Consider the following 72,089-nt stretch of genomic DNA (forward strand, 5'->3'; position numbering starts at 1 on the left):
ACTTCAAAGTTTTTAGTTATTTTATTTCTAGTTAATGTTGACCTTTAGTGGAGTCTTAAGTATAAAGTCTACAGTTATGATTTCTATCTAGAAATAAACAAATAACTTAATAGTGATTATCATTATAATACCTGTAAGTGATGTAAGTGATGTAAGTGACTGTGTGACAAGGAAATAAATACTATATATCTAAGGAGGCTACATCTTCTTTGTTTAAAAATTTCTATCGTTATCAACATATTAAGATTCTTGTAATACCAACAGACAAAAAAAAGACAAAGTTACCATGTGAGTTTATGTGTTCGTCGGCCCCAAACTAGAAAAGAGACGAAGGGTTAAGCCTTGTCTAGTGGCTACCAAATCGACGAGGAATAAGTTAAGAAAGAGTAAAGTTGTCCGCTAACCAGTCGAGGGCCAACTATCCATCCCAACAATCTTCCAGTGGTGGTTGTTGGCTTAATTTAGATTCTGGGACAAAAAGAGTCTCAGGGGTATTTTTGGAATATTTCGTTTTGAAACGTTTTTGAGTTATTTTAGGAGTAACTATTTTAGTATATATAAGGGTTAAGTAGAAGTAAATGTAATTTTTAGTTTTACGCTCTTGTTTTTAATCAAGCTTGGTGAACAAGCAAAATTTCCCAAAACCGTTCCTTTCGCTGTTCTCGTTTCATTCTTTCCTATTTACTGTTTTTGTTTCTACTCTGCTCTTTCTCTGTTCCGTTCTAACCATAGTGTAATTCTTAATTAAACCTTGGTATACAAGGTTGTATTCATAGGTTGCAACTTATACTTGGTATCAGAGCTTAACCAGGTCTCGATCAAAGGTTGCAATCCCACCATGCAAGGTCCCAAAGTTCTTTACCCCATGTTGTCCAGGAGCAACTATGTAGCCTGGGCAATAAATATGAAAGTCTTTATGCAGGCTCAAGAAGTATGGGGTGCTATTGAGCCCAATAATCCCCAAAATGCAATCGGTGTCAAGAAAGATAAGTTGCCTCTTGCTGCCATTTATCAAGGGATTCCGGAAGATGTGTTGTTAACAATTGCGGAGAAGCAAACAGCAAAAGAGGCATGGGAAACTCTAAAAGTCATGTACTTGGGTGCAGAAAGAGTCAGAACCGTGAAGGTCCAGACATTAAAAGCAGAGTTTGAAGTTTTGAAGATGAAGAAATCGGAAACTGTGGATGATTTTTCTGCAAAAATCTCAAACATAGTTAACAACATCCGAACTTTGGGAGATAACATGTAAGAATCGTATGTGGTAAAGAAAATATTACGAGCCATACCATCCAAGTTTGTTCAAATTGCTTCGACTATAGAGCAGTTTGGAGAATTAGACACCATGACTGTTGAAGAGGTTGGTGTGAGGTTGAAGGCGCACGATGAGAAAAGTCAAGAGCAATCTCATTATTCCAACAAAAACAACCATGGGAACACCAAAAAATCTCGAGGAATGGGAAGAGGTCGTGGTAGAGGTGGTGGTTCGGGATACAGTGGAGCCCAAGGTAGAGGCGGCAGCCACCAGCATCGAGAGAACACACGAGGGAAATCTGAAAATCAAGACAAAAGCAAGGTGTAATGTTATAATTGCCAAGAACATGGCCATTATGCAGCTGAGTGTAAAAATCCTTGACGTGAAAGAAACACTGAAGCAAACCCAACTCAAGATCAACATGACAATGAACCTGCCTTGTTATTATCTGCATTACATAATGATCAAGCAACAGGGGAAGTTGTGTTAAATGAAGAAAATATAAATCCCAAACTAAAACCATCAGGTGAAGATTGTGACATCTCAAATATGTGGTATCTTGATAATGGGGCTAGGAACCACATGACAGGTGACAAAACAAAGTTTTGTGACATAAATAAGTCTATACAAGGTTTTGTGAAGTTTGGAGATGGTTCAAAGGTACGCATCGAAGGAATAGGTTCCATCAAGTTTCAATGGAAAAATGGTGAACAACGAGTACTCCCCAAAGTATATTACATCCCAAGATTGTGTAATAATATTATAAGTCTTGGCCAACTAGCAGAGAAAAGTGATCAAATCAGAATGCAAGGTTTGTTTCTATGGATTCATGATGAAAAGGGAAGATTACTTATGAAGGTAAAGCAATCTCAAAATAGTTTGTACAAAATTATGCTAAATCATGTTGATGCTAAGTGTTTAATTACCAAAACCATTGATCAAACTTGGAGGTGGCATGAACGAATGGGCCATATCAACTTTACAACCCATAAAATATGTCTAATAAGAACCTAGTTCAAGGGCTGCCGAAAATTGAAAATCCCACACAACCTTGTGAAGGTTGTTTAATAGGTAAGCAAACTCACAAGCCATATCCGAGTCAAGCAAGCTTCAGGTCAACAAAAAGACTTGAGCTAGTACATGGTGACCTTTGTGGTCCAATATCGGCATCCACACCAGCAGATAACAAGTAGTTTATGCTCCTAGTAGATGATTGCACTAGAGTGATGTGGTGTTACCTACTGAAAACCAAAGATGAGGCTTTTCGTGTTTTTAAAGAGTTTCAGATTAAAGTAGAAACCAAAATAGGTGAAAAACTAAAGACTTTCCATACTGATCGTGGGGGAGAATTCCTTTCATCGGAATTCTCAAATTATTGCAAAGAAACCGGGTTAAGTCGACAATACACGACACCATACTCTCCCCAACAGAATGGGGTTGTGGAGAGACGCAATCGCACGGTAATGGAAATGGTAAGGAGTAACCTCAAGAGCATGAACGTACCAGAAGTTTTATGGGGATAAGCAATGTCTCATGCTGTCTATGTTCTAAACCGTGTAACAACTAAAGCCCTTAGAGATTCAACACCTTACGAATCTTGGACAGGAAGAAAACCAAACATTGAACACTTAAGGGTTTTTGGGTGCTTAGCTCATATGAGAAAAACGGGCCCTTACCTTAAGAAGTTAGAAGATAGTAGTAAGAAAATGGTGCATTTAGGCATTGAAAAGGGTACAGCTTGACACAACATCTACTTTCGAGGCTTCATCAAATTCCCAGCCATAGGACATGTCAAGCGACACCCATAGCTCAACTGAAAGTGATACTCCAGTTAGATATCGCTTGCTGGATGATCTGTATGAAGATACCAAGCAATTATACTTTATGGATGATGATGAGGAGCCTACATCATACACCGAAGCATGTGTAAAAGAAGAGTGGGTCAAGGCGATGAAGGCTGAATTGGGTGCAATTGAAAAAAATAAAACTTGGAAGCTAGTAAACTTACCACCAGGAAGAAAATCCATTGGTCTTAAATGGGTCTTTAAGCTAAAAAGAGATCCAAATGGAAAGATATTGAAGCATAAAGCAAGGTTGGTTGCAAAAGGCTATGTGCAAAAACCCGGAATTGACTTTGATGAAGTGCTCGCACCCGTCGCACATTTAGAAACAATAGGTGTCTTGTTGCTTTATCAGCTAAAAATGGATGGATTGTACACCATTTAGATATGAAATCAGCATTCTTGAATGGTGACTTAGAAGAAGAAGTCTATGTAACTCAACCGGAAGGTTTTGTGAATCGTGATCAACTGGGTAAAGTGTATAAGTTGATGAAGGCATTATATGGTATGCGCCAAGATCCTAGAGCTTGGAATTCACGATTAGAAAAGTAACTGAAGCAAATTGGTTTCAAAATATGTCCACATGAATATGTTGTTTACACAAGAAACAAGACCGGAAAGTTACTAATATTAGGTGTTTATGTTGATGATTTAATTGTTACAGGTAGTCATGGTGAAGATATCAAGTATTTCAAGAAACAAATGAACATGGAGTTTGACATGAGCGACCTTGGATTGTTATCATATTACCTTGGTATTGAAGTAAGTCAAACTAAGGATGGAGTTACTTTAAAACAATCGGGTTATGTAAATAAGGTGCTTGAAAAGCCTGGAATGCAAGAGTGCAATCCTTGTAAATTTCCAGTGTAACCAAAGTTGGAACTCACAAAAGACGAGGAAGGAGAACCAATTAATCCCAAGGAATACAGGAGCATTGTTGGAGGATTGAGGTATTTGACTCATACTCGGCCCGATATATCATATGATGTTGGGTTGGTTAGTCGATTCATGGAAAGACCCACAAAACAACATTTACAAGCTGTTAAACACATCCTAAGGTACATAAAGGTACTATAGACTTTGGATTGAAGTACTCTAGGAGTGTTGGTGAAGACACAATAACATGTTACACAGATAGCGATCTAGCAAGAGATGTGAATGATCGGCGGAGTACAACGGGTATGGCATTTTACCTTAATGGAAATCTGGTTACCTGGACTTCACATAAGTAAAAGTGTGTAGCTCTTTCATCATGTGAAGCAGAGTTTATGGCTGCTACGAGTGCAACTTGTCAAGGAATTTGGCTAAGGCGTTTGGTGATGGAGCTAACCGGAAGAAACATTGCACCTGTGATGTTACGTATGGATAACAAGTCAGCCCTAGACTTGATGAAGAATCCTGTATTTCATGGTCGGAGTAATCACATTGATACAAGATATCATTTCATACGCGAGCGTGTAGAAAATGGAGATGTTCTGGTCAAGCACATAGGCACGAAGGAGCAACAAGCTGATATACTTACAAAGTCACTTGTAACAAAACAAGTTTGAAGAGATGAGAAGTATGCTGGGAGTAAAGAAAGTGTTGAATTCTGAATTAGGGGGGAAATTGTTGGCTTAATTCAGATTTTGGGACAAAAAGAGTCTCAGGGGTATTTTTGGAATATTTAGTTTTTAAACGTTTTTTGAGTTATTTTAGGAGTCTAATTCTTTTAGTATATATAAGGGTTAAGTAGAAGTAATTTTAATTTTTAGTTTTATGCTCTTGTTTTTAATCAAGCTTGGTGAACAAGCAAACTTTCCCAAAACCGTTCCTTCCCCTGTTCTCGTTTCATTCTTCCCTGTTTACTGTTTTTGTTTCTGTTCTACTCTTTCTCTGTTCCGTTCTTACTAGAGTGCAATTTTTAATTAAACCTTGGTATACAAGGTTGTATTCATAGGTTGCAACTTATAGTGGTATTGTCGGAGGACCAAGCAATGTTTGTTTCATACTTGGGCTCACAAAATAATACGGGATTACAAAAGATTACAAAAGTTTACCAGATTGATGATTTCATTGAGTTGAAATTTTGAGAACTAACCCCAAACGAAGTGAATCTAGGATTAAATTGAACGATTCTTACCAAAAAAAATTAATGATTGACTGTGATGTTTGTTTCATACACTAGTTTAGAGTAGGAATTTTTTTTGAATGATTGAAACATAAAATTTACAACAAGGAGGGATTAAAGAGAATGCAGCGAAAAAATGGGAAGAACTAACATTGTTGGGAGCATAGTTCACAATCTCAAACGTTGTTGTTGGGAGCATAGTTCATAATCTCAAACCTTTATATACAAAAACACTAAAATACCCTCAACAACTTTAACCTTTTAGGGGAAAGCAACAAAGTTGATGGTATTGTCAATAATGCCACCGTGAAAAAATAAATGAAAAAATTGAATGATCTCAACCGTAGATTTAACTAAACAAATGGAAGAAGTTTGTCATCATGGTCTTTACCAATTTTTTGGTCCACACCCGATCCTACTTTTATATATATATATATATATATATATATATATATATATATATATATATATATATATATATATATATATATATAGAAACAGACACACATAAAGGAAAAATCAGTATATTTTAATTAGCAGCCTGTTGACTCTAAAAACCAATAGTCTTCATTTGGAGACTATAAACATTTAGTTTACTTCTTCTTCTGTTAAAGTTTCCAGATGTGGTCCGCAGACTGTAGACATTTTACATCTTATAAAACAAACAACACATAAGCTAGGCATGTGTAAGTATATCTTAAAGGGGAAATTGATTGGCTAATTTAGACTTTTTGTAATACATATTCGGTACCCAAACTAGGTATGGTGAAGTCTATCTTAAAGGCGATGAAGGCAAGCACCAGAGGAGCTCAGAGGTGGAATAGATGCAGTGGATGAGCTGATTTGAGACGGTGGACGAGGGCGGCACCGTCGGGACGGAGGGCGGTGTGCATCGGCGGGATGGAGGGTGATCCCGGCGGGTTGAAGGTATGAACTGTGGTCGATGATTAGGAGAAGAGAAGGAGATGGTTTATATGTTTTCTTGACTGGAGAACAAAAGATAATGCAAGTGCATGTTTTGTTTTAGGGCGAAATGGATTTTTTTTCTTCATTAAGATAAGCTCTAATAATGTTCGAATAAAAGACAAAGTTAAGAGGGCACCGAATGTTCTAAATTTGTCTGATTCAAAGCATGCATTCTAATTGAACCATTAGAAGACTACCAAACAACCACTAAGTTAAATCCAACAAGGTGTCACTACAAGGAAAACGACAATTAGCAGCGACAAAAGTCGTCGCTAAAAGGTCACGAAATCGCCGGTAATGGTAATATATAGCACCGAAAAAAGTCGCCAGTATTTCCTTTATGCGTTCCACGAGCACCCTAGCCGTTGGATTAGAACTACGATCGGGCGATTCGTGTTTACCAGAACGTCAAAGGGCGGATCGGTGTCATTCAGCCTTTAGCGGCGACTCCAATAGCGACGACACTGATCTTTAGCGACAACAAATTAAATAGTCGCCGCTAAAGATCGGTGTCGCCGCTAAAGACTGTATTTCTTGTAGTGTGTGTGGTTACATGGGCGAAAAGAGACGTGTATACATATCGTACCAAATAGCCATCAAGTCGCGTCAGGGGACATAGATAGATGTAGGGACATAGGTTGATGTAGTAAGAGTAGATTTGCCGTTCAAAAAAAAATTCAATAAGGTGTGTGGGTTTACATGGGCGAAAAGAGATGTGTATACATATCGTTAAGTGAGGATGAGGATGTTAGTTACATCGACCGAACTTGTAAACATTTAAATTAAACCACAGATACTATACTATAAACAACGGAAAAAAAGGAAAAAATAGTTTGACCAAAATTGCTAGTTTCACTGTACCAAAGGGACCATTTGAGTCAGTATTATTCACTATATATTTTCTTTACATTAAATATACAATTTGTTAAAAACTCGTATCAAACAATGTTAGTATATCCTGGAATCCAAGAAATGCATATTATATTAGCATCTCCTTACGTCAACAAGGTTTCACAAATTCAAAAGATTCTCCCTATCTGTATCCTATCTGATTTCTCCGAACTATTTGGTTATAACAACACCGCCTCTTGTGCTCCTCGTTTTCGGAGGATTCCTTACGTACACAAAGCTCGGCACACTTGCATGTCTATTCATCGAATTTAGGGTTTGGTTTTCTGCTTTGTCATATTTTTTTAGGGTTTTTTCATTTCTTGCTGGTTTTCTGCTTTGTCATATTTTTTGAGAACTTTGAAGTTTATTTTAATCACGGTGCAGCTAATGTGGCCAGAGAAGAAGAGGACTAATGCATGGCAATGGCAAGAGCAGGAAACCACAGATTTAGCCGGGGAAAAGCGTCCAATGGAGTTGAAAAAGATCGAGGAACCGCTACCTAAACGGATGAAGTCCTCCTCTGACGATACAACAAATGAGGTCCTAGTTTATGTTTCTAGATTCTACAATTTATATCTTCACTATTTTTTCTTGTAGATAATAAAATAATAGTTATTCATCTGTAAATACATCGTTGTTTATGTATTTGTTATATAAGAGTTAAAATTTTGAATTAATAGGTCTGAAACACTTTCTTAATACAGGTACTTATAATAAGTTATGAATTAATATTTCGAAGTTTTGAATTCCATAACTGGAATCGGATTCTATATATGTAACTGATAACAAAACTGATATTGCTTCAATTTGCAATTCTAATATATTGTTTTCTTGAACCATTAATAAATTCATAAAACAAGATTCAACTAAGTTATAAGTTAATATTTCGAAGTTTTGACTGGAATCGGATTCTATATATTTAACTGATAGTAAAACTGATATTGCTTCAATTTGCAATTCTAATATATCATTTTCTTGAACCATCAATAAATTCATAAAACAAATTTTTAATTACAGAAATGAGAATACGATGATTCAATTTGATTCTAATTGTGTATCTTGAATGGTTTAAGAACAAATATATACATTCCATCTTTGGATTTGCAGTGGCTTTCTGAGTTCAAACCAATGGGTTTGAAGCTACACAAGAGTCCATCATTTTTGGAGCTAATTGAAAAGGAACTTAACGAAGTTAATAAGAATGATGATTCTTTGCCCAGTGAAAATCTTCAAGTGGGAAACAAGAAGGATGTTAAGACCAAAGTTGGGACATCAGATTCGATTGATAAATTAAAGGCCTCTAATTTTCCAGCTTTACGTTTAAAAATTGGAAATTGGGAGGTAATGTATTCCAACATTATCTTAGTTTTGATCATTCAAAAATACCTGAGACTTTCTTTATTAACTTGTTCTTTTTCTGTTATATATGTACAAGGAAACATAGATAAAGTGGTGTTGCATATTAAGTAAAAAAGAAACTTTACCTTAGTGTGTAAAACCTTTTCAAATGTATTTAAAATTTGTTCTTGTTGCAGTATGTGTCACAACATGAAGGTGACTTAGTGGCCAAGTGTTATTTTGCGAAGCATAAGCTTGTATGGGAAGTTCTTGATGGTGGTCTAAAGAATAAAATAGAAATCCAATGGGAAGATATTCTCAGTCTGAAGGCAAACTTTCCAGAGAATGGTCCTGGCACTTTGACTGTTTTGGTATTGACTTCCTTCCATTATTGTTTTTGACAAATTAAATATCCTTCTATCCTTTTTTCTATTCATCTTTCTACTAATGTAAAATAATGATTTATGAAATCCATAAATTCTGGGAAGATGGTTAGGAACAAAAATGAGGATATTTGATTTCTCATTGTTTTTTTTTTCTTGTTTCTAATTAAAGACGCATTAATTATGACTGAACTATATATTAGGGCTATTTCCCATAGATTCACATAGTACTTTTTGTTGTCAGCTTGGTAAACAGCCGCTTTTCTTCAGAGAGACCAATCCACTGCCTAGAAAACACACCATTTGGCAGGCAACATCTGACTTTACTGGTGGAGAAGCAAGCAGATCTAGGTATTCGACATTATTTGATTATATTAGCTAAAGTTTTTATTTATTAAAATAAAAAAATGAAAAAATTAAACACATTAAAAGCTCATTAAAACCTAAATAAAATTATAATAAAAGATATATATTTGGTTTAATTAGAAAAATATAATTACAAGTTAACAAAAATCATGAAATTGAAAAAAAAAGGATTGTTACTTGTCATTAGAAGTTATATAAATAAAAATGGTTAGCTTAGAGTTTTCTTTCCTTTCCACATAATGAAATAAACCTCCTTTGGCTAAAGTGAAAATTGATTAAATGGATAAAATCATATTCCTCCAAAATGGTCTATAATTCATCACAGAAAACAAACTTTTTTTACTTTTTCTTTTTCATTATACTCATTCTTACATTGATTCTATCAAACCTAACACCAACTATTGACTTGATTTTTGATTAATAAGTTACTAAAATATCTCTCTTATTCCATTGTTTCAGCAAGAAACATTATCTACAATGTGCACAAGGTGTTCTAAATAAGCATTATGAAAAGTTGATTCATTGTGATACACGGCTTAATTTTCTTAGCCAACAGTTTGACACAGTTTTGGACAAGCCGTTTCAAGAAGCTTTCATCGAGGCTCCAAATATATCACATGACATTGTTTCTAACAGACTAGAAATTTTTAAAGTTCCATCTGTGGTAGATATCAATGGCATTGTTTTGCAACCAACTTCACAATGTCAGCTTCTTGGGGATGCCAACTTTGCCCAGGAAGATGTATGGAAGAACAACATAAATGGTTGGCAAGATAGAATTTACTATTCTAGCCACGAGGGCATGATTTCTTTGTCAACTTCAGAATGTCTTCTTCAGGATGCAAACACTACCCAGAAAGATACCATGGAGGATCATGTATACGGTTGGCAGAAAAATACCATGGAGGATCAAGTAAATGGTTGGCAGAAAGCTACCATGGATGATCTTGTATATGGTTGGCAAGATGGAAATAATCATTCTAATCTTATTTGTAATATACCTTCTAATAATTATTGGATGAAACAAGGATGGGAAGAGGAATTTGGGAATGTTTCTGGATATAAACAAGATTTCGGTATGTCAAGGAAAGGCTCGTTTACGGATTTGCTGTTATCGCTTCCCCCGGGGTTTTCATTTGATGTCTTTGATGATGACAAGATCCTGTAACCTTAAGCAATAGCCCCTTGACGTTTTCTTTTTGTAAATATTAGTCATGTTCTTTAGAAGTGGTTGTTGATTTGGTAATGTCAAAATCGTGCAATGTTGATGAAAAATCCTTATTTATTATCCTAGTGGAAGAATAGATGGATGAGCTTTATATTTCCCTTTTGATGCTAATTTTGTGAATGTAGTTTTAGAATTTCAATGTGTTTGTATTCGTTTCTTAATGAAGGTGAGATATGACTGAGTTATCAGGTTCATAACTAGGTATCAACTTTTTTGCTTCTACGGATATTGTGATATACTTTGTTTATGTTGGTCGTGTGACGGTGTGATTCATTGGCTTCATGTTATCTAACCTGTGTTTTATTGCTCTTTAGTCACAAATGGATTAAATTTTAATTACTTTTCGAGTCCTTGCTAAGGTTATCTGAAGCATAATAATCCGTGGAAGAACCGAAGAAGTTGTGTACACCTTCAATGTAAATAAGTATTAAACTATTAATGCAACTTCTTAGAATATAGTTTTTTTTACCTACGATCAACCAAAAAAGTTTTATGTTCTGGTTATCTAGAGAGCGATATCAAGCCACATACCTTACATACCTTGAGGTGGTGCATCCACTACAACAAAACACTCTTTTAGCGATGATCAGAGACTGACATAGGTTGTCTCAAAAAGTATATCTTTGAGAAAAAAAATCATCGCTAATGGTAATAAGTATTTTGAAAATTGTTTTTTTTGTGCAATGACAATTTGTCTCTAATAGATAATCGGGAAATATTTTTTTGGGAACCATTTTCTTTCTGACCTTTAGCGGCGATTTGTTATCGTAGAAAAATAAAATCAAAATCAAAATCAAAGTTTTGAAATTTTTGAATTTTTTTTTCTGCGACGAAAATTTGTCTCTAACATATAAGTGGGACATATTTTTTTAATTAAACGCGTTTTGTTTCGAGATTTTAATAAATCAATTATTCCTCACTCCTCACGATGTTATGGCTAATGCTTTCTTTCTCGCTGATCTCCTGCTTTCATTATCTTTCTCGCCCACGTCTCTCTCACAATCATTATCCCTTTTTTTTTTCTTTCTGAAAGAGGGAGCATACATACAGACGCATCTCACTTCCGGTGTCTCTAACATTCAATGTCCCACCACCTTCGATGTCTTCAATTCGCGGAATCACTTAGCAAGTATTTTTTTTCATAGTTAGCAAAGTTTTTTTGATATATGTTCCAATAAATATTTGGTCCACATTTATGAAATTAAACCACTGATATTTTGATTTTTGGAGGGATATGCTATTGAGGCATCGTTTGTGAGGGTTAGAGAACAAATTGCATATGAATTGTGTATAAGGCTTATTGTGATAGACTAAAAAAGTGATTAAAGCCTTGGTTTGTGTCTTGGAGCCGAAGAGTAAAATGGGAAGAGTGCTTTTCAGACTTCTTTTATGAATTAAGGATTTTAGTTGGCTGAGTTTTAAGTAAAAAGTAATCATATATGGTTGTGGGGCTCGTCAATACCTTTCTGTTCATATAAAGAACGTCGAAAATGAAGTTGAAACGAAGAAGTTATGACTGTTTGAAGTTGGAGTGAAATTTGGTGAAAATATGTTCTCATGAGGTGGGCAGTAACTCTCACGCCGTGAGAAGTGCTCACGAGGTGAGAATTTATTCTCACGACATGAGAACTGTGCAACCCAAAAGCCCACAAAAAAATTAGGGTTTTCAAGGTATTTAAAGGTAAGGATTCATGTTTTTTGGTATTTTCTTAGCCTCCATCATATCCAGAACCTCCTAGAAGAAACCCTAGCCTCCATTTTCAAGATTTAAGCCTCCCCTCTCCTCTCTCATCTATTTTTTTGGAGTTTTTGGTGGTTTTGGAGCAATGTTTTCATGCAAGATTGATCCTTGAAGCTTGGTAATTGAATATCTCAACCTTCATTTACCTTCTAGACCTTTGTAAGTTATAAAGTTCCAAGCTTTATTGCATTTTATCTTTGGATCTAAGTGTATTTGGTGTTTTGGTCCATTTTAATGTGTTTTGAGTGAGAGTTGAGAATAAAGTTTGCAACTTTATTACTCCCCAAGGTCCCAAGAGCATTGTATGTTTCAGATCTGGACTTCAACACCTTTTCGATCAGTTTACAATGTTTTGTTGGACCTCATGGACTAGGAAAGTTCTGATCTTTTGCCTTCCCTTTCAGCCATGAAAAGTATTTTGGTCATTTAGGCCATTTTGGTGTATTAAAGTTTAGATCTTGGAAGCTTGAGACATTATTATGGATAAAGTTGTAAGCTTTATCCATCTAAACATTATGTTGATTTAGATCTGAAGGTTGGAGACTTAGATTTAATGGATCTTTCTGAGAAAGATGCATTCTTGATCCCTTTGAGACTTAAAGTCTAGATCTTGGTTGTTTGGACCATCCTAATGAATAAAGTTGGAAACTTTATCCATTATGAAGCTATTTAGGAATTAGATCTGAGCTTATGGGCCTTGTTCTGAAGAGATTAAGTACTTAATGAAGATTTTGGCCTTCTGACCAGTAGTCACGACGTGACATAGGATGTGTCACAACGTGACAGTGTCCAAATCGCGATTGTTTATCGTTACATTCTCACGACGTGACCAAGGAATGACCATGATGTCACGTTGACTTTGACTAAGCTGACTGTTGACCTTGTGGACTTTGACTGTTGACTTTTTGACCAGTTTGACTTTTGGTCAGACTTGTGTAGAATGGAGTTTTTTACTAAGAATTGGTCTCGTTTTGGTTTTAGGAAGTTTGGGTTGGCTGTTCTGATGTCGATGTAGCTGTTGGGCTTCTGTTGAGTAGTTCATGTGAGTTTTCTTAATGTATTTGTGGGTCGAAGGCACCAATGCCCGTCCATTACTTGTTGTGTAGAATGCTAGTTGTCTCTGTGATACTTTCATTAAAGACCTAGATTTGGCCCCTGACAATTATATGAAAGACGAGGATTTGGCCCTTGGCAATTATATGAAAGACCTGGATCTGGCCCCTGGCACTTGTATGTAAGACCGAGATTTGGCCCTCGACACTGTATGGAAAGACCATGGTTTGGCCCATGATAGGAAATGATTATAATACTATGATTTGGCACATACCATTTATTTTGTATGGTATGTGGTACTTTGGGGAACTCACTAAGCTTTGTGCTTAAAGTTTATGTTTATGGTTTCAGGTACTTCCGTTTTCAAAAGGAAGGTCCCGGCTTGATCGCACTTCATCCCCTAGAGTTTATCCCGCACTGAATGTTTACAAATTACTCTAATGTTTTGAGACTACTTTGACTTTGAATGTCTTTTGGAACAAAGAATGAATGGATTTAACCTATTTAAAATGAAACTTTTAGTCGGTATTTTTGGGATGTTACAAGTTGGTATCAGAGGCTTGGTTTTAGGGATTCGAGCACACTCTCGGTTGTGTCTGAACTCAAACTGAGGATTCTAAAACCTTTTAAAAAGAAAAATGATTTTCCAAAAAGTTTTTTAAGAAAAATGGATGTGATGCATGCAATCAACTGAGCTCAAGTAAGTATTTCCCAAAATACCCATACATTTGTTATGCTTATTGTTTTGGTATGAGTATATGAGAATTGCATGCATAAGGCAACCAACAGCTTTAGTGGAAGTTCCTAGCATCATTGTAGCAAGTGAGTTGGAGGATGCCTTAATGTTTTAGGGTGTTACTGCCCGAATGCTACTTGCTTTGTGCTTTGTGGGACTCATATTGATGTGAGCTAACTATTAAGTGAATATGTTTAGTTACATGCAGTGAAGGTTAAATAATTTTAGAGTGATTTGCTTGGCCCTATTACGTAGCTCTTGTCCGAGTCCAACCATCATAGGGTCGGGTCTTTTATTTGAAAGATTATTTAAGGTTTGTTGCATGTAACTGTATTCATAATGTAGTTAACTTATATTGGTAGAGGTTCTTCAGCAGCTGATGGCATGGTGAGGAGGGAATCCTGGGAGAGCCTAGGAAGTGCCTTAGAGGAATTGGTACGCTGTTTAACGGTATGTATTTGTTGAGATAAGGTATATGTGATTGGATTGGATGGTAGAGGACATGAGTTGTTACTTAGAGGATCCAGAACGATTCTTGAGGAAAGTACAGATAGGTGTGGAAGGTAGTATTAGGCCTGTACTACTGAAAGCACAAGATTCGTACTCGAATCGTGGAGAATTTGGGGATTCTAAGGAGCTGATGGAGGGTAGATTGTATGGTTGGGCACCATGATTCATTGCAATGTGTTTCCGCCTTATTCGACTTATCCGTTATGGTTGTTCAGGCTGAGGATAGGTCTAGTGATTGTTTGTGCCTTAGGGCCATGCTAGTTTGGGTTTGTATGGTGCATACCTAGGTGGGTTAGTTGATTTTGAGGTCTCTAGTGCCTTACTCGAGGTAGTTCCAGTTAAGTCGTGAGACTCAAGAAGGAAGCGATGGTAATGATCGGCTCGAGGGTTGCAACCGGAGGCTGAGTGTTTGGCTGGTGGATTAGAATGTCACTAACTACGAAGGGGGTTATGTTCTCCCAGTTTTCCGTGTTCGGAAGTAAGAGAGACCAGACATGAGATTCTCAGAGTTGGAATGTAGACTCAGCGTGGAGCTAGATAGTAGCGGTGTTTGGCGGCAAGTATGGAAGTGTGGGCATACACAAGAAGATTCTTGTGGTATGAGTGCCTTGAGATGAGATTAAGGATTTGTTTCCTTTGAGTTTAGTTGATTTAGGTGTGAGTTGATTGCTTTAGGTGATCAAGGGAGGTGAATTGGGAAGGACACCTTTTTTTGTCCTTGATGCATCCCGGCTATGTGAATGATGCCTCTTGAATTTATGAATGATGCTCGCCATGAAATGTTTGCTGGAGATTTATAAGCAAGGTGTGTGGTAGACCATTTGTTTCTAGATAAACAATCAGTGTTGTGAATAGACCGAAACAAATTATTGCTTGGGAATCTGCAAAGGACTTCAACACCTTTTTGATCTGTTTAGAATGTTTTTTTGGACCTCATAGACTAGGAAAGTTCTGATCTTTTGCCTTCCCTTTCATTCATACAAGTTATTTTGGTCATTTAGGCCATTTTGGTGCATTAAAGTTTAGATCTTGGAAGCTTGAGACATTATTATGGATAAAGTTGGAAACTTTATCCATCTAAACATTATGTTGATTTAGATCTGAAGGTGGAGACTTGGACTTAATCGATTTAGCTGAGAAAGATGCATTCTTGGTCCCTTTGAGACTTAAAGTTTAGATCTTGGTTGTTTGGACCATCATAATGGATAAAGTTGGAAACTTTATCCATTATGAAGCTATTTAGAAATTAGATCTGAGGTTATGGGCCTTGTTCTGAAGAGATTAAGCACGTAATGAAGATTTTGGCCTTCTGACTAGTAGTCACGACGTGACATAGGATGTGTCACAACATGAAAGTGTCCAAAATCATGATTGTTTGTCATTACATTCTCACGATGTGACCAAGGAATGGTCACGACGTGACGTTGACTTCGACTAAGCTGAGCGTTGACTTTATGGACTTTGACCGATGACTTTTAGACCAGTTTGACTTTTGGTCAAACTTGGGTAGAATGAAGTATTTGACTAAGGATTGGTCTCGATTTGGTTTTAGGAGGTTTGGGTTGGCTGTCCTGAGGCTGAGGTAGCTGTTGGGCTTCTGTTGAGTAGTTCATGTGAGTTTTTCTTATTGTATCTGTGGGTCGAAGGCACCAAGGTCGGCCCTTTACTTGTTGTGTAGAATGCTAGTTGTCTCTGTGACACTTGCATGAAAGATCAAGATTTGGCCCCTGGAAATTATATGAAAGACCAGGATTTGGCCCCTGGCAATTATATGAAATACCAGGATCTGGCCCCTGGCACTTGTATCTAAGACCAGGATTTGGCCCTAGGCATTGTATGGAAAGACCATGGTTTGGCCCATGATAGGAAATGATTATAAGACTATGATTTGGCCCATACGTTTATTTTGTATGGTATGTGGTACTTTGGGGAATTCACTAAGCTTTGTGCTTAGAGTTTAGGTTTATGGTTTCAGGTACTTCTGTTTTCAAAAGGAAGGTCCTGACTTGATCGCATTGCATCCCCTGGAGATTATTCCGCACTGAATGTTTACTCTGATGTTTTGAGAATACTTTGACATAAATTTTAAAATACACAAATTTAAATTCTAAAATACTTAAAAAACATAAAAAAAATTAAAAAAAAATCCTAAATTAGTTATTTATCCTAAATTACTCAAAAAAAAAAACAAAAAACATACCAACTAAAACATAAATATTAGAACCTAATTTCCATATTTATCGCGGACTCGTTTTTGGATTTTTAGATATGTCGCTAGATTTTCAAGGTCGAGGTCCGGTTAGGGCTTTGTGTTTATGATTTGAAGATCGGTAAAAACGATTTTTTGGCGACGAGCTTCTTCCGTTGATTGGTATTTTTTCTAGAAAACTTAGAGTTTTATCTATGGATTCCACAAGCCCGTCGTCACTAGTTGTGGTTGCTTTTCTGCTTGAAGACGCCGCTCGTTTTGCTTTGTCCCTTCTCAATGGTCGACGAAGTTGGACTTCCAGTGGAACCTCTACATCGGCAACATTGAATTCATTAATGAGGTTTAGGCCAAAACCTGCATCCGAATCAGAAGTTCTTGGTCTTTTGTTGGAGTCGGTGGTCGAGTCTGAATGCGACGTCTCCGGATTAAGGATCCATTTTGGACCGTTACGACAAACTTCTCATGCTTTTTGGTGACCGAATGGTTTACCATTGTTGGTAACTTTGAATTTGTAGCACGCGGTTGATATAATGTTGAAGTCGTTGCAACCACTTTTCTGTATATTTTTTTAGATTTTCAAATATGCCACTTAACTTTGTGCAAGCCGCTCGTAGATCACACCATGTTCCGTTGACGCGTCGTACGACTGATCCGTTTGCTTTCCAAGTAGCGCGTGAAAGTGATCCAAAACACGATTCAAAAAATTTTCTCCGGATTGTGCGTTGCCTCTTCTCGAGTCATACGATATGAAAGTCCAAGCTTTCGCTAAAGCTTCATCCTCTTCTTCGTTCCAAGTCACTGCTTGTTTTCCCCTTTTGCTTTTGGTTGCCTTCTTCGAGATGGCTGTGGTGTTTCTTGGACCCATTCGTCGTCGTTGTCGAGGTTTACAGTTTGGGATTGAGATAATGAGACTCGAGATGATTGTGTTTGGAATTGTTGTGGTTGAAAATTGAAATTGTTGAGAAGGTTGTTGAAAACCTTGGAATTGGGGTTGAATGAATGGTTGTTGTGATCGTTGTTGTTGGAAGAATTGTGGGTTGTATGGAAGGTTAGTGAATAAAGGTTGTTGTTGGATTGGAGAGTTCAACAATTGCATGTATGTTTGATAGCCATTTGGAGTGTTCGGGGTGGTTGGGGGTGTTTAGAGTGGGTGAGGTATTTTGGTTTGGGTCCATTTTTGAAGAAAAGATAAAAAAAGTAGAAGAAATTTTGTATTTTAGAAGTGTCAAATGAAGGTAAAATGTGTAGTATATATGTAAAAGATATAAGATGTTATTTAAAGTTAAAAGTTTAATATATATTTTTTAATAATTGATTAAACAGTCGAATATACGACCATTAGTTTCTCTCTCCCTTCCCAATTGGCTGTCTTCGTCCGTGGAGAGTACTACGCCACAAGCCACCTATGCGCACCTGGGGCGGTGTTCACACGTAGGTTGGCTTGCCAAGTCAGCCTTTACGCATAGTTTTCCCTTCCATACCCTAAGGCCTTATCTTGCCCACACTTGATTCAACTACCATTTAGTCAATAAGACGCCAACTATTCCACACTTTCTCTCTCTAGTCTCTATAAAACAACTTCGATTTCACTTCAGGTTGGGTTTTTGTTGAGTTTGAGGGGAATTGAGATGGGTTTTTTTATTGTTTTTTCTTAACCCGTTTATAAAAATCATTTTCTAAACACAAAATACAAAAAAGTCACAACATATTTTCATTATTTAATAAATTCGACAACCAAACTATTCCTTTATTCCTTTATGTTTCTATGATTCAATAATTTAGTAACTAAATACATAAAATGATAGAAACACAATACTTTTCCATCCTATCATAAAACCATGTAAACCAAAAAACATTCTTTTTAAACGATCAAAGCGCTATATATACTCATTTAATCACTTCAAAAATTTGTTCACAATTTGATAAAATGATGAAAATACCTCATTAAAATCCACAAGTAAATCTATGCAAATTCATCACTTGAACAAATCCAGTTTCCATAGAAGCCTAAAATTGGTTTCCAAATCTATAAGATCAAAAAGGAGCCATGCTAAAACACAAAACACATTGAGGATCAGTGGATTGTTCATCAGTTATGATATAGCTTCCACATTCACTATGGAATGCATGACCACATGCAAAAATATCTACAGCAGGAAGAAGAATTTGGTACTTATTCTCATCATCACTATATCTGTCATATTCATCATCATCATCATCATCATCATCATCATCATCATCATCATCATCTTTGTGAGGTGAACATGAAAGATCCTTATTGCAAAAATTACACTTATGCCCACACACTTCATTGTCAAGACCTGTATAGAATATATAGTTAGATGTTTTTTCTTGAATACTTGAGAAAATGGAAGGAAAAAAATTAATTCATATAACAAATTTTTAAAAAGTTAGAACTTAATGGAGAAAGCAATTTTTTTATTCATCAGTTGTTCTTTCTAATCTAATATTAAATAAAAAATAAACAACACCTAAATTTTGAAAATTCTTTAACTTTCTACACCTAAAACAAAAAAAGGTGGGAATAGGGAATAGGGAATCTCTTGTAAGTGCAAAAGACGTTAATGCCCTTCTTCATCATTGAACATAGCACTAAAAAGTTTGTTACACAAGCTTTGTAGCATTATTTTCAATAATAAGAATGACAAGGACATTTACGTCTTTTGCACAAACACTCTTTTAGGTAGGAGAAAAAAAAATGCAACTTTTATCTGTAAACATACCTTCCCATCTGATATGATGAATTGGAATATAAGATTGTGATTCGTATCGAGTAGGAGAAGATCTTTTCTTTTTAACAACTTGTGAAGAAACTTTTGAAACATTAGTTCTTCTAGAAGCTTCCGGAGCATTAGGTTTTGGAATAAGCTTGGTTTCCTTGTTTCGGGTTGCAACTTGAGGATCTTTAGAAACTACTTTTTGCCTTGTATTATTATATGGTGGAGGGAGCTTTGTAATTTGATTTTTATGAACTTTACTCTTTTGGTTATTATCTCTTGAAGTGTCCTTTAGGCTTGAGGTTTTCACTCCAGATTTTATAACCTCTTTTTTGCTTTTAATAGACCTTGGTTTGACCTCATTAACCTTACTCTCCTTAGGGGTAATAATGTTATTTTTTGAGGTGGATGCTTTAGAATTGGAAGAAGAATCTAGAACTTTTCTCCTGGGATATTCTACTTTGGAAACCTTGCCAGTATTCATGCTTCTGGAAATTGATGTTGCAGATGTCTTTAAACCTTCATCACCTATAATTGATGCATGAGTAAACATAAGTAAGACAATTGCATGCATTTACATAAAAGGATTGTAATAAATGATTTATAGGTTCAATTGCTATAAAAATTTAACATCGACTCAAAACAGGAGTGTTATGAATCTGTGAATTGGGATAAAGTAAATGACTGTGAACAAAAGCAATGATTACTAATTCCTAGGCACCTTTGCTCTTCTAGTTATGAATGCTTGTGATACAATTCGAATTGATTATGTTTAAAATCAGCATGAACTAATTACACTTTTATTCAATCCATTTATTTGGATATTCTATGTAAACAGTTATACAGATATTCAAGTGTAAAAGTTCGATCGTGATTATAAAGTATATTTTCTAGTATATTTACAGAAAAAAAAATTTCTAAAACATTTTTAACAAAGCGTACAGAAAACAGAAGGCAACGGATATTCATAGCATTCTTTAGCCAGATATTCAAGGAAACTAAGCTCCTTAATTGCAAAAAGTTAATAATTAACTAATCAGGGGCATATATCTGGTTTACTTTTGCTAATATGCACAAATGGAAAAGGTTTAATGTATTATCTACACTAATTACTCGAAACTGGGAACTTGGGCAACTTCTGTGTCCAATAATAAGTACGCCTAACTGAAAATCATCGTTCAAGTTCTATTTTACATTTGATGGTTGCAACGAAAGCAAAAGTTAAATTTACAGAAGATTATAGGCGAAGAAATATATCGTTAAAGAGGAATCGGCGATTAGAAAATCACTAACCGGAGAAGTGAAACGTTAAGATGAATAACGATGAAGAAGAAGGCTTTAGCGAGAAAACATCCGACAATCGACGCCGGAGAGATTATCGCGGAAGAAATATAGATGTGCTCATGGCCGGAGAGAAATAGCCTCAGGGTTTTCTACTTTCTAGGGCATTGATCGTTTATTATATAGGTTACGCTGTGGGCCCAGCCCGATATTTTTTTACTCCGTTAAAAATTCGGGGCCCAATATATTTACTACTATTATACATACATATTAAACTTGGAACATGTTCGGGGAACAGTAAACCTCAGTATTTTTTGTCACAAATGCTCCTTTCGTTGTGTGTTTACTTTTTCTTTTTTTGTCTGTTTTTTATATTTTGGAGGGTGTTGTTTGACAGTTTTTATAGATTTTGTTTGCCTTTCGCCCACGTGTTTCGTTTAGGCCTCGTTCCCGAGTTAACAAAAGAAAAGAAGAGAAAAGAAAAGAAAGTGATAGAGAGAAAAGTAGAGAAAGGAAAGGAAAAAAAAAATTTCTTTTGTGTTCCCGAGTTGGAGAGAAACGGAAGGGAAATGAATCATTTTGTTTTTTCTTTCCAAATCCTTCCAAATCGGAAGAAAAGTTAGGAGAGAAAGTAATCATCTCATTTCCCTCAACTTCCCTCCTTTAATGAAACTCGGGAACACCAATTTCTTTTATTTTCTTCTCATTTCCACCCATTTCATTTCCTTTCTCTCATTAAGTTGAACTCGGGAACCGGGTGTTAGGGTTCGTTCGCCGTTTTCTTATCCAATTACGCTTTCACTGCTGTTATTTTTTATTTTTTTAAAATTTTATTGTTTTCTTGGGTGTTCTCTTCTGTCTAATTTTGTTGTCGGTTTTCATGTGGGCATTTTATGCCATTTTGTATGTTGTTTATGGATAGGTGTTGTGTTCACCGTTTTTTGGGCCAATCAGCTATCGATTTCTGTTGTTCTAATCTACAACCCACCGCTCCATCTGGATCCTTCCCCGAGTGATTCTCTGTAGAAGCTATTGAGAACCACCATCCCCACCGTTTACTCTTATCATCTCTCTCTCTCTCTCGATTACCTCGACCCGCTTTGGAATTGTTCCTCTTTCCTTTTTTCTCTGTCTCCACCCGATTGTTCCGTGTTGATCAGAAGTTGTTGTTGGAGATGACCAGAACATGACCTCCACCGCCATTGAGTATGTAAATAGGCCACGACTACGAACAGAGTCGTCAGTATCAACTGCAGCCGCCGACTACTCAGCATCGCCTCCACCTTTACAGACACATCGTCATCACCTTTCGCCACCGACTCACCGGTACGCTGCTCATCCAATTTATCCGTTCAGTTTCTTCCCAACGTTTGATTTCTATCGTCTCTTGCAGATGACTTAATGGATTACTTAAATAGTTCAATAATTCCTCACGTTTCCACTGAAAGATAGAGATCGATAGAGAAGGTAAAGAAACAAAAGTTACAAATCGATTGTTTGTGCTTGTGTGTTCGATTGTTGCTAACGAAGAAGGTAGATAAAGAAAGGGATAAATAGAGATTAAGAGGAGAACAAAGCCTCTAAACTTTGTGGAGAAACTGAAGAATAAGCCGGTGAACCACCGTGCATCGTTGCCTTCTTTTTGCTCTCTCTAAAATCTGGCTTTTGTTAAAATAAAAAGTAGAAATAATAGATGTGGTTACCCCAAATTACTCAACTGATATCGTTTGTGTCCAACAAAAACAGTCTTTAAGCACTTACTTTTCATGTTCTTGTGTAGATTTCAGACAGAACAGAAAATAGAAAAGCAAAGGAAAGCAGCAACTGCAGATCGATCGCAGAGGAAACTACGGGAATATCTTCATGGTTCGTGTAATGAGGGTATTATTGTAATATGCAATGAAGTCAGTTCCTATGGTTGAGATTGACGGATTACAAAGCAGTTGCTCTTAAACAAAGTCAGAAGGTCCAACAGGAGCTGGTATGTATTTTCTCTTATAACCTACTTTTAAGATCCAAACCTCTTCAGTAGTGATAATAGCCTTAATATGCTGAATTGATGTATTAATAGCCTTACCAGAAATTTTAGTAGACAAACCAGTAAAGAATTTCAAACATGATCTAAACTAAAAACGCATACCTTTGTTGGAATCTTGATGATGGATTGATGTTTATAACGCTACATACAAAATAGAACATGTTTTCTTTTTTATGACAATTTGCTTCGTGTTCGTTAATGCATAACTTTGACATATTTGGTGAAAATTTTGATTTATCTATTAGTTAGAATCAAAGGAAGGACTATACGTGAAGAACTTTATATACAAAAATTAAAATGAATTTTTGAGTCAAAAATATTAGACAGCGAGGTTTAACATTGCAAAAAATAGTTCGAAAATGTGCCTGACTACAAATTCATGTATATGATGTCGTGCAATAAGACAAATTTCAAAACCAAATTATAAAATGTAAAATTTGCCATAAATTCTACCATGATGATTTTTTTTTAACAGTTAAACTATTGATATATTTATGTATCACAATTGAAACTATTCTATGGAAGATAACAAAAATTGTCATATATAGTTATTCTAAAAGATACAGTAACATTTTTTTTAACTACTGAAAGGATGCTGTAAAAGAGTATTTCCGAAGGCAGATGGTCTGAAAAATATGTATCCCGGTATGTTTTCTTTCATTTATGTAAATTCGTATCTCGATACACTTTCATACATTTGCATCCCGATACGTTTGCTGAAAAATTCGTATCCCGGTATGCTTGCTGTAAAAGAGTATAGTTTGAACAGAGTCATTAGAGTTTTCATACATTTGCAGATGGAAAATTAAATCAAAAAATAAATGTCTTTTAATTATATACTGGTATGGAGGGACTAAAAAGAAATTGACTGTTTGTTGTAAAGTCACTTATCTTCTTCATTTCTTTCATGTCCTTCACACACAAACTTCATATGATGTGCAGGTTTGAAAGAATTTGAAGGGGGTGAGAGAGAATGACTGAATGAGCTATTGTTCAGATGACACAAAATTACGGCTGGTGCAATTAAACAACCCAAAAAGGTATCTGTTTAAAACTTTTAATTTTTTTCTGAAGAACACGAGGGATGCTTGACTTTTATATTTTTAGTGTTTTGTGAAGGGTTTCATTGACATGTTTGGATTCGTTTATAGGCAAGAGCTTAATATTGTGATTAATTTGGTGTTAAAAGCTTACTAGCATTCTATTTTTCAAAGTTTTAATGTAGTTGATAAACATACAAAGGACGTGATGTTTATATTAATAAAAATCAATTGTTACAGTTTTAGGACAATATTGCCCTAAACACTGTTTTTTTATTAATAAAAGTCAATTTTTATAGTTTTAGGACCATATTGCCCCTCCACACTGTCTTAATATTAAAAAAATAATTTTTTGCATCTTTAGGATGTCTTAATATTAAAAAAATAATTTTTTGCATCTTTAGGACCATGTGCGCACTTTTTATATTGATAAAACCAATTTTTTCAGATTCAATACCACATTGAATGGAATTTGTTTGCACTGATTCATCCGATGGCACAATCACATCCGGTGGCTACTCACATGGTTGCTGATGAGCACTTTGTGTTGCATTGGGCAGACAATTTGCCACTTGATTCCGGTGCTCCATTGCTATGTGTTTTGATCACAACTTGCAACCGAACAAAAAATGTCACATCCGTCACTCACCTAGTTATTATTATCTATGAATTGTGCTTTATTAAATTTAGAGTAGCTTTATACGTATTTAGTAGGTGTGATCCGTGTATTTTATGAGTTTTATTAAAGAAGTTAATATAAATTGTTAAGAATTACATGTTTTTTTAGTAATTACTAGTTGTGAGATCCATGTAATACAAGAGTTAATTTGAAAAAAAAAAATTAAATATAAATGTCAAAATATTTGAAAACTTTGAATTTATAAGAAAATAAGAAAAATAATGAATTATTATAATTGAAATGTTTTTTATCTTTTAAATTTAAACAAATAATTTAAATAAATAAACAAAAGAAACTAATGAGCTTTAATTTGAGTATTTTGAAATTAAAATGTAAGTTCATTAATGATATTGATATCCATTTATTACTACATTTATTGTAATTATTATATTAAAATATTATGTTTAATTTAATAAAATAAAAAAACTTATAAAGTGAAATGTGGAAAAAAATTAATTTAAAATAACCACAAAATTACATTTGACCAATTGAATGAGGGTGTGACATATAACAAAAAAAAACATTTATTTATAAGAGTAGATTTTACATAAATACAAAAATCTATAACGGATAAATTAACTATTTCAATATATAAACAAATAAAATAAAATTTTACATGTTTATAAAATGATGATGACAATAATGATGTAAACATTAAACATGAATTAATTAAAACTTGCTACATATATAAAAACAAAATGATGAATAAATAATTAAGTTAATGTATTATAATAATAACAACTATTAAAATATTGACACTTATTTTTAAGAATTACAAATTTCCAAAGACTTCTTTGAATACAACATTAGATGTCGTGTTGGTAAGTTTACCATCTTTATCTAAAATTAATATATTTAATCCAGCTTTACTTTTAACTCTCGACAATGCAACATATAACTGTCAATGAGTGAATATTGGTTGTCTAAAAAACAACCCTACATTTGATAGTGATTGTCCTTGACTTTTATTTATTGTTATTGCAAAACATACAGCCAGTGAAAATTGTCGTCTTTGAAATATGAAAGGAATCCTTTTATCTGAAGGCGTCAAAAACATTCTTGGAATAAACGTACGGTTCCTGATATTACTTCCCGATATTATCTCAGTTTCTATAACACGTTTACCCAATGCAATAACGCGTAGCCTCGTGTCATTGCACAATCCATATTTTTATCAATATTCCTTAGTAACATTACCGGAGCACCGACTTTTAACAGCAACTTATGAATTGGCATACCTGAAGGTCTAAGACCATTTAGAAAATCAGGAGAGTATAAAGTTTCATCAACTTTATCATGAACAATATCTGCATGAGAAAGACTATCTGAACTTAAATACTCTTGTGGATCTCCTGGAAATAATTTTAACAAACGCTCATTAATTTCTTGAACGACTTCATTCCTCGGTGCAAGGATTGCTCTTTCTTGAAAATAAATTGGATTCTTGGCATTTTCAACAATAGAAGGATAGACAAATCCAATTAATGAACCAATATGATCAAATGAATCAACAATGAGAAGATAAGTAGGAATATCAATAATTGCCTCGCCATCATTCAAACCACCAACTTTTCCTTCTCCTATATCTAAAATCCATTTTGCAAAAGTCGTCGTTTCTTGAATATCATATGTGAGAACACTTAACCTCATGTTTTTTGTTAATGTTAAGACTTTGCAACTTGACCAAATATAAGAGGAACTTAAATAAGCATTCACAATGTCTTGCCTGCTTCCATTAGGAACAACTGGTAGAATTTGTCTAAAATCGCCTCCAAAGACAATTGTTTTTCCTCCAAACGACAGTTTTGAGTTGCTACGAAGATCACAACTCAATATATCTTTCAAAGAACGATCCAATGCTTAAAATGCATGCTGATGAATCAAAGGTGTCTCGTCCCATATAATCAAGGATGTTTTTTTTAACAATTCAACTACATCACTATTCGGTGCAAAAGAAAAAAAGGAATCCTCAGTAAGATTTATAGGAATTATAAAGCGTGAGTGTGTTGTTCTACCTCCGGTTAGTAGCAATGAAGCAATACCGCTTGAAGCATCATTTAAAACGATATCACATTTAGATCTTATACATGCAGATAAAGTCTTCCAAAGAAAAATTTTATCGGTACCTCCATAGCCATAAACAAAAAGCACACCTCCTTTTTTCTGTTTAACAGTAGTCATGATTTCATCAAAAACTTATCGTTGTTCAATCGTTAATGAATCAAGTAGTTGATGAGATTCTTTTTGTAGATTGTTCATATCAAAATCTAACTCCTCAGTAATCAAACGGTTTTTTGAAGAAGATATCGAATCATGATCAGGGTAAGGCATCCCAACAAAATCTTTGAGGCTTGAACTGTTTTGGAGTAGAATTTTTTCAATCTCATATAGTGTCAAGTGTTTAAGCTGAACGTCATTAAGGGATAAACTTGTACAATTGCAAAGTTAATTCTTAAAAGATAAATATACACAATTATCACGTAATAAAAATAATGTGTATAAAAAAATAAAATATTTATAAAAAACATCAAAATTTCAAATAATAATATAATTAGCATTTGAAAAATATATAAGTAATGTATAAAATGTAAGGAATGACAAAAATAATAATACCTAGAGACTTTAATCTCATTCGTTGATTGTAGAGAATTCCATCGGATAAGTATTGCTAAGTATTTTCACAAACATAACACGGTTTAGACAAACTATTAGACTTTAACATAGTTGTAAATAAAAACCGTAAATAATAACCAGATCCTGAATGACTTGCTTCCTTGATGGCATCAATATATTCTCTATCATCTTATAAATGTACAAGAGCATAACATACATCTCTAAAAGTTTGACATACTTGTCTATTAACCGTACAAATATCTGTAAATGATTTCAGACCTTTGACTTTATTTAAAAGAATTCTAAAAAAATATGCTTCACCGAGATTAGGTGAAACTGTGTGAATCCTCCTAATAGAAAACCCTTTTTTTTCTTGGCTCCCAACAACGATCTTCTTGTTTCCATAAAAATTTTGTAGGAAACTCAACATAAGAAAGTTTTCATGTATCCTCATGATATTCATTAAAGCTCATCCAAGATAATAATATTGAAGAAGAAACAGATTGTTTGTTGAGGACATCTTCAATATCATTATCTGCTCCGTATATAACATTTTGTTTTCCAGGAAGATGGAACGGAAGCCTTACAAAAGAAGAGTATCTGTAATGAACATCAAATATACGCCATAAAGCTTCACATGCAGACAAATACCTACAACCATAGTAGTTCTTTATTTCATCAACTGGAGCATCATCATTATCACCTCCGTTGTTGTTTTGTACAACTTCAACAGCAGCCCGATCATGACCGTTGTTAATATATTTAAACAGATATTTGATGGAAGGCGCTTGATTGCACCACTCAACATTAATGTGAGCTTGATATATTTTCAAAAGGGTTTTGTGATATGGAACAACAGTTCTGTTGTCTAACTTAACACCCGACTTTTCTATAAAAGATCCATCATTATGTCTCCTATATATATGATAACCATTTGAATCAACGGAAGTATTCTCCAAGAATGGCTTTGGGAAGTTTTTTTGAACACTTGTTTTCACTCATGCATGGGCGTTTAGGATTATCAGAACCACATGGACCATGCATCATGAACTCACTGACAAGTGTATACAATTTTAGATCATCGTCTTTGTTTGGAATTTCCGCCAAAATAATTCGATCAATATGTTGAGCAGTAGGATGTTGTAATCAAAGTGCATTAATAAACATATATGTGCATGAGGCAGACTGCGCTTTTGAAACTCCATCTTATAAACAACTGTAAAATGATTTAAATAAATATAATATTATAAGATAATAAAAAACATAAAAAGACATAATAATAAAACTACTATTGTAATATAAGGTACCTGCTTGGACCAAACCCAATAACCGCTTCTTCTTTAAGTCTTTAATCAAAGAATCCAACTTAATTTTGAATAATCTAGAAATGATATCGGGCCTATCTTCGGGATTAAGCATGGTGTCAGCAGGAAACCTTTTAATTTCAGGCCACTTCGGATTGCATGTTACGGTTATGAAAAAATCTGGGTATCCAAACCACTTACAAAGCGACATGCCATCTAAATAGTTTTGCATCACGTAGTGTGCACCACCCGTAAAAGAAGAAGGCAAGATAGCACGTTTTCCGATGTTGAAATATCAGTATTAGCATGAATTTGTATGCTTCTTAAAGTTTCATAAGATTCGCATCTAAGAACTTTTTGCTGATTGCGTATGTAATTAATCTCCCAGTTTCAATCATCGTATAAGCATCAACCAGAATTTGTTGAAAAAACCTTTTTGAATTACGAATTAATGAAAAAACATTAACTCTGTCTTGAATTCTATAAGCAAAGAATTCTCTCATTGTACAGTAACGACGTTTGGTATTAGTTGAATGATCAACATCCCTGTGAGGTATGTCAACTCTATATCTATCATCTCCATATGGAAAGAGTAGTGGGTACTGAAGAGCAAGGTAAGTAGGATGTATTTCATTTATACGTTGTAGACTTCATGATTTAGTTGTTATGATAATATCTCTATTATCAATTGCATCACCAATGTCACCAACAATTAAAGCAGCAACCTCAGAAGCAGTAGGTAAGTTATATGTCCTTCCATATTATTGCCTTCTTCTTATAAGACATAACTTTAGATCTATATGAGGATTTTCATCAAAACAATATCTGGCCATTCTATATCACTTAACCAGCTCATTGGTTGAATACAACATGGCCTTCAAAAAGCTAATGATTTCAATATCAAGAGAATGAGAAGTTGATGTGTACCCTTATTTTTGTGTATTGTTAACAACGCTTATATGTAAAATCTAGCAACTAAATCATTATATCAAAATTATAAAAGTAATGGTTTATAAAAAATTAATAAATATAAACCTGAAAGCGTGTTGTCTATTTGAAACTTCCTTGTCAGTATCATATATGTATAGTTGCGAAAACTTTGGTTTGGATCCATCTATAGGTAGAAGACTTCCCATACAATGGTAATTTGACCACTAAGTCTGAAAACATATGGAGTATTGCCTCTATTAATGGAAGAATCAACTTTTCCACCCATTGAAGTAAAGGAAAACATCGAATTGAATCGACAAATGTTCTTCATGAAAATTTTTCCTTTGGATCAACATAACGAAAGAGATTTTGATAATTTGTTGGAGCCTTTTTTAATTCAGGAAGCTTGACCTTTCTGTTACCACAACACATGGAATAAGAAGTTTTTTTTCCCGAAGTGTTGCCTTTAAGGGCTTCATACGTCCATAATTATGCATGAAACATCGTACACGCAAAAGTCTGGTCCCCGTGGTCCAAATAATATGTTTAATAAAAACATTTGTAAAACATTGAAATAAATTATTGTTGCAATGAGTAATATTTTATATATAAAGGGGGTGTATAAATAAAAATTAATAGTTTCTGAAATCAATTGTTGACGGATTTGTTGATCACGTAAATCTTCAATTGATGTTAGGTCCAAAAAGGATATTCGAGATATATTTGGAATCTTCCTTTTTTATTTATTTTTCTGCATGACAAATTGTTGGAAGAAGCTCGAGTGACTAAAGATGACTTCGTAGCTCTCATATCCCCAGACAAGATAGAATATTGTGCATTTACTAACACTGAAAGTATGACAATTAGTATTAAAATTTTAAGGTAAATAGATAAAAAATAAAAAATAATAAAAAGTTGAATACATATTATTATATGTGTACCATATATAGTAACAAACAGCAAGCTGAATATAAACAAAATTATACCATTGGAAATGTTGGATAACAGAGTTCTTGTAAAATTAGAAGCAAATTGAAAACGTTCTTGATCACGACCAATATCACCTATCAATAAAAGATAAATTCATATAAATATGTGTTAATTTGAGAACAATAATGAAACAAATATAATAACATAATATCTTTTTACAATATTTAGAATAATTTTATATGGATAAAATTAAATAAGTCAGATGATATATATCATATATTGATTGGTACGGTGGACATGTGATTGGATCTTCTTGTAACAATGGAATGCCGATATAAATATTTGAAGTAGATTAAACACGTGTTTGTTGATATCCACATGAGAAAGTTAGGCGGACATTTTCATTGTTGTAACGCCCGCATACCAGGGCTAGTCAATTTAGAGACGATAAGCGTCAAAAATGACTTTTTGATGGAAGGTTATTTGGAAGGAGTAATCTTAACTAAGTTGTAATATATGTTACAAGGATTCCATACATGTAAAGAATGCCGAAATCCGAGTTATAACGAAGAAGTTATGACATGTTGAAGTTTCGCGACAGAACCGGCATGACACTACGCGACGTAAATAGTGAATTTACGATAGAGCGATATATGGCCCTAGCGATCTAAACGAAAGTCGTAGAATACATTAAAACGAGAGCGTGCATAAAAAGAACGTCCAAATCTGACTTCGTATGAGGAAGTTATGATTTTTCTAAGTTTTGACTTAGCGGTATGCAACCCAAAGTTCGAATATGAGATCGAGTGATTTCTAGCCGAAACAATCTAAACGAGAATCGAAGATCTCGTCGATAGTAGTACAACGGTAAAAAGACAGATGAAAACGGACGTCAGATGAAGAAGTTATGAATTTCTAACGGAGTTTTCCTGTCCCGGCCTACTAAAAATAATATAATAAAAATAAAGTTAAAATTAGCCGACGGAGTCTAAACGAGAGTTGTAGAGCATAATCTCACCTACGCGTGGATATAAAGAACGTCGAAAACGGAGCTCGTATGCGAAAGATATGAATTTATGAAGTTCGGGGCACGAACCCCGACACTGTGTCAGAGCTCACGACGTGAACATAGGGTTCACGACGTGAACTCAGAGATGACATCTCCTGGAGCCTGACAGACCCAAGTTGAGATGACGCACCTGATGACGACTGAATTCACAACGTGCACTTTTTGTTCACGACGTGAATCCAGAAATTCGACCCTATAAATAGAAACCGAAGGGCAGCCGACCATGGTTGCTAATTCCTTCATTCTCTCACTCCCGATACCCTCCCTAGCCGTCTTGAAGTACCCCCGAAGCCCCAGTATCATCCCGAAACTCGAGCCAAGTCTTGAAGCCCCGAAGATCCCGAGGAGAAAAGAGTTTCAAGCCGAAGCTCTGCCCGCGAGAAACCCGGTGTGTGAAGATATCCCGGTTTCATATAAGAACTTCTACTTGCAGAGCCATAGTGCTGTCCGACAATCATCTTAACAAGTGAGTGCATAGTCCCTTTCATAAACACGATTTTAATACAAGTATTGTTTGAGTGTATTAAATATATGTTTTGTGTGAGTTATTTGATGATGTATGAATTAAGTGTTAAAGAACATACCTGATTGTTTATGATAACTTAGGTTAAAGAGTAAACCTAAGGTTTGTTATAATGGTTATGGGGTAGTATCTCTTTATGAGTACGAGTGAGATATATACGGAGAATAGAACTTTAAAATATGTCATTGATCCGGAAGAATGGATTAGACATAGTTATTCGTCCCTAGTCCGAGAGTATGGATTGGACTTAGTTAAATGTCATTAATCCGAGAGTATGGATTAAGACTTAGTTAGTTGTCATTAATCCGGGAGTATGGATTAAGACATAGGCAGTTGTCCTTAGTCCGGGAGTATGGACATGACATAGAATCTGTCATTAGTCCGGGAGTATGGATTAAGACTTAGTCAGTTGTCATTAATCCGGGAGTATGGATTAGGACATAGTCAGTTGTCCTTAGTCCGGGAGTATGGACAGGACATAGAATCTATCATTAGTTCGAGAGTATGGATTTAGACATAGACCAATTGTCCCTTATCCGGGAGTATGGAATGAGCACAATCATGGACTCGAGGATATGGATTAGATCTGGGAGTAAGAGTTAGAGTTTAAGGTCCAAGGGTATGAATAGTCTCGTTGTGAGGATTGACGGGATGGGGGTAAGAATTGGTTATATATATAGAGAGAAAATTTTATATTGTGTGAATTCTAAATTATATATATGTTATAACATTGTGGGATTGAAATCCCTATGTACTCACCAGGTTTTCCAAACCTGACCCACTCAATATTTTTGTATCACAGGTATCGATACAAAGACACATTACACTGAGAGATTAAAGAGGTGTATATCATTAGTGTAGATGAATGTAAGTTCGGTTTATGCTTATGTGTCTGTATTGACCAGGACATCCCAAATATTTTAAAACGAATAAAATACATCTCTTCGGAGATGCTTGGATAAAGTATTTATCATGTTTTCTGAGAACAAATTCCACAACAGTTTTCTTTAAAAGATTACTCTGATTTTAAGACAAAGCATAAACAAATTGGTCATTTCAGGCCGTGAAATTTGGGGATGTCACAATTGTTACCGGCAATATTGACAAACTTGCTTGATGAAGGTGTTTGAATATTAGTAGTTATATTAGAAATCACTGTAAAAGAATATAAAATATGTAAGTTATACTACAGATACAAATAATTATAAGTTAACATATAATAAGAAAAATATAAAAAATAATTGTAATGATATAATCAGAAATGATATATAAGGGATTTATAAAATAATAATGTAAAATAAATCGAAAGAACTGTTGATCATCAAGGCTATCATGTGTGACATTAGAACAATAGTGTAAAGAAATATTAATTGCAATGTAGCAAAGAGTGTAGGTAAAACATAATAATATTTAAGATTTTGAGGATCGTGTGGGATGATAAATATTGTATAAAATAAAAATTAGTCTATACGATAGAAAACGATATACCATTAGGCGATGTGGACATATGATTGGATCTTTTCTTATCCAAATATAATTTTCTAAGAGTTCTTTCTCTTTAGCAGCATCTGACATTGGAGTTATAATATTAAAAGTTGAAGTAGATTGGAAATTTGTATTTTCATATGTAGAGAATATATTTGGATTCACATTTTCACTGTCACCGCGAATATATGTAGAATTGTTTGAAGATGGTAAATTTTGCCGAGGATAACCTACATTGAATATATAATAATAAAAATGGCTAATTAGAAAATGTAATGATTAAATGAAATAAAATGTCAGAAGATATAGAACAATATTTGTTCAACATAAGTTAAATATAAAACATGACCTAAATGAAAGTAATTGAGATGTAGATAAAGAATTACCAATTGACATGGTGGACATAACATTGGATCTTCTTTGATCCAAATATAATTTTCTATATCTGTGCCTTTCTTTATGTTCGTTTGAATCCATATCGTGTTTGTAGCTTAAGAACATAAAAAAATTTATGTAATAAAAAGTATATTGACCATATTTCCATTACAATTTAAAATTTAAAATTATAAAAATGGAGTCATTAATAAGATAAATATTAGTAGTTAAAAATTGGTAATATTTAAGTATTGTATATTTTACATTAATAAAAATTAATACTTCTAGCAAATAAGTGTATATTAACATAACAACTAAAATAAGAATTTTATAATTTTTTTTAAGATTTATATATATATATATATATATATATATATATATATATATATATATATATATATATATATATATATATACTTCCATCAAAAAAGTTTATATTGGTATTGATATAACAAATAAAAGAACGATTTTATAAATAATAGAAATAAGAAAAGAGAAGGAAAGACCGTTTTTTTAGATGAGGCCGTGAAATGTCTTGCCGGAAGCTCGATTCTTGACCTAGATTAATATATACGGCTCAACACAAGAGTTTAATCAGACAAAGAATTGGAAAGATTCATTGAAAATACAAAACTACCCTTATGGAAACATTATTGTGTTTTCATTTTTCTTACTACAAACAAATTATAACTGACATTTTTTTAATGGACTTTATTCTATTGCAAATATGTTGTCAATATAAATCATCATAATTTCCAAAAGTATAATGATGGAACATAAAGATTACTACAAACCATGTTATAAACACAATGATAACAAACCATTCCATTCATTTTTCTGATTCCATTCATTCAAAAAACACAATTTCAATCACATAAAACACATTTAGGTCAATCATGGACCAAATGTGTAAAACTATCAAATCAGGTAGAGCGAAATCATAATGACTAAAAATTAGTAATTTACAAAAATATTAGTTTACAAAAGTATTAAAGATAACATGAGTGGTTAAATTCAATAGATCTTAAGTTAAATAAAAAAATGTTGTTTTACCCTTTATATTTTAAGCTATTAAATTGGGACCGGTTCCCCGTTGAACCTGAAACATCCCAAAAATATGGCCCAAAAATTTCGTTTTTCAATCATTAATAAAAGCATAAACCATCCAAGATCATAATTAAAATCGTGAGTCATGTATCATAACGTGTCATAAAAACTGTTCCATATAAAAATCTCATAACCAAATATCAGAGTAAAACTCCCAGGCTGAAGACTGTGGTGTGTGCCATGTGATCATCCCGAGCCCTTCCCTTTGCTAATGGAAGTACCTGAAACCAAAACTGAAAACCGTAAGCACGAAGCTTAGTGAGCTCCCCCAAACTACCACATACCATACCCATATAACAAGCAACTAGGAGATACGGGCCCCGCCCACACTCACGGAGATACGGGCCCCGCCCACACTCTGCTAACTAGGAGATACGGTCCCCGCCCACACTTTGCTATCTTTGAGATACGGGCCCCACCCACACTCAGCTACTCGCGGTACGGGCCCCGCCCACACTCGTCTGCTATGAGTTACGGGCCCCGCCCACACTCAGCTACTATGAGGTACGGGCCCCGCCCACGCTCGGCTACGACACTGACATATAAGTATCACACAGAAACAAGTATACTAAATCTATCATTCAATCCTAAAACATATTGCAACCAAACTACTAAGAGATACGGGCCCCGCCCACACTCAACTAACTAAGAGATATGGGCCCCGCCCACACTCAACTAATAATAAACTCATGTCGCGGGTCGGCCTTGGTGCCTTAGACCCATTCCTACTGAAGGGACACTCACCTCGTGTGTCTGGCTGCTGAAACCCTGAGTGAGAATTATCTGGCTGCTGCTCCGACGACTCTCCGGCTATACTTCCCATAATGACACATAGTCAGAAACTGATAACTACACTCAGGGTGAAATGACCATCTCACCATTGGTCAACAATAATATTTTGGTCAAAGTCAACATTCCAGTTGACCTGACTCGCCGAGTTGGCCCGCCAACTCACCGAGTCCCTATTCTTTCACCTGCCCCCAACCCGACTCTACTCGTCGAGTTTAGCAAGAACTCGATGAGTTCTCCTTCAATCATAACATCGAGACAATCTTCATCTGACTCGCCGAGTTCCCCCTGAACTCGTCGAGTTTAGCTTCGTCATATGAACGTGTCTAGTCTGTGACTCGCCGAGTTGTATGAACAACTCGTCGAGTTCATCTTCATAAGTTGGGAGATGGCCTTGGACTCACCGAGTACGTTCCTGTACTCGCCGAGCCCCATGGTTTCCAGATCCATGGCTATGTCTATTTCGTTGAGTCCCTTCCCTGGATTCGTCTAAATCCCTTCTAAACTCAACTGGGTCTCCCCTAAATCATAACAGTCTTGGGAACCAAGCCACGACTCACCGAGTCCCAAGAACGACTCGTCGAGTCTCTGCATGTCCAAGTCTATAACTCGATTTCTGATATGCAAAACTCATCCAGAAGGTAGATCTAGGCTCCTAAGATCGGTATGACACATAATGTCATGAACTTTACGTTCATGCATGAGACTTTTATGCTTAAAAGACCAAAAATGAGGTTTATTTCATACATGGGGTTCTCATGGCCATAAAGATGGCACCTTTATGCCAGAAGGACCCTCCAAGGTTCCAGATCTGAGGGTAAAATGACTTGGGACGTCCAAGTCTCAAGAATCAAGCTTCTTGGACCCAAAACTCCATAAAAAGGATAATAAGAAGATCTATGAAACTACAAGTCAAGTATGAAGCTTGATTACCAGAAAAGATGGCAAATAGGATGAGGCATCTGGATCTACTCTTTCTCCCTTGAATCTTCTAGCTTCCACCTCTTCCACTAACTTCAAGATACACCAAATAACTCTCAAAATAACCAAGAAAGCTCAAGCTCACTTATGGAGGATTAGGGTTTCGGGATTAGTGCTCTGGAGGTGATGGAGGCTGGACAAGAGGTCCATAATGTTGCTTAAATAGGGTGCAAACCCTAAATAATAGGGTTCCCCCCTGACTGGCCTACTCGCCGAGTCAAGGCGTGGACTCGCCGAGTAGATCACTTAAAACCCACGTCCAAACCTGGCATCTACTCGACGAGTTAGGCTACTACTCGTCGAGTAGCTCTTAGCAAAATGACATTTAACGGATCAAATATATACCAGGAACGGGGTGTTACAGAACTGGTCGGTCTGGTCCGGTTTTCAAAACATGGGTAACAACAAACAGCCAACAAAATTGTAAAAAATGATGTTTTAGCCCCTTGGTCATAGAGAAATAATAAATAGTTGGTGACAGAAAACAGAATTTGTATTTTTCACTTTAATCTACAGTAAAACAAAAAACAAAACCCACAATATTAATGATTTCTCACAAAAAAAAATTAAAGACTGAAAAATTAGATAGAATACATATTAGAAAGGGTTAGTAACCAATTAGAAAATTCATACAAGTAGTTAACTCATAGAAGATATAAAATTAAAAAGTTCATTACTATATTCCTTGCAAGCAACCAACAGAATTGTAAAAAATGACGTTTTTGCCCATTGGTCATATTGAAATCATAAATAGTCGGGGATAGAAAAGATCTAGAATGGTAGTGGTCCTCAAGTATAATACATAAAGTTTGAATTTATAAAAAGAAAGATAAGTTGGGAGTTTTCGGACTTAATCATGGAGCAACGGAATGGTTGATTCCATTGGAGTAAAAACAAAAACTTGTGTAATGATGGAATGGAATGGTTGATTCATACTCATTCGTTATGTTTTCTTTTTGAGTCGCCATCAAGTGCAGCCATCAAAAACAGATAGAAAGAAAACAATATATAATGATACAAATGTAAATAAAAGTATTAAAGATAATATGAGTGGTTAAATTTAATAGATCTTACGTTAAACAAAAAAATGTCCGTTTTACCCTTTATCTTTTAAGCTATTAAATTGGTACTTGAAGTGAGTTATAGTTGTAAGAGCAAACAACAAAGTTTTAGAGGGCAATGAAATTAGACAGAAGAAGTAACAACAAACAGCCAACAAAATTGTAAAAAATGATGTTTTTGCCCCTTGGTCATAGAGAAATAATGAATAGTTGAAGGTTATACATTTCCACATGTAGTGGACATAATTGAAAGTTCACTGGAATTTTGTGTTAAACATTTGATGTGTGGTCGATTTTTCCCCTACTCTTATGTAGCTGCTCAACCTTGTGCATATTACAATGTGGCCGATTTTACCCTTAGGGTCATATTTAGGCTTAATCCTGATGTCTTATTTATGCTTAGTCATGTTGTCGTCTATTTAAATAGTAATTGTAAAATACATGTTTTTTTAAATCAAGTATAATGAGTAGAAATAATGTTTTTCATTTACTCCATAGTTAATTACTTTTTGATTTTGACATGTTAAAAAACAATGTAAAGTTGTTCCTTATATTAAAGAGTTGTGGTGAAGATAGAGTTGTTGATTTTAATATTTATATTTTCTTGAAGTACTTTTTGAACAATCGTTGGTTTTTCATTTTTTCTTATTTTAATTTGAACAATATAGTAATTTACATATTTTCCGTGGTTGAATTTAAAAACTGGGTTTTGTCTGTAGTATCTTTATACATTTTTAGTTTTCTTTAGCATTATCAATATAAAACGCAAATGCAAATTTTGTAGCTTTCATTGTTGGCTGTCCAAATATTTGTTTAAATGTTACCAACAAAATTGCATAACTAAAAATTAAAGAAAAAATTTGATAAAAAAAGAACATCCGGCAATAAGAACACCATTACTGACCTTCAATAAGGTGCTATTAAATTGGTACTTGAAGTGAGTTATAGTTGTAAAAGCAAATAACAAACTTTCAGAGGGCAATGAAATTAGACAGAAGAAGTAACAACAAACAGCCAACAAAATTGTAAAAAATGACTGAGTCGCCATCAAGTGCAGCCATCAAAAACAGACAGGAAGAAAACAATATATAATGATACACAAGTAAATAATTGCTTATGAAATCTAAACACATAAACTGTTCACTTAAAACAATAATCACATGATTTGCAAAATAACTCAACATTAACTCAAAAGGCTTTGCTAACCTGATGTAGAAAATCACATGTTAGGCTGTGATGATGCAGAGATTTGGAACACGATGCTGTAAACTCGATCTTTGAAGAAACAGTGATAACAGACAAATTGGAATGTAGTTATACATAATTTATAAAAATTATTTTGGAAAGGATATCAAATTTGATTTGAAACTATAAGTATTCCAAAATATTAGCTGTGAATGAACCAATCTTTGAAAAGTTTCTAAAAATTAGGGTGATTTTGAAAGGGATTGACCGAAATTTGGACATGATAATTACGAAGGTTTATTTGAATTGAATGAACAAATCTTCTATTGTTTTTGTTTTTAATTTTCCAGGTTAGCCAAATCATTTTTCTGCCAAAATATTATCCGATTTGTGTTTTTTATTTGTATCGATAATTTTTTTTTTCTGATTCCTGTTAAGCTGTGATTCATGTGTATTTTGTTAGTCTCACATATGGGCCTTGGTTTAAATCTGTCATTATGCATAAACCATTAAAAGTAACAATCTTATGCATATTTTATTTCTATTCTTCAAAACTTATGTTGGATTTCAAATAACAAAAAATTGCATTCATATGGATGTTATAGGGGCATAATTGCTTATTTCAAACAAAAAAAGGGTATTACTTTCCGACATTGAAATATGAGAAATTTGGGAAGTCTTTGTATGTCATCCTCTAAATTTACTTTATTGTTTGAAAATGTTTTTTTTTTTCGATATAATGGAATTCACTGTCGAAAGTTCTTTTCTTTCTTTTTCTTTATACCATAATGATGTTTATTTTGTTTCAAGGCATAATCATTCAAAGTGTTTTTAAGTTTTTTTTTTCAACATTTTTGTTGTAAACTTTTAGTAGTTTAATAGTGTTAAAAATCGACCAAATTGTAGCATTATACTTTTCAATATGTAGTTATGGACCTAAGAGGAGGATGTTATAATAAACTATAAAATGAAAGTTCGAGGCTATAATTAACAGTTAAGTGAAAGTTAGATGATATCATGGGCTAAGTACAAAGCTTGGATAAGAAAATTAATGATACTAATTTTAGCAACATACTTTACTTTTACTCATGGAATGGAACCTCATATTCCGATTCCACCGGAACCCACAAAATAAACACCCCTACATAGTACATATAATGAATGTTTTCGGGTCTTAAACTTTTCATATGGGGGATTCACCATTACACTTTACATATTGGAGTTGGGCACTACCTTTTTTGGTTATGTTTTCTGTTTGCAGAAGAAACCAAACCCGAAACAGGGTAATAATGTCTTTTAAAAGTTAAAACCAAACCCAACATCTGGAAGCATTACCCACATTTATCTTTCAGTTGTATACAACTTTAATGTATAAGTCTGTAACATGTATCAAAATGACATATATTTAGAATTGGAATTATTAATAACAAAACAACCATACATACATAGACATGCACCATATTTACCATACACACACTAACAGTTTAAAACTAAATAATTGACAACATTTAATAAGGAAATCAAAATCCATACTTAACATAAAACGAAAGAAACCAGAATTCTAAAACCAACAACGAAAGTATTTTTGACAAACCATAAAACCTCAAAATTGTTGTTGAACTGGAATGTTAAATAAAAAATGACAAATGGAAAATTGTTTGAAACGTTAAAAATGTCTCACTTCTCGACTTTAGGAATCAATAGTTGTGTGGACAAAACACTTTCCTTGACTCCAATGGATTTTGTTGAAGGTTTTGTTGATGACTCACAATCAGTATCATCAAGATTGTAAACATCTACAAGTTTACATTTTTCATTGCTAGGTGGTGAAAGGAGGCCAGTGGTGTCATGGTTGGTTGATGGACTCATTGAAACGCTCTTCGGAAAAGTAAAGATAGGAGTATAATCAGCAACGAAGGAAGCAAAATCCTTAAATGCAAGAATCAATATATGTTAAAGATTGACATAGGAGTAATGTAACAAAGCAAAAAGAAAAAAAGTAGGAAATTATACCTTAAAACCAATTGTATCATGAGAGTTGAAATCTGAGACCACGACATTAACAGACTCAGTTCCAATGTCCTATATAACAGTTTGTAAATTATATTTTAGATTGGTAAATATCAGCTATATAAAACATAATATTTAAAATGGATTAAGATTTAGTTGTAGTTAAACCTGTTTAATGTTATTTTCTTTTTCAAGCTTCTCGAGCGCATAAATTATGTCAACATTATCACTTATCTTTGATATGTTGTAAATACGGATATATTTTCTTCCAGGGTAAAGCCTTTAACAATAATTTTGAAAGCCATTTTTCTACCAATAAGTTCATTAATCTCAATAGGAAAATCGACACTCTTACCCATATACAACAACAAAAATAATAATAATGTAAATTAAACAAAAGTTTGAATGAAAATGTAGAAATGATTAGAATAAATTATGGATTTTATAATATATACCTTTTCATACTTTTCTATCAAATCTGATGCAGAAATGTTTAGAATACTTCTAACATCCCGGTCAAACAGAGGAAGCGTCACTACTCCCACTTGTACTCGAATTTTGAGCATAAAAGTAAGATATTTAACAAATAAATAAAAGAGTACAAATTAGATAAATACAATAATGAAAGAATATTAAATTTCTTATTATACCTGGTTCAACAACTATGACTTGTCCTTTGCACTTGTCCTTTGTATATACCCATGCTTCATTCTCAGCCACATGGTCCAAAACATTGGATTGTTCCTTTGCAAGCATCATTTTTTAAACCTTGCTCTTACAGTTCTTGCAAGCCGGGTAGTATCATTGCTGATTATCTTCAAACATCTTAATTGTGCCAAGAATGATGACATAACTCCCCTATAGTAATAAGCAATGATAGTGAATGAGGAAAATCAAGTATTATTAATTTAAGATTTAATAATATAAATATACCTCATTTAATTTGTGGATGGCATAAATTTGGTAGAAATTATTATTTTTAAGAAAGTCATCATGTACATTATACATGATGGAAGACGTTGTCGCACGAGAACATGAAGAAGCCGATCCACTTTCTTTTTCATTCAAACTGTTTACAAAAGAAAGTCTAAGTATAGTATCAATAAAAAATATATTTAGTTTAATAGTAACATATGCACGCCCTGAAAAGAAAATGAAAAAAATGTTGGATTAAATTATTTCTTATATTAATATTGAAAATGGTAAAGATAAAATATTGTATTAATAAAAGGACCTTGGTGATTCTTCAACTTAGCACATTGAATAATCATTACAAAATTCCCCCGGTGTTTGGATACAAATGAATCAATTTGTTCAACGTAATCTCCCCACAAAGTAGCAAACACTTGTCGTCCCCTAAATGTATATGAATTAAAACAACAATTTTAAACCAATAATAGCAAAAGTCATAAAAGAAACATACCCTAAATCTTCCAATTTCAATGTAATTTTTTTATCCGGTTTATGGTATGCAGGTTCCAGTGGATAACATTGAAAAACATTACCGATGACATCTATAATATACACGATATAAAATGTTAGTATATAATTAGTGTTAGGATGGTCAAATTATATAAAAATATTATAAGATGTAAAATGTGAAATCAAGGTAATGAACTTACCAAAAGAAATAGTGGAAGGGATCGCCTTATCGATAAGATCTTGGAAGTTTGCAAAAGCGAAAGAATTCTTGGGTCCATTAAAATCAATGCACTTGGTTACTTTAGTGGTATATTGAATAAACAATTTGTTTTGAGTATTCACGAACTTCATAACATCATCAACAAATAAACCAAGTGTTGGCTTATCAATGTAAACATCAAGATATTCTATAAGTGCTATTCCTAGTATCACATATGATTGGTCCACAGTGCATTCAATTTTATTTCCCTTTAGAAAACGAACAAATAAATAACTAATAAACAATTATATGATTAAGATAATAGTGTATAACTAATTATATGATAATATGAAATAATTAAATAGTTTTAAAGCAATTCAGTTTAAATACCTCTTCATCCATTAAAATCATTCCGATTTGTCGTGTCTGATGAAGTTTCGACCAAGTTGTTTGTTTCCAAAGTCGGATTATTCGGACCTTAATTGTGTAGTTTTCATTTGAGAGACCTAGATCATTAATCATTGTAATTTTGGTTGGATCCATGAGATGTAAAAGAATATAATAACTTTGATTATTACATGGAAAATTTTGAGAATGATACGCAAAGCAGAATTGAGAATGATAAGTAAAGTAAAATTAGTAGTTGAGCTATGTTATGAACTTATTATGAAATATTTCATATTATGAAGGTGCTTCAAGTGAAACTTATAACAAAGAGGAGTGAAAAAGAAATCAGATGTTGCCTCATCTCATATAGACAATAGAGCTGGCCTTTTCAGAACCCCCAAAATCTGGGGGAGTCCAGAGTGCAACCTCTGTTCATGACTTACCTAGACCACCTTTAGAAGTCCGGAGAACAAAATGTCAATTCTACCGTTGGTAAAAGATTAACCAAGATCACGTACTTTTTAATGGAAGATAAATATGTACAGAACGATTATAGGTTAATGAATGTATATAATTCCATGATTGTATACAGAGGTAAGTAATTGGTTATTAATTCTAAACACATTAACTGTTCACTTAAAACAATAATAAAAAAAACATACAGAAAGAATAAAAAACTTGTATAATGATGGAATGGAATGGTTGATTCATACTCAATTGCTATTAAATTGGAACTTGAAGTGAGTTATAGTTGTAAGAGCAAACAACAAACTTTCAGAAGGGAATGAAATGTTGGATAATCTTGACATGGATGGGCTGATTTGAATAATGGGTTTGGGTCAAAAAAGATTAGTCTTTTATTTGTTTTGTTTATTATTTGAATAAAGGAAATTTGACCAGGTTCAAGGCAAGAAAACATGGTATACTTGGTCTTATAGTGTCCTATTCTAGTGGCTAGGTTTTAGTTTGGTTTTCTATGTTTCCATTGTGTATTTGTAGGCTATTTATAGCCCCTTTTTACTTTTGGATTGAAGAGTGCAGCCTTTTGAATAGAAATCAGTTTCCTGTTTCGTCTTCTTCTTATTTTCGTGTGCAGCAACAACAAAGAACACTTCCTTGTTTTCCTTTTATTTGTTCAGGGGCTGTAGGGTCTGCTCCAACATTTGGTATCAGAGCCCTAGGCTCAACATGTGGGATCTTTGAAGAGGTTCTATGTGAACCTAAGGTTCTATGTGAACCTGTTGCTGTTGCAGTTCTGTGTGAGCCAAAAGCTCTGTGTGAGCCGAGTTCCAAAACAAAAATTTGTGTGATTGGTTTTTTCTTTTTGATATGTGTGAAGAGAAAGCTGTGTGCTGAGAAAGTGTTGTGTGCTGAATTCATGGTCTGGGTGAAGAAGACAGGAACCTGTGTGGTGAAGCTATCTATGTGAAGAAGCTAGTCAAAGTGAGGAAGAAGATCAGAAAACAAAGTTTTGGTGCACCTGCAAGTGTGTGTTGGTGGTTTGAAGAAAGAAAGAAGATCCTAAATAATTCAGATCTGTGTGATCTGTGTGTGTGTGTGATCTGTGTGGTTGGTTCTGTACAAGAAGAAAGGTCAAGTTAAGGAAGATGCCAGCAACAAACCTGGGAGGATCAAGTCAGGTTGTACCCGTGACCACTCAAAGTATCCCGCTGCAATGCCCCAAGTTAACAGCTACAAATTATACAAGTTGGTCGATTATGGTGGAGTCGATCTTACAAGCATACGGCTTATGGGAAGCGGTTAATCCGGAAACTGGAAAAGGGATTGAGGCAAAGAAAAATTTGATGGCAAGAGCATTTGTGTTTCAAACTCTACCTGAAGATATATTGCTTCAAGTGGCTAAGCATAAGGATGCAAAAGATGTGTGGGAAGCGCTTCGTGTGCGGTATTTGGGAGCCGAAAGAGTTCAAAAGGCGAGACTGCAAACACTTAGAACCAAGCTAGAGATGTTGAAGATGAAAGAGGGTGACACGATTGATGAATTTTCGGGAAAACTTAGTGAGATTGCATCCAAATTCAAGAGTCTTGGGTCTAGCTTGGAGGATGAGATAGTGGTAAGAAAACTTCTAAATTCAGTTCCTAAGAAATTTTTACAGATTGTTGCATCTATCGAACAATATTCAGAGATAGAGGACATGTCACTTGAGGAAGCTGTGGGGAGGTTGAAAGCATATGAAGAGAGAATCAAGGTTCTTGATGAAGATGAGAGTGATCAAAATCAAAACAAACTTTTACTGTCAAAAGAGGAATGGGAAGAGAGAACCAAACGTGGTAACTTCAATCAAGATCAATCTGGACAAGGAAGAGGTCGGGGTCAAGGAAGAGGTCGTGGTAGAGGTCGAGATGGTCGGTTCCAAAGTTATGAAGATCGAAGGGAGCAAGGTATGTATCGAGACAAGAGACATATTAAATGCTATAATTGTCAAGAATATGGACATTATGCAGCTGAGTGTCCTAAGAAAGAAATAAAAGAAGAAGAAGCTAATATGATTCAAGATGATGATGAGCCAGCACTGCTTTGAGGAATCAGATTACTGTCAAGATTAAGAGGGTGAGTGTTGGATAATCTTGACATGGATGGGCTGATTTGAATAATGGGTTTGGGTCAAAAAAGATTAGTCTTTTATTTGTTTTGTTTAGTATTTGAATAAAGGAAATTTGACCAGGTTCAAGGCAAGAAAACGTGGTATACTTGGTCTTATAGTGTCCTATTCTAGTGGCTAGGTTTTAGTTTGGTTTTCTATGTTTCCGTTGTGTATTTGTAGGCTATTTATAGCCCCTTTTTACTTTTGGATTGAAGAGTGCCGCCTTTTGAATAGAAATCAGTTTCCTGTTTCCTCTTCTTCTTATTTTCGTGTGTAGCAACAACAAAGAACACTTCCTTGTTTTCCTTTTATTTGTTCAGGGGCTGTAGGGGCTGCTCCAACATGAAATTAGACAGAAGAAGTAACAACAAACAGCCAACAAAACTGTAAAAAATGACGTTTTTGCCCCTTGGTCATAGAGAAATAAGAAATAGTTGGGGACAGAAAACAAAATTTCTATTTTTCACTTTAATCTACAGTAAAAAAAAACCCACAATATTAGTGATTTCTCACAAGAAAAAAATATTGAAAAATTAGATAGAATACATATTAGAAAGGGTTAGTAACCAATCAGAAAATTCATACAAGTAGTTAACTCATAGAAGATATAAATTTAAAAGTTCATTACTATATTACTTGCAAACAACGAACATAATTGTAAAAAATGACGTTTTTCCCCTTGGTCATACAGAAATCATAAATAGTTGGGGACAGAAAACATGTAGAATGCGATTGGTCCTCAAGTATAATACATAAAGTTTGAAATGATAAAAAGAAAGATAAGTTGGGAGTTTTCAGTCTCAATGATGGAGCAACGGAATGGTTGATTCCATTGGAGTAAAAAAAACTTGTGTAATGATGGAATGGAATGTTTGATTCATACTCATTCCTTATGTTTTCTTTTTGAGTCGCCATCAAGTACAGCCATCAAAAGCAAAAACAGACAGAAAGAAAACAATATATAATGATACACAGGTAAATAATTGCTTATGAAATCTAAACACATAAACTGTTCACTTAAAACAATAATGACATGATTTGCAAAATAACTCATCATTAACTCAAAAGACTTTGCTATCCTGATCTAGAAAATCACGTATTAGACTGTGTGATGATGCAGAGCTTTGGAACATGATGCTGTAAACTCAAACTTTGAAGAGATAGTTATAACAGACGAATTGAAATGTAGTTATACATAGTTTATAAAAATTATTTTGGAAAGGATATCAAAGTTCGATGTGAAAAGATACAGTATTCAAAATATTAGCTATTAATGAAAGGGATTGCCGTGAATTTCAAAGGGATTTCCGAAATTGTCTTTGAAATTTAGGATGGTTTATTTTTGAATGTAATACATTTTTAATACATTCATTGATTTCTTACCAGACACTTTAATGATATATTTAGCTTTCTTTAAATATCTTTAAAATGTAGTAAACATTTATATTTTTTAGATTAATAAAAAAGCCAAAAAACCACAATTTGCCAAGTGGAATTCAAGCTTCTCGAGCGCAAAAATTATGTCAACATTACAACTTATCTTTGATATGTTGTAACTACGGACATATTTTCTTCCAGAGGCAAAGCCTTTAACAATAATTTTGAAAGCCATTTTTCTACCAATAAGTTCATTAATCTCAACAGGAAAATCAACACTCTTACCCATCTACAAAAAAAAAATGTAAACAAAACAAAAGTTAGAATGAAAATGTAGAAATGATTAGAATAAATTATAGATTTTATAATATATATACCTTTTCATACCTTTCTATCAAATCTGATGTAAAAATGTTTATAATACTTCTAACATCCCGGTCAAACAGAGTTAGCGTCACTACTCCCACGACGTGGCAATGTGAGGCCATGACGTGGCAATGTGAGGCCATGACGTGGTGACCTATCCACCTGACTGGACCGTTGACTTTGACCATGATTTTGACCAAGTGTGACCTAGGGATATTTTAGTTTAACATGTTTCAAGTACTTCCGGTTCTAAGGGGAAGGGCTCGGGTTGATCGCATTGCACGCATCCATGATTTTTGCATGTTAACTGTGATGTAAATCTGGATGATTGTCGTTATACATTGATTTTTCATATTATGGTTATCTATAAACAATGAATGGTTGGTGGTTTTTATCTAATCTAAAAATGAAATTTTTAGTTATGAATTTTGGGACGTTATAAGTTGATATCAGAGCCTTGGTTTGAGGGATACAAGCATACCCTCGGGTGTGTCGGAACTCGAATTGAGGATTTGGAAAGTTTTTTTTTAATAAAAGGAAACGGTTTTTCTAAGAGGTTTCGAATGAAAGAAAGGGGTGTGGTGCATGCAATTGATCGAGCTCGAGTAAGTTTTCCCAAAATACCCATACATGGTTTGTGTGATACTTGGAATTAAGAATCTGTGAATCTCATGCTAGATTAGGGCTAAGGATCTGCTTAGGATTGCATGATAGAATGCTAGGAGAGATGCCTTTATTTGCCTACTGTATGAGCTTGTAGACTTGCATGCTAGTACTGATCAATCAATGATATGATTGTATGTTTAGGTTATTCTTTGTTTTTGATTACTCAATGCTCGAATGCTGCTTGCTTTGTGATTTTAGGAGTTCCCATTGACATCAACTAACTAGTAAGCAAATATGCTAAGTTACATATTATCGAGATTAGATAAATTCAAAAGGTTAGGTTTAATTCTATTGCGCAGCTCTTGTTTGAGTCCAACCGTTATAGTGTGAGAAGGATCCGATTACGAGCAGGCGATGGTTAGTGGATGTCACGAATGCTTTCCGCACTAGCTGTTGTCCTAAGGGGGAAAAGGTCAGACTTGCATCCTACCTTCTGAAATACAGAGCACGAGACTGGTAGGAGGTGGTTGGTCATGCCTTGGGAGGCAAGGTTGTTGAGTCGATGACTTGTGAGTATTTTGTGACGAGTTTTTGGACAGAGTTTGCACCTGTGATTGAGGTCCAACAGTTGGCAAGGGAGTTTCAGGACCTTCGCCACACTACTGAGACAGTGGCGGAGATCACCGTTATGTTCCGTGAGAGAGCATTGCTAGTTTCATAGTATGTGGAAGACGAGGATATGAAGAAGGCGATTCATCATGATATGATGAGGAGCGATATCAGGCAGTTTGTGAGTATATCCAGTTGCACATTGGAGGATATGGTGGAGCGAGCCAGAGAGAGGGTGATTGACCCGGAGATGGAGAGGAAGAGGAAGACAGATCAGGCTCAGGGTTTTGAGGATTCGGGCAAGAGGCCCAAGGTGTTTTATTCAAGATCAAGGGGCCAGCAGGGCTAGGGCCGCTACGACAAGACGCACAATGGAGCTTGCAGGGTGGGTGGTTCTGGCTGCTTCAAGTGCGATAGGACGAGATTTTCGATGCTCCGGGGGAGTTGGATTGTCTATTAGAGGTTGAGATTGTTGATGATCGTCATGTGCGAGTATTGAGGGTTCATTGGGGTTGTGTATTGGAGTTGTTCAGTGAGCGGTATCTGATTGATTTTGTTCCTATTCCTCTGCGTGAGAGCACAATTATTGTGAGGATGGATTGGATGAGCCCCAATAGGGGAGAGCTAGTGATTCAGGGAGAGCGTGTTCGGCGTGGGCCGACTCTATGTTCAACAGCTAGGGCCAGGCGCTATCTACAACAGAGATGTTCTGGGTTTGTGGCTTATGTGATGGATACTCAGGAGAAGGGTAAGACGGTGATGGATGATGTACCGATTGTTCGGGAATACCCGGATGTGTTCCCGAAGGATTTTCCTAGAGTGCCTCCGGAGAGACAGGTGGAGTTTTGGATTGACTTGGTTCCAGGTGCGGCTCCGATAGCCAAAGCACCTTATCGGTTAGCACCTCCTGAGATACAAGAGTTGTCTACACAACTGCAGGAGTTGTTAGACAAGGGATTTATTCGGCCAAGTAGTTCGCAATGGGGAGCGTTGATCTTGTTCATGAAGAAGAAGGATGGGTCGCATCAGATGTGTGTAGACTACCGAGAGCTGAATAAGCTAACGGTGAAGAACCGTTATCCACTCCCGAGGATTGACGATTTATTTGACCAGCTTTAGGGTGCATCTTGGTTTTCCAAGATTGATCTGTGTTTGTGTTATCATCAGATGATGGTAAGAGAGGAGGATACGCAGAGGATGGCCTTCCGGGCTCGTTATGGTCATTACGTGTTCGTGGTGATGCCCTTCGGGATTACAATTGCTCCATCCGAATTCATGGATCTCGTAAATCGCATATGCATGCCTATACTGGATCGGTTAGTGATTGTATTTATTGATGACATCCTGATTTTTCCAAGTCCCAGGAGTAGCATGAGGAGCATTTGAGGGAGGTATTGGACGCTCTAAGGAGGGAGAGGTTGTATGCAAAGTTCTCCAAGTGTGAGTTCTGGTTGCGCGAGGTGCAGTTTCTAGGGCACCTTGTCAACCAGAATGGTATTCTGGTCGACCCGGCTAAGGTCGAGGTGGTGATGAGGTGGGAAGTTTCGAGGTCTCCATACGAGATTCATAGTTTCCTTGGATTGGCAGGTTACTATCGGAGATTCATTCAAGATTTATCCAAGATAGCAGTTCCTTTGACCAGGATGACGAAGAAGACTGCCACTTTTCATTGGGGGTCTTAGCAACAGTCATCTTTCGAGACTCTGAGGCAGAGATTGTGTGAGGCGCCGATTCTGACCCTGTCGGAGGGTATTGAGGATTTTGTGGTGTACTGTGATGCATCAATCATCGGTTTGGGTGCAGTATTAATGCAACAGGGTAATGTGATTGCTTACACTTCGAGGCAGCTGAAGCCACATGAAACGAATTATCCCACACACGATTTAGAGTTGGGGGCTGTGGTGTTCGCCCTCAAGATCTGGCGACATCATTACCTCTATGGGGTTCACTATACTATTTACATGGACCATAAGAGTCTGAGGTATTTGATGGATCAGCCGAATCTAAACACGAGGCAGCGTAGATGGTTGGACGTGGTGTAGGACTATGATTGTGAGATCCTTTATCACACGAGAAAGGCCAACGTGGTGGCTGATGCTCTCAGCCGCAAGGCGGTTACTGCCCTGATCAGGGATGTATGTTTGAGGACGACCATAATTACCCCACTGTTATAGAAATCAGAGAGGCTTAGGTTGAGGCTATGAAGGAAGAGCATCGGAAGAGTGAGCGCATAGTGGGCTAGGTGGCTTCCTTCGATTATGATAGTCGGGGATTGTTGACCCTTCATCGGAGGGTGTGGGTTCCATACTGGGGTGGTGCGCGTTAGGTTCTGATCGAGGAGGTGCACAAGTCGACATTCTCTATTCACCCCGGAGCAACAAATATGTATAGAGATATCTGGCCTGATTATTGGTGGCCATGTATGAAGCGTGACATGGCCTGGTATGTGGAGAGGTGCCAGAATTATAGGAAGTCAAGACCGAGCATCAGCAACCCCATGGCAAGATAGAGCCGTTGGGTATTCCCGTTTGGAAATGGGAAGGGATTACGATGAATTTTATCACCAAACTGCCTAGGACGGTGCACAGAGTGGACTTGATATGGGTCATCATGGACCGATTGACCAAGCGCGCGCATTTTATTACAATTCAGGAGAGCATATCGGTAGAGAAGCTGGCCGATATCTATCTTCAGGAGGTGGTGGCACGACATGGGGTGTCAGTTTCTATGGTCTCTAGTAGGGATGTTCGGTTTACTTCCAGGTTCTGGAAGAGATTCCATGAGGAGTTGGGTACTCGTCTGCACTTTAGCACATCTTTCCACCCGATGAATGATGGACAGAGTGAGCGGACAATCCAAAAATTGGAGGACATGTTGCGGGCATGTGTAATGGATTTTGGCAGTAGTGGGATATGTATCTTCCTTTGTAGGAATTTTCGTATAACAATAGTTACCATGACAACGTTGATCGACCTCCTTTTGAGATGCTCTATGGGAGAAAGTGTAGGACCCTGATATGTTAGGGTGAGGTTGGTCATCGGGTTATGGGGAGTACCGATGTGGTACTCAAGACGACGAAATTGATTTAGCAGGTCCGCGGTAGAATTCAGACAACACAGTGCCGACAGAAGAGCTACACAGATAGACGTCGGTCGGAATTGGAGTTCTAGGCTGGGGACATGGTACTCCTGAAGGTGTCACCTTGGAAAGGTGTCATTCGATTCAGGAAGCGGGGCAAGCTAGGCCCCAAGTATATTGGTCCTTTCAGGGTCTTAGCCCGAGTGGGCAGGGTGACGCATCATTTGGATCTGCCGGAGGAGCTCAGTCAGATTCATAGCACTTTTCATGTCTCTCAGCTGCGGAAGTGTTTCATTGATGATTCCGTATTGGTTCCATTAGAGGACATTCAGGTGGATGATCGAATGAATTATATAGTGAGACCAGTAGCGATCCTCGATAGGAGGACGAAGACCTTGCGGGACAAGGTGGTGGATCTCATGAAGGTGCGGTGGCAGCATCGAAAGTGTTCAGAATGGATGTAGGAACCGGAGGAGGAGATGACAGAGAACTACCCCGAGTTGTTTGAGGTGGCGGACTTCAAGGACGATGTCTAATTCAAGTGGTGGAGAGTTGTAACAACCGGTTTCTCTAAGTTAAAATCTTTATAAATAATTTTTGAGTTTTAGTTGACCACGACGTGGTGAAGGCTCACCACGACGTGGCTATGCTAGAATGTTCGCGGGACTTTAATGAGTCCCCACGACGTGGAAATGTTGGCCACGATGTGCCAAGCAGCTGAACGTTTAACCCTAATTTCTTGGGTATTTAAAGGAAAGAGGGAGGTTACGGTTGCCCACCATCGACCTCCATCACTCTTAAACCTATGAGTTCGTAACCCTAATCTCCTTTGAAACTTTTTAGCTCATTTGGGCGTTTTTGGGTGGTTTTTAGTTCCTTCTTGAAGAAAAAGACTCCATTGGTGTATTGTTGGAGCAAGTAAGCTTCTTTCCATCATTTTGTGTTGTTGATGGACCTTTGTAGGCTGTCAAGCATCTACCTTTCTCTTTCAAGCATGCCAGATCTAGGTTTTTTTTTCCTATTTCTTCATGTTGGGTTGAGTGGAATGCATGAAGTCCATAAAGTTGGCAATTTATGGATTATTAAGGCCCCCTTGCTATCATATGTTTCAGATATGGAGTTTAATGCTATTTTGAGTTCCATGCATGATATTTTTAGTATTATTGCTTCATTTTGACCTAAATTGGGATCTAGACTTGTTTTGGGCATGCATGTTTGAAAAAGCAATGATCTTTGGAATATTTTGGAAATTAGTAAGGATTCTAGAAGGTTGGAGGGAATGGGATTAACATATTAAGGGCTAGATCTCTTAAGCTGCTGGAACCCAGTTCTCACGAAGTGGCGTTTGGATGCCACGATGTGGCGACTGGGGAAGACCGAATATTTTTTCGTGAAGCACCCACGACGTGGCAATGTGAGGCCACGACGTGGTGACCTGTCCATCTGACGTGGGCCGTTGACTTTGACCATGATTTTGACCAAGTGTGACCTAGGGATATTTTGGGTATTTTGAGCAGTAGTTTGACACTATGTCCTTGGTTGATGTATAGATGACTTGTAGAGTCAGCAGTTGGAGCTGTGATCTGTTCAACTATCTTTTTAGTGGATTGAGGTGAGTCTCCTCACAGTACTTGCTTGTCGAAGGAACCAATGTTGTCCCATTAGATTATGTTATATTATGTTAGTTGTCTTTTTGACTCTTGTATGTGTTGTCTATGTATGTATGTATACTGGGCGGGGCCGATGCCCGACGGGGCCTGATGAATGTACCGAGCGGGGCCCAATATATGTATGTATGCATGATATGTATGGTATGAGGTATTTTGGGGAACTCATTAAGATTTGTGCTTACGGTTTTTGTTTAACATGTTTCAGGTACTTCGGGTTCCAAGGGGAAGGTCTTGGGTTGATCGCGTCGCTCGCACCCATGATTTCTGCATGTTGACTCTGATGTATTTCTGGATGATTGTCGTTATACTTTGATTTTTACATTATGGTTTTCTGTAAACAATGAATGGTTGGTGGTTTTTATCGAATCTAAAAATAAAACTTTTCGTTATGAATTTTGGGACGTTACAATGTATATATATATATATATATATATATATATATATATATATATATATATATATATATATATATATATCAACAACAATTTATTGATAATGAAAGAAAAGGGTAGGTCACGTCGAACCCTCCCCATGGCCATCACATTAGACTAAAGAGAGTGGTGCCACAATTGTCACGGTACACTTAGGCGTCACGTTAGATTTGTCACACTGCAGCAAAAGTTTGTCATTTACAAGGTGTGGGTTGTCACGCTTGCCATGCTTAATTTGTTTTTTATATATTACATTTAAATTAAAAAATTCAATATAAACATAATCTTTTAATAAACTCTTAATTTCATTAACTTGAAATGTTAGACTATAAAAAAAGATAACATACTTGAAATTAAAATAACATACAACACAACTACAAATTAAAACACACAACATAACTAGAAACTAAAACACACAAATCACTAGAACTTTATTGACAATGGGCTTAAAGTGGACAACATTTCTCAATCCTCCTCACAATTTGCCAAAACTCAACAATTCGGAAGTGTTTTTCAGTTTCAACACGGTAAGCCTCAAGAGCATTCATCAGCAAAGTATATTAATTTTCACAATTTTAGGCTTTATGCATCACCCTATGTTGTGATATGTCGGAGATGCTAGGATTGAGATCAAGGGTGGGTGTCGAGGTGGTTCCTTCTCCTGATATCATAGTACAAAGAAAAGAGATGATAGCTAGAATTGATTCCGAGAGAAGATAGAGAATCTCTGAGAGAAAAAGAGTCTAGTCCCTTTATCCGTGGGGAAGAAGGGTTCTTTTATAACTGATCGAGAGGAACGTGCCTCCTAACTGATTCTGTTGAGCCTTCCCTTGTGAGACGAGACATGGCGGATCCGTATTGAAGGATCCTCCATCATATATTTCTATCTCGTTCCCTCATTGGCTAGAGGGGAATCTTTGATATAATGATGATTGTGGCTGTCGTTAGATAGGCAAGTGGATCTCTCTGATTGGATCCACATTTGTAGGGGTATTTCTCCTGGGGAGAAGAGGGTAAGGCACAATTATGCCCCTTAACCGCCATACCAGTGAGTTCATACAGGCGGAGGCCCGACCTTGGCCTCAGAATGGGTATCACCAGACTCTAACTAGGCTAAGCTTGACGCTAGTTTGACTTTTCTTCTTTAACGTTTTTCCTGAGGGATACGTTAACAAGTCCCTTTGGCTTTTAGGCGTATGTGTTAGCTGTTGGATAAGGTGTCTAAGTCCATAACTATTTCTGGTATGTACTTGACCCGACCCGGCATGGTCCATTTGGGTTGCATGGCACCATGCAATTGGATAAACTAAAATGAGAGAAATAACACTTATGGTTTATTAATATATTATAAGTTCTAACATATTAATAATATTATTTAATTAGTTTGATCAAGAATTAATTTAGAATTAATTAAGTGATCAAAAGATAACTAATTAAATATATGGGTAGATTATGTAAATCTTCCATATCTTATATAGTGGGCTAAGAGGCTCCATGGATTATCAAGTTGGGTTCCACCCATAGGATGCTCCATGGGAGTTACAAACCCATGGGTCATGGAAATGAAGAGTCATGACACATTAGGGTTTACATGGTGTAACCCTAGATGTGTCAACACTATATAAGAAACCTATTCTCCACTAAAATAGGCTACACTAAGAAACAAGAGGGCTAGAGCCGATTTTGCAAGTGTAAGATTCTCTCAAAAGTTTACTCCAAAAGCATTTGGTGTTGTGTGAAGCATTTGAGGCATCACACTTGGGGTGCTAGGCTCACAAGGTTTCAAGGATCATAAGCAACAACAAGGTAAGTTATTCTATCTTTCATGCAAGTTAAAATTTGTTCCCCATGTATGCTAGATAGGAATATAACCTTGGAATTCAACTTTGCATGATAATTAGACAAACATAGATCCAAGGTTATTAGGGTTGCATGTACACTTAGGAAGTGTTAGAATGCTCAAAACCCATCAGTGGTATCAGAGCCTAGGTTTGTTTGTTGTTTTTTTTTGTGCAAACTGCTTGAAAAAAATTGTTTTTCTGTTTTCTGCTCGTATGAAAGTTTGCACATTTGTTGCTGGAAATGGACTAGAAACATTACCCTAAACTGTTTTGATGTTTTAAAACTTGTTTTAGATGGTGTAATGTTTATGCTAATCCATTTACAATGGCAATTATCAAAATTACAAGTTTTTTTAAGTGTAATTTTTGATTCTTGAAAGTGTTCATATTCATGTTCTTGAACTTATGAAGATTAGATGATCATAGGAATTGTTTGTAACCTTCATGGTAGTTTAATTCATGATCATAATGTGTTTTAATGGAGTCCATAACTTGTTCTCAAGTTATGGAAAACCAAAAGTCTCACTTTTATTAAAGCCATTAAAAGAACACAAGAGTTATAAAAATGAAGAGTCTTCATTTTTATTACTCAATTAATTCATAAGTTATAAGAAATGAAAAGTTTTTTGAAGTTTACAAAACTTGCCCTCAAGTTTTGGAACAAGTAAAGTCTTGATTAAAACTTTAGTTCCAACCCTTAGAATTTTAAAAGTTAAAATTCAACCCTTATACTTTATAATATTATAAGTTACTAATATATATATATATATATATATATATATATATATATATATATATATATATATATATATATATATATATATATATATATATATATATATATATATATATATATATATGTATAAGATCAAGTCGTCTTACCGCTAGTACGCCTCATTCACGAAGCCGGTCTATAAGGGGGGTATAAGGTTGTTGCCTATAAAATGGCAACTTAATGGGTGTCCACTCTCACCCACCGCTTCCTTGATCGGTGGAGGGTCGTTAGCCGAACGGGTAGGACAAGGACTTATAAATTCTCATTAAAAGTATGATGAATATTATAAAGTAACTAAATGCTTTTATTAAATTCCCAATTTTAGTTACTTTAGGAAAAATGTGAATAAGGTGCTAATCCATGAAATTACACTTTACACTTTGTTTAAGTCGTTGGTGGAGCGTGTGTGGTTAACCGACACACTAACTTGGACTTAACAAGGTAGGTAAAGGGTGACTTAAGGTTTACCATAACATCGGTGGAGCGTGTGTGGTTTACCGGCACATCGATTGAGTGATAAACTTTGAGGGTACCAAGTGATTTGCATGGTTACTTCACACCTCGTTTTGTGATCCTCGGTATCCCAGCCACAAAACTTAGAGGGCACACTCGAGATTGAAACATGCCTTTGAAAAGTTCATTGAATCTCAAAAGAATCAAGGAATTTCTAAGAACCAATTAAAAACCTAATATTTATATTTCGTTTTTCATGGTGGAAATTGGTGAATCGTCATTCACCTACCTTTCAAATATGTTATAGCTTGGATTACGGCATACCTCTTCTAAGTTATAATATATTGTGATTGGATCCTAGCCTTAATATTACATTTGGGTGTTTTATTAAGGACTCTCTTAATATCTAAACTAATCTTGTCCTCTTCTTTCAGATGTCTTCAAACAATGCTGCTTCCGGCTCTAATCCTAATGGCTCCTTTACCCTTATGAACTTGTGTGGGAAAGTCACTTTTGATGGATCCAACTTCGATGAATGGACCATAAACATCAGGATGATTACCCGCTACGAGGACAAAGAATATGTCCTTGACAAGGAGCTTAAGGAGATTGATGAGACCACTGCAACTCCCCAGGAGATCGCTGACTTCCGGGTACATGAAAGGGATGCTACAAAAGTGGCATGCATCATGTTGGCCACCATGACAACGGAACTCCAAAAGTCCTATGAGGACTTCTACCCTTTTGAAATGCACCAAGATCTGATGGAAAGATACCATCAAAGTGCACGACAAGAGAGGTATGAAATCATATGCTCTATCATAACAACCATGATGAAGGACGGGGAATCCGTCACGAGCCACATGCAGAAAATGCAAAGGTATGTGGATCGGTTGCTGAAGCTTAATGTGAACTTCCCTGAGGAGCTTGCAATATATATCATTTTGCACTCCTTACCATCGTGCTATGATCAATTCCGCATGACATATCACATGAATAAGGAAGAGGTCACACTCAGCAAACTTCAGGGACTCCTCAAGACCGCAGAAACAGGTCTTAAGGGTAAGTCGGTTGTTAACACTCCTACTCCAAACTCCCCCCCCCCCCGGTTTTGGCAATCGGGAAAGGTTGAGGGAAGAAGAGGAAGAGCTCTTCGAAGGGTACCAAGGCTAGGACCCTTGATGGCTCTTCTTCAAGTGGAACCAAGAAAGGTTTCGTCACTCCTTCTTCTGACCCTAAAGAGGCTGAATGCTTCTATTGCCATGAAAAGTCACATTGGAAGCGGAACTGCCCAAAGTACCAGCAAGATGTGAAGGATGGGAAAGTTAAACCCAACCATGCAGGTATTTACACTATCTTATCTAATAACTCACCCCATTCTAACTCTTGGGTCCTTGATACCGGTTGTGGTATTCATATCTGTTCTGATTTGCAGGGACTAAGAAGAAGTGAGAATGTGGAGCATGGAAGAATAAACTTAATCATGGGGAATAGGAAAGCTTTACCTGTCACCAAGATTGGAGTTTATACTTTATCGCTAAGTAGTGGGTTTAGTTTAGATTTGAATAAATGTTCTTATTCGCCAGAAATGGCAAGAAATATTATTTCCTTTCATGCATTGTATAAACAAGGTTTCACCTTTTCATTTGATAATGAAGTTGGTTCGATTAATGCTTTCTTTAATAATGTTCTTTATTTTAAAGCATTACCTTGTGATGGTGTGTATGAAACTGTATCTGTGGTTGATAACTTAGGAAATAATGTATTGTGTATTGATTCTGTTAATAATAATAACTTGGATAAAGCATCATTATGGCATTGTCGTCTTGGACATATAAGCAAGAAACGCATAGGCCAACTCCAAAAGGATGGAGTCTTGGAGTCATTTGACCTAAAGTCAGATGATAGTTGCGAATCATGCTTACTTGGAAAAAATGACAAAGTCACCCTTCACAGGTTCTTGTGAGAGGGGTGAAGGTTTGTTGGATCTTATACACACGGATGTGTGTTGACCCTTCAAACATGCCACAAGGGATGCTAATCGTTATTATTTGACTTTTACTGATGATTACAGTAGATATGGATATGTCTACTTAATTAAGCATAAGTCAGAGACTTTTGAAAGGTTTAAAGAATTTAAACAGGAAGTCGAGAATCAATTGGGCAGGAACATTAAGATGCTTCGATCCGATCGAGGTGGTGAGTATCTTAGTTCAGAGTTCCTCGACTATCTTAGGGAATGTGGGATTGTCTCACAATTGACACCTCCCAGGACACCGCAGTTGAATGGTGTAGCTGAGAGGCGTAATCGAACCTTGTTGGATATGGTTCGTTCCATGATGAGTCGAGCTTCGCTACCAATCTCATTTTGGGGGTATGCCTTAGAGACTGCCGCCCATATCCTTAATCTAGTTCCCACAAAGAAAGTTGCCAAAACTCCTCATGAGATGTGGACTGGTAAAGTACCCAAACTAGACCACATTAAGATTTGGGGTTGTAAGGCTTTCATGAGACGCGAGACTCGTGATAAGCTCGAACCTCGAAGCGAGAGGTGTATTTTCATCGGCTACCCACAACAATCCTTTGGTTACCTCTTCTACAGACCTAGTGAAAATGTGGTCTTTGTAGCTAGGAGGGCGTTCTTTCGAGAGAGAGAGTTCATAAGCCAAGGAGACAGTGGGAGGCAAGTTGACCTTGAAGAAATTCAAGAGTCAAGTGGTGAAGGAACTTCAAACCCTAGCACTCAACTTGAGGAGGAAACTCCTGTTGAGCTAATTGACAAGTCTGTACCTCTGAGGCGTTCCACAAGGGTTAGGAATGCACCTGAGCATTACTATGGATTCCATATTACTGTGGAAGGTGATACACTTATCAGTGATGAGACACTGATAGGTCTGGATGAACCTAACAGTTACGCGGAAGCCATGGCAGGCCCTGGGTCAGCCAAGTGGAAAGAGGCAATGGACAGCGAGATACAGTCCATGTATGACAATCAAGTTTGGAACTTGGTTGAGAATGTACCAGGTCGTAAGACTGTAGGGTGCAAATGGATCTTCAAGAAGAAGACCGACATGGATGGTAATGTACACACTTATAAGGCACGACTGGTTGCAAAGGGTTTCTTACAAACTCCGGGAGTTGATTATGATGAGATATGGCAAATAGATGTCAAAACCGCTTTCCTTAATGGAAAGTTGGCTGAGGATGTTTACATGAGTCAGCCAGAGGGTTTTGTCAATACAGAGTACCCTAATAGAATGTGTAAGCTTGATAAATCCATTTATGGGTTAAAGCAAGCACCTCGCAGATGGAATCTTTGCTTTGATGAGAAAGTCAAAGAATTTGGCTTTTCTAGGAGTGAAGATGAATCTTGTGTATATGTCAAGGCTAGTGGGAGTATAGTTAGTTTTTTGGTATTGTATGTGGATGACATACTACTCATAGGAAATGACATCCCAACTCTGCAGGAAGTTAAGTCCTGGCTTGGGAAGTGTTTCTCTATGAAGGACCTAGGAGAAGCTGCCTATATTCTAGGGATAAGGATCTTGAGAGACCGGAGTAAAAGACTAATTGGACTTAGTCAGAGTACCTACTTGGATAAGGTGCTGAAGAGATTCGGCATACAGGACTCCAAGAAAGGAGAGTTACCCATCCAGAGTAACGCCAGATTGAGTAAGACACAAAGCCCTAGTACTGAGGCTGAGATAGTAGAAATGAGTCGAATACCTTATGCTTCGGCTGTAAGATCGATCATGTATGCTATGATGTGTACTCGACCTGATGTAGCCTTTGCTTTGAGCATGGTTAGCAGGTATCAGGGGAACCCTGGCAAGGCACACTGGACTGCGATAAAGAATATCCTCAAGTACCTACGGAGGACTAAGGACTGGGTCCTTACCCTCGGTGGGAGTGAAGACTTGAGAGTTGTAGGGTATAGTGATGCTAGCTTTCAGACTGATAGGGATAATTTCCGCTCTCAGTCAGGCTGGGTCTTTACCTTAAACGGAGGAGCAATTTCTTGGAAGAATTCCAAGCAAGAGACAGTGGCTGATTCAACTTGCGAATCAGAGTATATAGCAGCTAGCGAGGCAGCAAAGGAGGCGATATGGCTGAAGAACTTCATTGGAGACCTTGGAGTTGTACCAGCTATTAAAGAGCCAATGGAAATTTTCTGTGATAGTGAAAGTGCAGTTCCCTTAGCCAAGGAACCAAGGGATCACGGGAGATCCAGACAGATCGACAGAAAATACCATTTCATCAGACATCGAATAGAAGAAGGACTCCTCGTGGCAAAGAGGGTATCATCGGATGAGAATCCAGCAGATCCCCTCACGAAGGGACTGACTCGGGTTAAGCATCTCCAGCATGCTCGGAGCATAGGGCTGAAGGATGATATTAGATTTAGTAGTTAGATAACCTTGAAATTTGTAAAGTGTAATTGACATTAGATGATGAATAAAAGGTGTTTTATTTATGAGTAAAGTGTTGCTATCTCTTGTCGATCGTTTACTATATTTCTTTTGCATGTTTTGACTTCCAGAATAATTATGTTTGGTATATCATATTATTCGAACCTCCACAGTCGGTCATATGTCGGAAGTAGGTATGAATCAAGACTGTCATGATTGGTTGCAGAGGTCTAAGTTGTTGGACATGGCTACAACACTCATGAGTGCTCATAAGTTCTAAGCATTGGACTCAACCCACACTCACTGGAATCACTTCATGGAATTTATCTCGAGTGATCGTGAGACGGTAATATCATATAAGTCTTCAAACCTAGATATATGATTTGTTACTTATGAGTTGGTTATGCATTGATTGTACGAAAACGCATTGGTAACTCGATGTTATAAAACGTGCTTTTGTGTATAATTCAATGAGTGGTAGAACAAACATATGAGTCGAAGTTTATCAGTTCCTTCTTGGATTAGAAGCTGATATCTAGGCCCCTCGATGATTTTGTTTTGACCTATGTACCGGGCCCGATCAGAACTAAGTTGATGTGTTCAATTAAGTTCTTTGTCAAACAAATCGGAAATCGGGAAACAAACTGTTGGACAATAAGTAAGACATTGTTCCATGTATTTGTCCGACTGATATCTAGAACAGAGGATTATATGATCACTTATCTTAAATGGCGTATCATCATCTTCTCAGTTCCGAGAGACCTTGAAAGAGCTACTATTGCCGATCGGTTCCTGAAGTCTTGCAGTTATAGTTATTAGACTTATCCAAATGGGAGACTGTTGGATAAGGTGTCTAAGTCCATAACTATTTCTGGTATGTACTTGACCCGACCCGACATGGTCCATTTGGGTTGCATGGCACCATGCAATTGGATAAACTAAAATGAGAGAAATAACACTTATGGTTTATTAATATATTATAAGTTCTAATATATTAATAATATTATTTAATTAGTTTGATCAAGAATTAATTTAGAATTAATTAAGTGATCAAAAGATAACTAATTAAATATATGGGTAGATTATGTAAATCTTCCATATCTTATATAGTGGGCTAAGAGGCTCCATGGATTATCAAGTTGGGTTCCACCCATAGGATGCTCCATGGGAGTTACAAACCCATGGGTCATGGAAATGAAGAGTCATGACACATTAGGGTTTACATGGTGTAACCCTAGATGTGTCAACACTATATAAGAAACCCATTCTCCACCAAAATAGGCTACACTAAGAAACAAGAGGGTTAGATCCGATTTTGCAAGTGTAAGATTCTCTCAAAAGTTTACTCCAAAAGCATTTGGTGTTGTGTGAAGCATTTGAGGCATCACACTTGGGGTGCTAGGCTCACAAGGTTTCAAGGATCATAAGCAACAACAAGGTAAGTTATTCTATCTTTCATGCAAGTTAAAATTTGTTCCCCATGTATGCTAGATAGGAATAAAACCTTGGAATTCAACTTTGCATGATAATTAGACAAACATAGATCCAAGGTTATTAGGGTTGCATGTACACTTAGGAAGTGTTAGAATGCTCAAAACCCATCATTAGCTTGGTAGCGTCACCGTTCGAGCCTACATTACAACACGTGTATGTCTAAGATTATTTATGGCATTCGACAGACTTAGACAACGCCGTCGATATGTGTCATATCCATCATGAGACGGTTCGTGACACCTGTTTTACCTTTAAAAATTCCCCTTTACTCAAGACCTTTCACCTTTGCCTTCTTTTCTTGCTTTCGTTGTAGTGACTCAGGCATTTTGTGATTTTCTCTTTTTCATCACTCATCCGTTCTTAACGATGGATCGTTACGGCAGAGTCCCTACCGTAGTGGAATTTCGACTACTACAAGAACAATTTGGTTTCTTGCCAGAGCATGGCGTGATGATTCCGGCGAAGGGATCATCAATCTATGACTGCCCTCGAGGGAAAGTGGGGGTTCCTGTTCCTCTGTTCGAAGCGGGGTTACGCCTGCCAATGTCTGACTTCTTTGATATGATTGTGCACCACTACGACTTTTCTGTGGACAAATTAACCCCAAGTATCGTCAATAAGATCGCAGGCTTCAAACTGATATGTCGGTCCCTGGGTTGTATTCCCACTTGTTGGGTCTTCAGTTACTTCTTTTATGCATCTACGAACTCTGGCGTCCGCACACTGGTGAAAAGGCGGGGCATTCGTCAGTTGATCTCTGAGAAAGATAATCCGCAATAAAAATTGGCAGAGACAATGGCTCTGGGTCAACCAAAACCTTGTGGGGCACGGGTTTCGTGAAACCCGAAACTTTCCTGACCGTCTTCCCAAGCTATTTAGGGATAACCTAGTTCTTGGCAAACGGTTGGGAAACATTACTGTCGTTGTCGTCGGGGATAACTGGAAAGATTTCATCCTTGCCGCAGCCGGCATGAGTGCTGCCTGGAGGGTACGTGGGAAGATGGAGCAATTATTCATCGTGAGAGATGGTATTCGCTCATCTCCTTCTCCCCCTTTTTTTTACAAGAATAAGAATAAAGTATTTTATTGGTCTGTCAGTTCTCATGCTTGGTGTTTGTGTTTGCAGGTGCCGAAGTCGAGATTTCCTTGGAGATGGCCTTGCGTGGCCATTATCGGGGTAAGCTTTGTCACCAGGAGATTAACCTTGTGAAGACTCTTCCCCCTCCCGTATATGAAAAACGTATACGGGAGCTTGCTGGATTGCTCCCGGAAGAAGGGGGAAATGTTGGTTCTAGCGGACCTGCCTCATCTTCTCAACCGGGTGTTGGGGCTACTTTCCCAGCCCATTCTCCTGCCTCTACTTCTGTCGATATTCCTATAGTGGGTCAAGCAGGATAAAGTACTACTCCTATCTGGAGAAAACAAAGTGCGCGCGTGGTGCTGTCGTCGGACGAAGAGATCGAATCTGATGACGTGGGCCTCCGTCCTCGTAAGAGGCAAAACACAGTATCCGTGCCTAAGCTTCTTGTCGGTATTGGGGATGTTCTTGGTGATGGACTTTCTGCATCCGGGGCAGAAAGAGATAATAGTGGTGCCCAGTTCTTCAAAGACATCGCCTTCTCCATTTATTGACTCGCTCACGGCTGATCCCGGTGCCTGTTCTGTCCTTGGAGGTGCATTGGGTGTGTAAGGAGGCTTTCCTTCATCGGACATAACTTACATGGTTGAAAAAACGAGCACTGCGTCCCATCCCTTGGCTTCCGAAGCTTACGTTCCAGGCTGGGCGATTACTAAAGACTCATTACTTTCGGAAGACATTGTTGCTCAGGAGTGGAGTTACTGTGTCCATCCTTCGGCCACAATGAAGTTTCTTGCGGTACAACCGGGTGCACGCATGGCCGACGACCTTCGGTATGCAGCTGCTCAAACTTCTGCCCTTATGATTGTTGCCACTGACCGGGTTTTCTGCCATGGCACAAATGAAACTCAGCTGAAAACTTCACAAGATGCTGTTTCTAGCTTGAGGGGAACTCTGTGATTCAGAGGCAGAACGTCGGAGGCTATCCGAGCAATATTGCATTGTGGCTTGTGAGAAGGTTGATTTGGAAGATCATGTGGCCACTCTGGAAGACCAAGCAGAGCAACTTGAAAATCACGTGAGTTCTCTAGCTCGAGAGAAAGGTGTTCTGGCGAGGGAGTTGGCCAGGTGCCAACGTCAACTGGCCCGTGCCCTGGTTGACGGTGCTGTTGCCCGTGGCAACTTGCAATGAGTGTTGGAAAAGGGCGTGGTCGGAGTAATCGATAAGGTTATCGAAAGTGAGGAATTTTCCAGTAGGATTCAAGGCTTACAAAAGGCGTACGAGTCCCTTGGACTGGAAAAAGGGAAACAGTTGGCCTGTCGTCCGACAACTTCTAGTGAATCTAACACCCGGACCTTGACCATGTCTCGGAAAAGGACGAAGAGGTGGATGTTACCCTTTCGTCCCTCGCTGAGATGGATTTTGCAGGCCACTTTCGTTTGGGGGAGCTGGACTATGACAGCTTCCGCCGATTCTGTCGTAGGCCGGGTCCGGGAGGTTCTTACTCAGACTCTTGGGATTGATTCTTGTTTATCCCCTTTTGTTTATTTTGTAATGTATCCACACTCCTTTGTATTGTATGTGTAATGAAAGATATTGGTTGCCAACGACTAAGAATTGTGTACTTTGTGCTTTGTACTTGGTATGTGAATGCTTTTTCTGTATTTTGCATTGACCAGTGATATCCTTAGACTAGGATTATTTGACATTTCTACTGTAATTCTTTTCTACATATTCCTTTGTTCTAGGGTTCGCGTTAATTAGATAGTGTGCATTTTGGTCTTCGTGTAACCGCCACTGTTGGCTTATATGATTTCGACAACCATTGACTTGTATGTTTGGTCGGGTTTCTTACGTCAATTCACGAAATGTTAGCCTATGTTCTTGGCTACATACTTTGAGGTTTAGCTACCTGTATTTTGGCCGAGATCGTCACCTCAAGAACTTTTACTGTCTGATTTTCAGGGGAAATGTTATGAATCTTTTTTACGACCCCTTTTTTCATGCCATTAATTAAAGTTTGTACATTCTCAGCTCTGAGATGTTATTGGCAAGTTTTAGGTAAAGATTATGATTCTTTGAGACCTATGGTTGCATGCTTGTATAGATTTTGCTCAAGTAGTGTAGGTGATCAGCCGTTGTTGCAACTTGGAAAATATATACAACCTCTTTACTTTGTGTTCTTGCGATTTGTTAAACATAATTCTAGAAAGCTCTTTCAAAGCAAAAATTATATTGACTATAAAAAGGAAAAAACACAAAACATTAGACTCTAAATGTCTTAGTGCCAGGGCGCAGACCTGGTTTCCGCGCTGGCACTTGGAGTATGGTTATCCTATGCGTAGTTTGACCATACTCCCTTTTCTCAGCCTTTGTTTTATTTTCGTTCGGGCGATCTGTTGTGGCTGCCTCGTCATAGCTGTGTGTCCTTTTCTCATTTCCTCCAAGTCTTTCTTGCTAACTTGGGGTTCCTTTCTGTTTCCACTACCGGGTCTTGGTGTGAATATCTCCATCACCGCCTGTCGAACTATCTAGGGCGTCTAGGGTGCAACCTGTCTTTTGAATGTTGTGTTTTTGAAATCGGTGTGATATTTCTGCTGTTGCTTTTCGTTAACACGGGCGACGTTTGCCTCTCTAATTTTCGACTGGGTGTGAAAGATCCGAATTTCATCTTCCATGCTCTGTTGACGCTTGTACTTCCCCTTTTCCATGGCCCAATATGTGTTGTGACCTTGGGGAGTGTCTTCCCTTGACTGGGTGAGAATTTCGCTTGCCTTTTTCTGCACGTGCCAATTAATCTCGCGTTTCACACGGTTATTCGGGGTTTTGTTGTTATCATCAGAGACCCTGCTTGGTTCCCCTCTACAGTGGAACTTGCGTGCAAGAGTGATTAATGCTCCGTTACTATTTGTGTTGTTACCAGTGCATGGATTCTTCTTCCCAATGGGGTTTTGTTCATCTTCAACACTGGTGAAGAGTTGATTCGAGTCTCGAATCATTCTTCGCCTGGGCGTGGCTTGGCTACTGATTGTGGGTTGGACTGGTGCTCCTGCCTACGAGTAGGCATTCCCCTGTCTTGCGATTTTTGCTTCTGGTTTTGGCTAAACTATCTTCGGATCAGTGTTGGCTTCTTTCTGTGACTGGGATGTTGCAAGTCGTCTGAATGCATCTCTGTGCCTTTTCCTTGACTCGCTGGCCAGCGTTTCTACCGTCGCTGATCTCCTTTGTCGATTCTCTACTTTCTGAAAACTTTCACTTTGACACGATCTGATTTCCTGCTTTGTTTCCTGTTAGGTACTGCATTCATTATCTGGCCTTGTTGCTATGACCATCGTCGACCTATGTCTTGTGCTGAACTTGAGAATGCCATGGAGGGTGGACGAAATGGCTTGTAGTTGAAAGAGTGCAGGTCGGCCCAGTAGGATATTATGTTCTTACAGACAGTCAACGACCCAGAAATCGAGTACTCTCATTATCTGCTCTGCCCCATCATGACTGACTAGTGTAAATGGGAGCATGATTGTGCTTGATGGCCAGATGCCATGAACAGTAAACCCAACTAGCGGGCCCTGCTATGGTGGTTGGATGTACTTTTTCCAGTCGATTGGCAACTGCCGAAGGCAGTGCTCATAGATTACATTGACTCTGCTTCCATTATCAATGTATACATGCTTAACACGTTTTTGACTAATGAACCCTATGATGTGTAATGGGTCGTTCGGATCCCAATGTTCTGGTCTGGGATCACTCGTTGAAAAGGCTATGTTAAGCATGTATTGATTGTATACCGTCGTGCTGGCTTGTTAACCTTGAAAATTGTTGCATGGGCGAGGCCCAATGATCGTTAGTATCTCTGGCCTCTTATCATGGCCCTGCCCCCGTCTTTTTGATTTCTAGGCTGGGTCTTCATCAAATTTTGTTCTGAGCTCTTCTGCGATGTCAACTATGTTTCCAACCAACTGCTTCTCATATATCTCCCTTTTTGAACACCGTGCATTCGGTGGTATCACGAGTTTTGCTCTTGTGTTACTCACAGAAATTGGCCTTGTCCTTGCTCTCCTTTGATGGAGTTTTGTTGATTGCATGGACATCTGCATGACCATTCCTGTTTTCATCTTTGTTGAACGGCCTGTACCTCCTTGACATGTGTCTAGAGTGGCGATTGTGTTTCTGTTGGTTACCCTCTTGCCTCTCCCCCTGAGTTGAACTTGGCCGGGATGCCGCCTCTTCCTGTTTGATGTACGCGTTGGCTACGACTTTGAGATTGGCCTCCTTTCGCTTTTCTCCTTTAATTTGTCTAATTTATTTTTCCATTTGTAACTTGAGCTCGTCCCTGGATCTAGGGACTGTCCCTTGCATCTTCTTAGATAGGGGCCCCAGAAGCAAACCTTGAGCAAAGGCGTCCATCACCAGGAACTCTTCATGTCCTGGGACGTTCAAGGTAGCTAACGTGAATCGATCGTAGTAGGCACAAATCGAATCTCCTTCTCTTTTCTTACATGCCATCACAAAGTTGGTGTCCCCTTTTCCTTTCTTCAACTGCATGAAGTTGTTGAGGAAAAGACACTTCAGTTGCTCAACATTCGAAATACTACCTGGTCTCAGAGACTTGAACCATTTTCCTGTGTTTCCTGTTAGGGTATACGGAAAATAGGTGCAGGTGAAGCGACGATTCATCTTAAGAGATGTCATCGTCCACTCGTAGTTGTCGATGTGGTCATCTGGGTCAGAAGTGTCGTCGTATTTCGGCATGTTCAGTATCATCGTAGTATGTGGGATATCATATTGTAGTAGTTCATGGCTGAAATTAGAGCTTGCACTTCGCATGGGGCTGTCCATGTACGAGTGCGGCATACCACCATAGGCAATATGCTGTTGCCCCTAGTAGGGGTTCGCGTACATCTGGTTGTACATGGCTGTCGGCGAGAAGTATAGTTGATATTGTTGCAAGTTTGTCTGTGACCCAAATTGTTGAAATGCGTATTGACCTGTTGGGTGAGCTATGTATGGGTTTGCTCCCATGCACTATTGTGCAGACGGGTTGAATGGTTGAGCAGTCGCCATGAAAGGGGTGAATTCTGGTGCTGCTGAGAAATGGACGCCAGGTCTGTAGGAGTTTGATCCCTGTTTGATCGAGGTCTGCGCGCCTGTAACTTGCGGCTGAGACACTTCTGGGATTGGACCTTGAGCCCGTTGTACGAACGGGTTGAACACCGATGGTTGCTGTATCAATAGCGGCATGTGGGGCATGCCTGCCATGGTGGTGTGTGGGTAGATCACCGATGAATAATGTGAGGGATCCAAGTTCCGATGCTCGAACTGTGTGGAAACGATTGTTGCTGAGAAACATGTATCTCTGTTTGCTGTGTTGCGACAATCTGTGGACTTTTGGTTACGCTTGCTACTTGCTGAGATGGGTTAACTATTGGACGCCATAGACTGGCTATGTAGGTTGCCACCGTTTCAACTGCAGATTTGACGCGTGTTCTTCCTATGTAGGTTATGTAGGTTGCCACAGTTGGATGGTATCTGTGAGACTGGAGTGCGATTTGACGCGTGTTCTTCCTGGATGGAAACTTGCCCTTCGTCTAATGGCTGCATTGGACGCACTGGGCATTTCTCCACTGCCCCCGACATCGCCGAAATTTCACCTGTCATCTTTGCTCTTCGGTTTTGCTTCGTGGATGTATCATTCTGGAGATACGTCTGTATGACGCCAAATGTTGTGATATGTCGGAGATGGTAGGATTGAGATCAAGGGTGGGTGTCGAGTTGGTTCCTTCTCCTGATATCATAGTACAAAGAAAAGAGATGATAGTTAGACAACGTCTGAGAGTGGTTCCCAGGACAAAGCTCCGACGATCAAGTTAGAATTGATTCCGAGAGAAGATAGAGAATGTCTGAGAGAAAAAGAGTCTAGTCCCCTTCTCCGTAGGGAAGAATGGTTCTTTTATAACTGATCGAGAGGCACGTGCCTCCTAACTGATTCTGTTGAGCCTTCCCTCGTGAGACGAGACGTGGTGGATCTGTATTGAAGGATCGACCATCACATCTTTCTATCTCGTTCCCTCATTGGCTAGAGGGGAATCTTTGATATAATGATGATCGTGGCTGTCGTCAGATAGGCAAGTGGAGCTCTCTGATTGGCTCCACATTTGTCAGGGTATTTCTCCTGGGGAGAAGATGGTAAGGCGCAGTTATTCCCCTTAACCGCCATACCAGTGAGTCCATACAGGCAAAGGCCCGACCTTTGCCTCAGACTGGGTATGACCAAACTCTAACTAGGCCAAGCTTGGCGCTAGTTTGACTTTTCTTCTTTAACGTTTTTGCTGAGGGATACGTTAACACCCTACAAAACCTATTGTTAAACTGAATTGAAAGTGTGTTTTCATGTCTCCATTTGGAGAAGGTTTGATCTTTACTCTGAGGAAGAGCGGCTTGGCGGTTGTAAATATCGACACTCTCTTCCAAAATGTAGTCGTAGAGAGGTTAATGTTGATCGAGTCTTCTGTTACATCAACCTATGAAACAAGCAAGTAAGATCTCTTCTTCAGGTGACCAAACACGAGCGACTTTTAGTGAGGAAGTTTTGAAGAAGATGGAAAATAAAAGGTTCGGAGAGTAGAGTGGAAAAGATTTAAATGTAGTGAAGAATGAAGATCAATGTTATTAAGAGTTTTTAAAATTTGAAATTTTGTTCAAAAAAAGATTATATTTTGAAAATTGAGTATTTTTTTTTTTTTTGAAAATGAGAAAATGGAATAAATGGTTAAAAAAAGAAAAAAAAAAGAAAATTGCATTAACTTCCTTCTCTCTCATCGGTAACCCTTCGCCGAATTGCCTTGCCGATCAGTCGCCCCTGAAGTCATGGCTGTGTTCGCCGAAGCCGTGTCGGATAAGCCGAGGTGTGCCGATCCCCACTCCATGGAGCCCCAGGGTAAATCGTAGAGAATTAATAATATATTAGGCGCACAAAGTTGAACCTTAAACTTCATTTATAAAATTTCGTACTCCAACCATTAGTTTCCATTTCATGATCAATACGAATATATTTATTGATATTTTAAGGACATAAAGTTGATATTTTCCTTTTCTCATGTCAAGGAAAGAAACTCACCGTGTCCTCTTCATCCTCTTGCTTTTATTTGCAACTATGGATGAACCCCGCTTTGCGGGGTTGGATACGCCAGAGAAATGGACAAAACGGGAAGATTTTATTGAGGTACATTTAGTCAAAATCCTTAATTGAAATGCTAAGTTTCTAGTTTTTTTGCTGTAAAACCAATATGGTTTGTTTTCTTGTCCTAAATGAACCACAATTAAGCTAAAATTTGATTTAAAAAAATACATATAATATAAGTAACTAAAAATCATTTAAGTATAAGTATTCTATTATCATAATCATATTTTTTTTCTATCGGTTTACAAATGAACATTTGAACAAAGGTTTATAAAAGTTTAGTTCATAATCATATACAAAAAAGCCACATTTACTAAATCAACATTTTTATGTACCCTTTACAGTTCGTTTTTATCTTCTATACATCTTGTGGACCTTTGAGATAGCTTTTAATCCCAAAAGTACTGTTGAATTTTTTGACTTCTTCCATTTCAATTTTGTTAAAAGTCTTCAAACCGAAGTAGAAATGCATTATATCCTAGATTTTAGTCCACTGAGAGAAAATTAAGACCTGTTGTTCACAAAAGTTAAACATCATTAATTACAATTTACAAACAAAATCATCATCTCAACTGATAATGTCTTCGTAATTTAGATATTTAACAGAAGTGTGCATCTTTTTTAAAGGAACACAACCTATAATAAGTAGATCAAATGAGAAATGCTTATCTTACCACCATCACAAATATAATTCCACTCACCCTCATCTATCTTGAAGTAAATGGTGTTTGAATGTACCCTTTATCCACAAACAGAGTTCCATCTTATTTTCCAAAAAATGGAAATGCTACGTTTAAAAAAATTGATAAAATGATGGTCTATTCTAAAAGAAATGTTACTGCAGGTTGCTGTATTTGTGTGCACTTTAAAGAAATATGAAAGTCAAGCATGAAAAAAAATCTAAAGTATGACCTATGGAACTTATACCACTTGTCATTTTTATCTACTCGAGTACAACTTATGATGATAATACCATAATTAAAATCAAGTTACAACATCGGTTATTTATATAACAAAAATCAAGTTTCAAAAAGTCTAAAAATTTGAAATCATAATATAAAAAAAGGAATATTATTTTACAGACATACCTTGTTACGGTTTATCATTACTGCCAACTTTCATGGCAAAAAGTTCACCCGTATCTTTTAGTTCAACCAAATGAACACTAAGACCAAGCAATTCAGTTATTCATGGTGAAAACCTTTGGAAAATAGAACCGAAACTGTATTCTCCCGTATCGATTATTTTGCAATGATAGGATAGAATTAATTGGGGAAAATAGTAAACAAATTGGTTATAATAGATATTGGAAAAGTCAATGTATACATTCAGACATTACTCTACC

The 72,089-nt window shown here is 36.9% G+C and overlaps 4 protein-coding genes and 1 long non-coding RNA gene across 6 annotated transcripts; 3 read left to right on the forward strand and 2 right to left on the reverse strand.

Moving 5' to 3' along the window:
* The first annotated feature begins 3,480 nt into the window (after window positions 1–3,480).
* On the forward strand, window positions 3,481–10,315 carry LOC145112764 (uncharacterized). Its single transcript, XM_079048893.1, has 7 exons — window positions 3,481–3,598; window positions 3,758–3,855; window positions 7,445–7,600; window positions 8,168–8,401; window positions 8,596–8,769; window positions 9,026–9,132; window positions 9,607–10,315. The coding sequence occupies exons 1-7, from the start codon at window positions 3,481–3,483 to the stop codon at window positions 10,313–10,315; spliced, it is 1,596 nt and encodes a 531-aa protein (XP_078905019.1).
* Window positions 10,316–21,547: 11,232 nt separating this feature from the next.
* LOC145116921 (uncharacterized) lies at window positions 21,548–24,495 on the forward strand. Of its 2 annotated transcripts, XR_013712383.1 has the most exons (6): window positions 21,548–21,969; window positions 22,037–22,110; window positions 22,424–22,624; window positions 23,273–23,326; window positions 23,624–23,721; window positions 24,170–24,495. It is a non-coding gene; the product is annotated as an uncharacterized LOC145116921 (long non-coding RNA). The 2 variants fall into 2 exon arrangements; XR_013712382.1 differs by having other exon boundaries at window positions 21,549–22,110.
* Window positions 24,496–25,510: 1,015 nt separating this feature from the next.
* LOC145112765 (uncharacterized) lies at window positions 25,511–26,581 on the reverse strand. Its single transcript, XM_079048894.1, has 2 exons — window positions 26,325–26,581; window positions 25,511–26,213 (listed from the first exon to the last, which is right to left on the reverse strand). Exons 1-2 carry the CDS (start codon window positions 26,579–26,581, stop codon window positions 25,511–25,513), a joined length of 960 nt encoding a protein of 319 aa, XP_078905020.1.
* Window positions 26,582–41,563: 14,982 nt separating this feature from the next.
* Window positions 41,564–42,905, reverse strand: LOC145112766 (replication protein A 70 kDa DNA-binding subunit A-like). Its single transcript, XM_079048895.1, has 6 exons — window positions 42,774–42,905; window positions 42,385–42,652; window positions 42,186–42,276; window positions 41,997–42,118; window positions 41,696–41,904; window positions 41,564–41,620 (listed from the first exon to the last, which is right to left on the reverse strand). Exons 1-6 carry the CDS (start codon window positions 42,903–42,905, stop codon window positions 41,564–41,566), a joined length of 879 nt encoding a protein of 292 aa, XP_078905021.1.
* Window positions 42,906–44,377: 1,472 nt separating this feature from the next.
* LOC145112768 (uncharacterized) lies at window positions 44,378–45,313 on the forward strand. Its single transcript, XM_079048897.1, has one exon. The coding sequence runs from the start codon at window positions 44,378–44,380 to the stop codon at window positions 45,311–45,313; it is 936 nt and encodes a 311-aa protein (XP_078905023.1).
* The last annotated feature ends 26,776 nt before the right edge of the window (window positions 45,314–72,089 follow it).

The sequence above is a fragment of the Lactuca virosa genome, chromosome 5 (assembly GCF_052849685.1).
Source record: "Lactuca virosa cultivar CGN04683 chromosome 5, Lactuca_virosa_CGN04683_v6, whole genome shotgun sequence".
Classification (NCBI taxonomy): domain Eukaryota; kingdom Viridiplantae; phylum Streptophyta; class Magnoliopsida; order Asterales; family Asteraceae; genus Lactuca; species Lactuca virosa.

Excerpts from the sequence above, each read along its gene's own strand:
- LOC145112764 (XM_079048893.1), top strand. The coding sequence starts at position 3,481 with ATGAAATCAGCATTCTTGAATGGTGACTTAGAAGAAGAAGTCTATGTA. Across the intron at positions 3,856-7,444 it reads CATATTACCTTGGTATTGAA|CTAATGTGGCCAGAGAAGAA; the intron begins GTAAGTCAAACT and ends ATCACGGTGCAG. Across the intron at positions 9,133-9,606 it reads GGAGAAGCAAGCAGATCTAG|CAAGAAACATTATCTACAAT; the intron begins GTATTCGACATT and ends CCATTGTTTCAG.
- LOC145112765 (XM_079048894.1), bottom strand. The coding sequence starts at position 26,581 with ATGACTACTGTTAAACAGAAAAAAGGAGGTGTGCTTTTTGTTTATGGC. Across the intron at positions 26,214-26,324 it reads AATAGTGATGTAGTTGAATT|CAACTCAAAACTGTCGTTTG; the intron begins GTTAAAAAAAAC and ends TGATCTTCGTAG.
- LOC145112766 (XM_079048895.1), bottom strand. The coding sequence starts at position 42,905 with ATGATTAATGATCTAGGTCTCTCAAATGAAAACTACACAATTAAGGTC. Across the intron at positions 42,653-42,773 it reads TGATTTTAATGGATGAAGAG|GGAAATAAAATTGAATGCAC; the intron begins GTATTTAAACTG and ends CGTTTTCTAAAG. Across the intron at positions 42,119-42,185 it reads TTGAAATTGGAAGATTTAGG|GGGACGACAAGTGTTTGCTA; the intron begins GTATGTTTCTTT and ends ATATACATTTAG.
- LOC145112768 (XM_079048897.1), top strand. The coding sequence starts at position 44,378 with ATGCCAGCAACAAACCTGGGAGGATCAAGTCAGGTTGTACCCGTGACC.